At 55.7% G+C, this 69,027-nt stretch overlaps 1 protein-coding gene across 1 annotated transcript; it reads left to right on the forward strand.

Annotated features, from left to right (window-relative positions):
• The first annotated feature begins 8,484 nt into the window (after positions 1-8,484).
• LOC140390593 (galectin-8-like) lies at positions 8,485-55,643 on the forward strand. Its single transcript, XM_072475812.1, has 4 exons — positions 8,485-8,633; positions 15,250-15,454; positions 28,932-29,063; positions 55,454-55,643. The coding sequence occupies exons 1-4, from the start codon at positions 8,512-8,514 to the stop codon at positions 55,460-55,462; spliced, it is 468 nt and encodes a 155-aa protein (XP_072331913.1). The 5' UTR covers positions 8,485-8,511; the 3' UTR covers positions 55,463-55,643.
• Positions 55,644-69,027: the final 13,384 nt, after the last annotated feature.

Below are 69,027 nucleotides of genomic sequence, written 5' to 3' on the forward strand. Positions count from 1 at the left end.
GTCAGTGTGTCGGTCAGTGTGTCGGTCAGTGAGTCGGTCAGTGAGTCGGTCCGTGTGTCTGTCAGTGAGTCGGTCAGTGAGTCGGTCAGTGTGTCGGTCAGTGTGTCGGTCAGTGTGTCGGTCAGTGTGTCGGTCAGTGTGTCGGTCAGTGAGTCGGTCAGTGTGTCGGTCAGTGTGTCGGTCAGTGTGTCGGTCAGTGAGTCGGTCAGTGAGTCGGTCAGTGTGTCGGTCAGTGAGTCGATCAGTGAGTCGGTCAGTGTGTCGGTCCGTGTGTCTGTCAGTGAGTCGGTCAGTGAGTCGGTCAGTGAGTCGGTCAGTGAGTCGGTCAGTGAGTCGGTCAGTGTGTCGGTCCGTGTGTCGATCAGTGAGTCGGTCAGTGTGTCGGTCCGTGTGTCTGTCAGTGAGTCGGTCAGTGAGTCGGTCAGTGTGTCGGTCAGTGTGTCGGTCAGTGTGTCGGTCAGTGTGTCGGTCAGTGAGTCGGTCAGTGTGTCGGTCAGTGTGTCGGTCCGTGTGTCTGTCAGTGAGTCGGTCAGTGTGTCGGTCAGTGAGTCGGTCAGTGTGTCGGTCAGTGTGTCGGTCAGTGTGTCGGTCAGTGTGTCGGTCAGTGAGTCGGTCAGTGTGTCTGTCAGTGAGTCGGTCAGTGAGTCGGTCAGTGTGTCGGTCAGTGTGTCGGTCAGTGTGTCGGTCAGTGTGTCGGTCAGTGTGTCGGTCAGTGAGTCGGTGAGTGTGTCGGTCAGTGTGTCGGTCCGTGTGTCTGTCAGTGAGTCGGTCAGTGTGTCGGTCAGTGAGTCGGTCAGTGAGTCGGTCAGTGTGTCGGTCAGTGTGTCGGTCAGTGTGTCGGTCAGTGTGTCGGTCAGTGAGTCGGTCAGTGTGTCGGTCAGTGAGTCGGTCAGTGTGTCGGTCAGTGAGTCGGTCAGTGTGTCGGTCAGTGAGTCGATCAGTGAGTCGGTCAGTGAGTCGGTCAGTGTGTCTGTCAGTGAGTCGGTCAGTGAGTCGGTCAGTGTGTCGGTCAGTGTGTCGGTCAGTGTGTCGGTCAGTGAGTCGGTCAGTGAGTCGGTCCGTGTGTCTGTCAGTGAGTCGGTCAGTGAGTCGGTCAGTGTGTCGGTCAGTGAGTCGGTCAGTGTGTCGGTCAGTGTGTCGGTCAGTGTGTCGGTCAGTGTGTCGGTCAGTGAGTCGGTCAGTGTGTCGGTCAGTGAGTCGGTCAGTGTGTCGGTCAGTGTGTCGGTCAGTGTGTCGGTCAGTGTGTCGGTCAGTGTGTCGGTCAGTGTGTCGGTCAGTGAGTCGGTCAGTGTGTCGGTCAGTGTGTCGGTCAGTGAGTCGGTCAGTGTGTCGGTCAGTGAGTCGGTCAGTGAGTCGGTCAGTGTGTCGGTCAGTGAGTCGGTCAGTGTGTCGGTCAGTGTGTCGGTCAGTGAGTCGGTCAGTGTGTCGGTCAGTGAGTCGGTCAGTGAGTCGGTCAGTGTGTCGGTCAGTGAGTCGGTCAGTGAGTCGGTCAGTGTGTCGGTCAGTGTGTCGGTCAGTGAGTCGGTCAGTGAGTCGGTCAGTGTGTCGGTCAGTGTGTCGGTCAGTGAGTCGGTCAGTGTGTCGGTCAGTGTGTCGGTCAGTGAGTCGGTCAGTGTGTCGGTCAGTGTGTCGGTCAGTGTGTCGGTCAGTGTGTCGGTCAGTGTGTCGGTCAGTGAGTCGGTCAGTGTGTCGGTCAGTGTGTCGGTCAGTGAGTCGGTCAGTGTGTCGGTCAGTGTGTCGGTCAGTGTGTCGGTCAGTGAGTCGGTCAGTGTGTCGGTCAGTGTGTCGGTCAGTGAGTCGGTCAGTGAGACGGTCAGTGTGTCGGTCAGTGTGTCGGTCAGTGTGTCGGTCAGTGAGTCGGTCAGTGAGTCGGTCAGTGAGTCGGTCAGTGAGTCGGTCAGTGAGTCGGTCAGTGAGACGGTCAGTGTGTCGGTCAGTGAGTCGGTCAGTGAGTCGGTCAGTGAGTCGGTCAGTGTGTCGGTCAGTGTGTCGGTCAGTGTGTCGGTCAGTGTGTCGGTCAGTGAGTCGGTCAGTGAGTCGGTCAGTGTGTCGGTCAGTGTGTCGGTCAGTGTGTCGGTCAGTGAGTCGGTCAGTGAGTCGGTCAGTGTGTCGGTCAGTGTGTCGGTCAGTGAGTCGGTCAGTGAGTCGGTCAGTGAGTCGGTCAGTGAGTCGGTCAGTGTGTCGGTCAGTGTGTCGGTCAGTGTGTCGGTCAGTGTGTCGGTCAGTGAGTCGGTCAGTGAGTCGGTCAGTGAGTCGGTCAGTGTGTCGGTCAGTGAGTCGGTCAGTGTGTCGGTCAGTGAGTCGGTCAGTGTGTCGGTCAGTGTGTCGGTCAGTGAGTCGGTCAGTGAGTCGGTCAGTGTGTCGGTCAGTGTGTCGGTCAGTGAGTCGGTCAGTGTGTCGGTCAGTGAGTCGGTCAGTGAGTCGGTCAGAGTGTCGGTCAGTGAGTCGGTCAGTGAGTCGGTCAGTGTGTCGGTCAGTGAGTCGGTCAGTGTGTCGGTCAGTGTGTCGGTCAGTGAGTCGGTCAGTGTGTCGGTCAGTGAGTCGGTCAGTGTGTCGGTCAGTGTGTCGGTCAGTGAGTCGGTCAGTGAGTCGGTCAGTGAGTCGGTCAGTGAGTCGGTCAGTGAGTCGGTCAGTGTGTCGGTCAGTGAGTCGGTCAGTGAGTCGGTCAGTGAGTCGGTCAGTGTGTCGGTCAGTGTGTCGGTCAGTGAGTCGGTCAGTGAGTCGGTCAGTGAGTCGGTGAGTGTGTCGGTCAGTGTGTCGGTCAGTGAGTCGGTCAGTGTGTCGGTCAGTGAGTCGGTCAGTGAGTCGGTCAGAGTGTCGGTCAGTGTGTCGGTCAGTGAGTCGGTCAGTGTGTCGGTCAGTGTGTCGGTCAGTGAGTCGGTCAGTGAGACGGTCAGTGTGTCGGTCAGTGTGTCGGTCAGTGTGTCGGTCAGTGAGTCGGTCAGTGAGTCGGTCAGTGAGTCGGTCAGTGTGTCGGTCAGTGTGTCGGTCAGTGTGTCGGTCAGTGTGTCGGTCAGTGAGTCGGTCAGTGAGTCGGTCAGTGAGACGGTCAGTGTGTCGGTCAGTGTGTCGGTCAGTGAGTCGGTCAGTGAGTCGGTCAGTGAGTCGGTCAGTGTGTCGGTCAGTGTGTCGGTCAGTGAGTCGGTCAGTGTGTCCGTCAGTGAGTCGGTCAGTGTGTCGGTCAGTGAGTCGGTCAGTGAGTCGGTCAGTGTGTCTGTCAGTGAGTCGGTCAGTGAGTCGGTCAGTGAGTCGGTCAGTGTGTCGGTCAGTGAGTCGGTCAGTGTGTCGGTCAGTGTGTCGGTCAGTGTGTCGGTCAGTGAGTCGGTCAGTGTGTCGGTCAGTGAGTCGGTCAGTGAGTCGGTCAGTGTGTCGGTCAGTGTGTCGGTCAGTGAGTCGGTCAGTGTGTTGGTCAGTGAGTCGGTGAGTGAGTCGGTCAGTGAGTCGGTCAGTGTGTCGGTCAGTGTGTCGGTCAGTGTGTCGGTCAGTGAGTCGGTCAGTGTGTCAGTGTGTCGGTCAGTGAGTCGGTCAGTGTGTCGGTCAGTGTGTCGGTCAGTGTGTCAGTGAGTCGGTCAGTGAGTCGGTCAGTGAGTCGGTCAGTGAGTCGGTCAGTGTGTCGGTCAGTGTGTCGGTCATTGTGTCGGTCAGTGTGTCGGTCAGTGTGTCGGTCAGTGTGTCGGTCAGTGTGTCGGTCAGTGAGTCGGTCAGTGTGTCGGTCAGTGTGTAGGTCAGTGTGTCGGTCAGTGTGTCGGTCAGTGAGTCGGTCAGTGTGTCGGTCAGTGTGTCGGTCAGTGTGTCGGTCAGTGTGTCGGTCAGTGAGTCGGTCAGTGAGTCGGTCAGTGTGTCGGTCAGTGTGTCGGTCAGTGTGTCGGTCAGTGTGTCGGTCAGTGTGTCGGTCAGTGTGTCGGTCAGTGTGTCGGTCAGTGAGTCGGTCAGTGTGTCGGTCAGTGTGTCAGTGAGTCGGTCAGTGAGTCTGTCAGTGAGTCGGTCAGTGAGTCGGTCAGTGTGTCGGTCAGTGTGTCGGTCAGTGTGTCGGTCAGTGTGTCGGTCAGTGAGTCGGTCAGTGAGTCGGTCAGTGAGTCGGTCAGTGTGTCGGTCAGTGTGTCGGTCAGTGTGTCGGTCAGTGTGTCGGTCAGTGAGTCGGTCAGTGAGTCGGTCAGTGAGTCGGTCAGTGTGTCGGTCAATGTGTCGGTCAGTGTGTCGGTCAGTGTGTCGGTCAGTGAGTCGGTCAGTGTGTCGGTCAGTGAGTCGGTGAGTGTGTCGGTCAGTGTGTCGGTCAGTGTGTCGGTCAGTGTGTCGGTCAGTGTGTCGGTCAGTGAGTCGGTCAGTGTGTCGGTCAGTGTGTCGGTCAATGTGTCGGTCAGTGTGTCGGTCAGTGTGTCGGTCAGTGAGTCGGTCAGTGAGTCGGTCAGTGTGTCGGTCAGTGAGTCGGTGAGTGTGTCGGTCAGTGAGTCGGTCAGTGAGTCGGTCAGTGTGTCGGTCAGAGTGTCGGTCAGTGAGTCGGTCAGTGTGTCGGTCAGTGTGTCGGTCAGTGAGTCGGTCAGTGTGTCGGTCAGAGTGTCGGTCAGTGAGTCGGTCAGTGAGTCGGTCAGTGAGTCGGTCAGTGAGTCGGTCAGTGTGTCGGTCAGTGTGTCGGTCAGTGAGTCGGTCAGTGTGTCGGTCAGTGAGTCGGTCAGTGTGTCGGTCAGTGAGTCGGTCAGTGTGTCGGTCAGTGTGTCGGTCAGTGTGTCGGTCAGTGTGTCGGTCAGTGAGTCGGTCAGTGTGTCGGTCAGTGTGTCGGTCAGTGTGTCGGTCAGTGTGTCGGTCAGTGTGTCGGTCAGTGTGTCGGTCAGTGTGTCGGTCAGTGAGTCGGTCAGTGTGTCGGTCAGTGTGTCGGTCAGTGTGTCGGTCAGTGAGTCGGTCAGTGAGTCGGTCAGTGTGTCGGTCAGTGAGTCGATCAGTGAGTCGGTCAGTGTGTCGGTCCGTGTGTCTGTCAGTGAGTCGGTCAGTGAGTCGGTCAGTGAGTCGGTCAGTGAGTCGGTCAGTGAGTCGGTCAGTGTGTCGGTCCGTGTGTCGATCAGTGAGTCGGTCAGTGTGTCGGTCCGTGTGTCTGTCAGTGAGTCGGTCAGTGAGTCGGTCAGTGTGTCGGTCAGTGTGTCGGTCAGTGTGTCGGTCAGTGTGTCGGTCAGTGTGTCGGTCAGTGTGTCGGTCAGTGTGTCGGTCAGTGAGTCGGTCAGTGTGTCGGTCAGTGTGTCGGTCAGTGTGTCGGTCAGTGTGTCGGTCAGTGTGTCGGTCAGTGTGTCGGTCAGTGTGTCGGTCAGTGAGTCGGTCAGTGTGTCGGTCAGTGTGTCGGTCAGTGTGTCGGTCAGTGAGTCGGTCAGTGAGTCGGTCAGTGTGTCGGTCAGTGAGTCGATCAGTGAGTCGGTCAGTGTGTCGGTCCGTGTGTCTGTCAGTGAGTCGGTCAGTGAGTCGGTCAGTGAGTCGGTCAGTGAGTCGGTCAGTGAGTCGGTCAGTGTGTCGGTCCGTGTGTCGATCAGTGAGTCGGTCAGTGTGTCGGTCCGTGTGTCTGTCAGTGAGTCGGTCAGTGAGTCGGTCAGTGTGTCGGTCAGTGTGTCGGTCAGTGTGTCGGTCAGTGTGTCGGTCAGTGTGTCGGTCAGTGAGTCGGTCAGTGTGTCGGTCAGTGTGTCGGTCCGTGTGTCTGTCAGTGAGTCGGTCAGTGTGTCGGTCAGTGAGTCGGTCAGTGTGTCGGTCAGTGTGTCGGTCAGTGTGTCGGTCAGTGTGTCGGTCAGTGAGTCGGTCAGTGTGTCTGTCAGTGAGTCGGTCAGTGAGTCGGTCAGTGTGTCGGTCAGTGTGTCGGTCAGTGTGTCGGTCAGTGTGTCGGTCAGTGTGTCGGTCAGTGAGTCGGTCAGTGTGTCGGTCAGTGTGTCGGTCCGTGTGTCTGTCAGTGAGTCGGTCAGTGTGTCGGTCAGTGAGTCGGTCAGTGTGTCGGTCAGTGAGTCGATCAGTGAGTCGGTCCGTGTGTCTGTCAGTGAGTCGGTCAGTGAGTCGGTCAGTGTGTCGGTCAGTGTGTCGGTCAGTGTGTCGGTCAGTGAGTCGGTCAGTGAGTCGGTCCGTGTGTCTGTCAGTGAGTCGGTCAGTGAGTCGGTCAGTGTGTCGGTCAGTGTGTCGGTCAGTGTGTCGGTCAGTGTGTCGGTCAGTGTGTCGGTCAGTGAGTCGGTCAGTGTGTCGGTCAGTGTGTCGGTCAGTGTGTCGGTCAGTGAGTCGGTCAGTGAGTCGGTCAGTGTGTCGGTCAGTGAGTCGATCAGTGAGTCGGTCAGTGTGTCGGTCCGTGTGTCTGTCAGTGAGTCGGTCAGTGAGTCGGTCAGTGAGTCGGTCAGTGAGTCGGTCAGTGAGTCGGTCAGTGTGTCGGTCCGTGTGTCGATCAGTGAGTCGGTCAGTGTGTCGGTCCGTGTGTCTGTCAGTGAGTCGGTCAGTGAGTCGGTCAGTGTGTCGGTCAGTGTGTCGGTCAGTGTGTCGGTCAGTGTGTCGGTCAGTGAGTCGGTCAGTGTGTCGGTCAGTGTGTCGGTCCGTGTGTCTGTCAGTGAGTCGGTCAGTGTGTCGGTCAGTGAGTCGGTCAGTGTGTCGGTCAGTGTGTCGGTCAGTGTGTCGGTCAGTGTGTCGGTCAGTGAGTCGGTCAGTGTGTCTGTCAGTGAGTCGGTCAGTGAGTCGGTCAGTGTGTCGGTCAGTGTGTCGGTCAGTGTGTCGGTCAGTGTGTCGGTCAGTGTGTCGGTCAGTGAGTCGGTGAGTGTGTCGGTCAGTGTGTCGGTCCGTGTGTCTGTCAGTGAGTCGGTCAGTGTGTCGGTCAGTGAGTCGGTCAGTGAGTCGGTCAGTGTGTCGGTCAGTGTGTCGGTCAGTGTGTCGGTCAGTGTGTCGGTCAGTGAGTCGGTCAGTGTGTCGGTCAGTGAGTCGGTCAGTGTGTCGGTCAGTGAGTCGGTCAGTGTGTCGGTCAGTGTGTCGGTCAGTGAGTCGGTCAGTGAGTCGAGTGTGTCGGTCAGTGAGTCGGTCAGTGTGTCGGTCAGTGAGTCGGTCAGTGAGTCGGTCAGTGAGTCGGTCAGTGAGTCGAGTGTGTCGGTCAGTGTGTCGGTCAGTGTGTCGGTCAGTGTGTCGGTCAGTGAGTCGGTCAGTGAGTCGGTCAGTGTGTCGGTCAGTGAGTCGATCAGTGAGTCGGTCAGTGAGTCGGTCAGTGTGTCTGTCAGTGAGTCGGTCAGTGAGTCGGTCAGTGTGTCGGTCAGTGTGTCGGTCAGTGTGTCGGTCAGTGAGTCGGTCAGTGAGTCGGTCCGTGTGTCTGTCAGTGAGTCGGTCAGTGAGTCGGTCAGTGTGTCGGTCAGTGAGTCGGTCAGTGTGTCGGTCAGTGTGTCGGTCAGTGTGTCGGTCAGTGTGTCGGTCAGTGAGTCGGTCAGTGTGTCGGTCAGTGAGTCGGTCAGTGTGTCGGTCAGTGTGTCGGTCAGTGTGTCGGTCAGTGTGTCGGTCAGTGTGTCGGTCAGTGTGTCGGTCAGTGAGTCGGTTAGTGTGTCGGTCAGTGTGTCGGTCAGTGAGTCGGTCAGTGTGTCGGTCAGTGAGTCGGTCAGTGAGTCGGTCAGTGTGTCGGTCAGTGAGTCGGTCAGTGTGTCGGTCAGTGTGTCGGTCAGTGAGTCGGTCAGTGTGTCGGTCAGTGAGTCGGTCAGTGAGTCGGTCAGTGTGTCGGTCAGTGTGTCGGTCAGTGTGTCGGTCAGTGAGTCGGTCAGTGAGTCGGTCAGTGTGTCGGTCAGTGTGTCGGTCAGTGTGTCGGTCAGTGAGTCGGTCAGTGTGTCGGTCAGTGTGTCGGTCAGTGAGTCGGTCAGTGTGTCGGTCAGTGAGTCGGTCAGTGAGTCGGTCAGTGTGTCGGTCAGTGTGTCGGTCAGTGAGTCGGTCAGTGTGTCGGTCAGTGTGTCGGTCAGTGAGTCGGTCAGTGTGTCGGTCAGTGAGTCGGTCAGTGAGTCGGTCAGTGTGTCGGTCAGTGAGTCGGTCAGTGTGTCGGTCAGTGTGTCGGTCAGTGTGTCGGTCAGTGTGTCGGTCAGTGAGTCGGTCAGTGTGTCGGTCAGTGTGTCGGTCAGTGAGTCGGTCAGTGTGTCGGTCAGTGAGTCGGTCAGTGTGTCGGTCAGTGAGTCGGTCAGTGAGTCGGTCAGTGAGTCGGTCAGTGTGTCGGTCAGTGTGTCGGTCAGTGAGTCGGTCAGTGTGTCGGTCAGTGTGTCGGTCAGTGAGTCGGTCAGTGTGTCGGTCAGTGAGTCGGTCAGTGAGTCGGTCAGTGTGTCGGTCAGTGAGTGGGTCAGTGTGTCGGTCAGTGTGTCGGTCAGTGTGTCGGTCAGTGTGTCGGTCAGTGAGTCGGTCAGTGAGTCGGTCAGTGAGTCGGTCAGTGTGTCGGTCAGTGTGTCGGTCAGTGAGTCGGTCAGTGAGTCGGTCAGTGAGTCGGTCAGTGTGTCGGTCAGTGAGTCGGTCAGTGAGTCGGTCAGTGTTTACTGTTGCGTTGCTCTGGTTTTGATGATGTCAGAGATGTTCTGCCTCTTCCTGCAGACTGTCCCGTTTACGAAGAGCTTCCCGAGGGAGTTGCGGGAGGAGACGATGTTGGCCATTTGTGGCTCGGTGCCTGAAGATGCGAAGAAGTAAGATTGAGCGATCAGTCGGGCCCGGAGCACGTTTCCTTTGATTATCTTCCTTCCTGACGCAGTGTGTGATCCGATGTCCCCTCACCGTGGAGCCGCAGCCCGCAGCTCGGACACACTGCGACACGCGACCTGCGTCCTGATCCGTTCACCATTGTTTCTTCCTCATTGCCTGGGCCACTCCCAGAGGAAGGCTGAATATCTCCGGCATCCCTATTTTCGTCCTCCACCTTCTCCTCGTATCCCTGAATTTCACACACAGCTCCGATTCTCTTCTGAAACCCTCGATTGAACCCGGCCTCCTCCACCCTCTCAGACAGCACATTCCAGACCCTCGATTGAACCCGGCCTCCTCCACACTCTCAGACAGCACATTCCAGACCCTCGATTGAACCCGGCCTCCTCCACCCTCTCAGGCAGCACATTCCAGACCCTCGATTGAACCCGGCCCCCTCCACCGTCTCAGACAGCACATTCCAGACCCTCGATTGAACCCGGCCTCCTCCATCCTCTCAGACAGCACATTCCAGACCCTCGATTGAACCCGGCCTCCTCCATCCTCTCAGACAGCACATTCCAGACCCTCGATTGAACCCGGCCCCCTCCACCCTCTCAGGCAGCACATTCCAGACCCTCGATTGAACCCGGCCTCCTCCACCCTCTCAGACAGCACATTCCAGACCCTCGATTGAACCCGGCCTCCTCCACCCTCTCAGACAGCACATTCCAGACCCTCGATTGAACCCGGCCTCCTCCACCCCCTCAGACAGCACATTCCAGACCCTCGATTGAACCCGGCCTCCTCCACCCTCTCAGACAGCACATTCCAGACCCTCGATTGAACCCGGCCCCCTCCACCCTCTCAGACAGCACATTCCAGACCCTCGATTGAACCCGGCCCCCTCCACCCTCTCAGACAGCACATTCCAGACCCTCGATTGAACCCGGCCCCCTCCACCCCCTCGGGCAGCACATTCCAGACCCTCGATTGAACCCGGCCTCCTCCACCCTCTCAGACAGCACATTCCAGACCCTCGATTGAACCCGGCCTCCTCCACCCTCTCAGACAGCACATTCCAGACCCTCGATTGAACCCGGCCTCCTCCACCCTCTCAGACAGCACATTCCAGACCCTCGATTGAACCCGGCCCCCTCCACCCTCTCGGGGAGCAGATTCCAGACCCTCGATTGAACCCGGCCTCCTCCACCCTCTCAGACAGCACATTCCAGACCCTCGATTGAACCCGGCCCCCTCCACCCTCTCGGACAGCACATTCCAGACCCTCGATTGAACCCGGCCTCCTCCACCCTCTCAGACAGCACATTCCAGACCCTCGATTGAACCCGGCCTCCTCCACCCTCTCAGACAGCACATTCCAGACCCTCGATTGAACCCGGCCCCCTCCACCCTCTCAGACAGCACATTCCAGACCCTCGATTGAACCCGGCCCCCTCCACCCTCTCAGGCAGCACATTCCAGACCCTCGATTGAACCCGGCCCCCTCCACCGTCTCAGACAGCACATTCCAGACCCTCGATTGAACCCGGCACCCTCCACCCTCTCAGACAGCACATTCCAGACCCTCGATTGAACCCGGCCCCCTCCACACTCTCAGGGAGCACATTCCAGACCCTCGATTGAACCCGGCCCCCTCCACCGTCTCAGACAGCACATTCCAGACCCTCGATTGAACCCGGCCTCCTCCACCCTCTCAGACAGCACATTCCAGACCCTCGATTGAACCCGGCCCCCTCCACCGTCTCAGACAGCACATTCCAGACCCTCGATTGAACCCGGCCTCCTCCACCCTCTCAGACAGCACATTCCAGAACCTCGATTGAACCCGGCCCCCTCCACCCTCTCAGACAGCACATTCCAGACCCTCGATTGAACCCGGCCTCCTCCACCCTCTCAGACAGCACATTCCAGACCCTCGATTGAACCCGGCCTCCTCCACCCTCTCGGACAGCACATTCCAGACCCTCGATTGAACCCGGCCCCCTCCACCCTCTCAGACAGCACATTCCAGACCCTCGATTGAACCCGGCCCCTTCCACCCTCTCGGGGAGCACATTCCAGACCCTCGATTGAACCCGGCCTCCTCCACCCTCTCAGACAGCACATTCCAGACCCTCGATTGAACCCGGCCTCCTCCACCCTCTCAGACAGCACATTCCAGACCCTCGATTGAACCCGGCCTCCTCCACCCTCTCAGACAGCACATTCCAGACCCTCGATTGAACCCGGCCTCCTCCACCCTCTCAGACAGCACATTCCAGACCCTCGATTGAACCCGGCCTCCTCCACCCTCTCAGACAGCACATTCCAGACCCTCGATTGAACCCGGCCCCCTCCACCCTCTCAGACAGCACATTCCAGACCCTCGATTGAACCCGGCCTCCTCCACCCTCTCAGACAGCACATTCCAGACCCTCGATTGAACCCGGCCTCCTCCACCCTCTCAGACAGCACATTCCAGACCCTCGATTGAACCCGGCCTCCTCCACCCTCTCAGACAGCACATTCCAGACCCTCGATTGAACCCGGCCTCCTCCACCCTCTCAGACAGCACATTCCAGACCCTCGATTGAACCCGGCCTCCTCCACCCTCTCTGACAGCACATTCCAGACCCTCGATTGAACCCGGCCTCCTCCACACTCTCAAACAGCACATTCCAGACCCTCGATTGAACCCGGCCTCCTCCACCCTCTCGGGCAGCACATTCCCGACCCTCGATTGAACCCGGCCCCCTCCACCATCTCAGACAGCACATTCCAGACCCTCGATTGAACCCGGCCTCCTCCACCCTCTCAGACAGCACATTCCAGACCCTCGATTGAACCCGGCCTCCTCCACCCTCTCAGACAGCACATTCCAGACCCTCGATTGAACCCGGCCCCCTCCACCCTCTCAGACAGCACATTCCAGACCCTCGATTGAACCCGGCCCCCTCCACCCTCTCAGACAGCACATTCCAGACCCTCGATTGAACCCGGCCTCCTCCACCCTCTCGGGAAGCACATTCCAGACCCTCGATTGAACCCGGACCCCTCCACCCTCTCGGGCAGCACATTCCAGACCCTCGATTGAACCCGGCCTCCTCCACCCTCTCAGACAGCACATTCCAGACCCTCGATTGAACCCGGCCTCCTCCACCCTCTCAGACAGCACATTCCAGACCCTCGATTGAACCCGGCCTCCTCCACCCTCTCAGACAGCACATTCCAGACCCTCGATTGAACCCGGCCTCCTCCACCCTCTCAGACAGCACATTCCAGACCCTCGATTGAACCCGGCCTCCTCCACCCTCTCAGACAGCACATTCCAGACCCTCGATTGAACCCGGCCTCCTCCACCCTCTCTGACAGCACATTCCAGACCCTCGATTGAACCCGGCCTCCTCCACCCTCTCAGACAGCACATTCCAGACCCTCGATTGAACCCGGCCTCCTCCACCCTCTCAGACAGCACATTCCAGACCCTCGATTGAACCCGGCCTCCTCCACCCTCTCAGACAGCACATTCCAGACCCTCGATTGAACCCGGCCCCCTCCACACTCTCGGGGAGCACATTCCAGACCCTCGATTGAACCCGGCCTCCTCCACCCTCTCAGACAGCACATTCCAGACCCTCGATTGAACCCGGCCTCCTCCACCCTCTCAGACAGCACATTCCAGACCCTCGATTGAACCCGGCCTCCTCCACCCTCTCAGACAGCACATTCCAGACCCTCGATTGAACCCGGCCTCCTCCACCCTCTCAGACAGCACATTCCAGACCCTCGATTGAACCCGGCCTCCTCCACCCTCTCAGACAGCACATTCCAGACCCTCGATTGAACCCGGCCCCCTCCACCCTCTCAGACAGCACATTCCAGACCCTCGATTGAACCCGGCCTCCTCCACCCTCTCTGACAGCACATTCCAGACCCTCGATTGAACCCGGCCTCCTCCACCCTCTCAGACAGCACATTCCAGACCCTCGATTGAACCCGGCCTCCTCCACCCTCTCAGACAGCACATTCCAGACCCTCGATTGAACCCGGCCCCCTCCACCCTCTCAGACAGCACATTCCAGACCCTCGATTGAACCCGGCCTCCTCCACCCTCTCAGACAGCACATTCCAGACCCTCGATTGAACCCGGCCTCCTCCACCCTCTCGGGCAGCACATTCCAGACCCTCGATTGAACCCGGCCCCCTCCACCCTCTCAGACAGCACATTCCAGACCCTCGATTGAACCCGGCCTCCTCCACCCTCTCGGGCAGCACATTCCAGATCCTAGCCACTCGCCGGGTGAAACCGGTTCCCCTCGAGTCCCCACTGATTCCTTCACCCATAACCTTCAACCTGTGACCCTCTCGTTCCTGATCCTTCCCCCCCCCGAACGGGAACAATTTCTCCCCAACGACTCTGTCCAACCACCTCGTGAGTTTGACCATCTCGATCCAATCCCCTCCCAGCCTCCTTCTGTCCCAGGGGAACATTCCCAACCCTCTCCAATCTCTCCTCATCACTGACGTTTCTCATCCCTGGATCGTTTCCTGTAATCCTCTCCTGCTCTCTCTGCAATGTGTTCCCAGCCTTTCTATAGTGTGACCCAGAACTGGTCACAGTTAGGTTAGCGATGAGGGAGTGCCGCACTGTCAGAGGGTCAGTACTGAGGGAGTGCCGCACTGTCAGAGGGTCAGTACTGAGGGAGTGCCGCACTGTCAGAGGGTCAGTACTGAGGGAATGCCGCACTGTCAGAGGGTCAATACTGAGGGAGTGCTGCACTGTCAGAGGGTCAGTACTGAGGGAGTGCTGCACTGTCAGAGGGTCAGTACTGAGGGAGTGCCGCACTGTCAGAGGGTCAATACTGAGGGAGTGCGGCACTGTCAGAGGGTCAGTACTGAGGGAGTGCCGCACTGTCAGAGGGTCAGTACTGAGGGAGTGCCGCACTGTCAGAGGGTCAGTACTGAGGGAGTGCCGCACTGTCAGAGGGTCAGTACTGAGGGAGTGCCGCACTGTCAGAGGGTCAGTACTGAGGGAATGCCGCACTGTCAGAGGGTCAATACTGAGGGAGTGCTGCACTGTCAGAGGGTCAGTACTGAGGGAGTGCTGCACTGTCAGAGGGTCAGTACTGAGGGAGTGCCGCACTGTCAGAGGGTCAGTACTGAGGGAGTGCGGCACTGTCAGAGGGTCAGTACTGAGGGAGTGCCGCACTGTCAGAGGGTCAGTACTGAGGGAGTGCCGCACTGTCAGAGGGTCAGTACTGAGGGAGTGCCGCACTGTCAGAGGGTCAGTACTGAGGGAGTGCCGCACTGTCAGAGGGTCAGTACTGAGGGAGTGCCGCACTGTCAGAGGGTCAGAACTGACGGAGTGCCGCACTGTCAGAGGGTGAGTACAGAGGGAGTGCCGCACTGTCAGAGGGTCAGTACTGAGGGAGTGCCGCACTGTCAGAGGGTCAGTACTGAGGGAGTGCTGCACTGTCAGAGGGTCAGCACTGAGGGAGTGCCGCACTGTCAGAGGGTCAGTACTGAGGGAGTGCTGCACTGTCAGAGGGTCAGTTCTGAGGGAGTGCCGCACTGTCAGAGGGTCAGTACTGAGGGAGTGCTGCGCTGTCAGAGGGTCAGTACTGAGGGAGTGCTGCACTGTCAGAGGGTCAGTACTGAGGGAGTGCCGCACTGTCAGAGGGTCAGTACTGAGGGAGTGCCGCACTGTCAGAGGGTCAGTACTGAGGGAGTGACGCACTGTCAGAGGGTCAGTACTGAGGGAGTGCTGCACTGTCAGAGAGTCAGTACTGAGGGAGTGCCGCACTGTCAGAGGGTCAGTACTGAGGGAGTGCCGCACTGTCAGAGGGTCAGTACTGAGGGAGTGACGCACTGTCAGAGGGTCAGTACTGAGGGAGTGCTGCACTGTCAGAGAGTCAGTACTGAGGGAGTGCCGCACTGTCAGAGGGTCAGTACTGAGGGAGTGCCGCACTGTCAGAGGGTCAGTACTGAGAGAGTGCCGCACTGTTAGAGGGTCAGTGCTGAGGGAGTGCTGCACTGTCAGAGGGTCAGTACTGAGAGAGTGCCGCACTGTCAGAGGGTCAGTACTGAGGGAGTGCCGCACTGTCAGAGGGTCAGTACTGAGGGAGTGCTGCACTGTTAGAGGGTCAGTGCTGAGGGAGTGCTGCACTGTCAGAGGGTCAGTACTGAGAGAGTGCCGCACTGTCAGAGGGTCAGTACTGAGGGAGTGCTGCTCTGTCAGAGGGTCAGTACTGAGGGAGTGCCGCACTGTCAGAGGGTCAGTACTGAGGGAGTGCCGCACTGTCAGAGGGTCAGTACTGAGGGAGTGCCGCACTGCCAGAGGGTCAGTGCTGAGGGAGTGCTGCACTGTCAGAGGGTCAGTACTGAGGGAGTGCCGCACTGTCAGAGGGTCAGTACTGAGGGAGTGCCGCACTGCCAGAGGGTCAGTACTGAGGGAGTGCCGCACTGCCAGAGGGTCAGTACTGAGGGAGTGCCGCACTGCCAGAGGGTCAGTACTGAGGGAGTGCCGCACTGCCAGAGGGTCAGCTCCTTTCTGTTACTGTGGTGTCCTCCAGCTGATGGAATGAAAACTATTTTTAACTTTTGTCTTTGTTTTTGTAGTTTTGTCATTAACTTTCAGAAGGGTGAAAATGCCGAATCGATTGCGTTCCACTTTGCTCCCTGTTTTGATGGGGGAAAGGAGAGAGTGGTCTATAGCTCCAAGAAGGAAAAGAATTGGGCTCCCATGGCGGATAAATGTGGCGCACTCGACATGAGAGGGAAAAGTTTCAAACTCACTTTCTTTTTCTGGAAGAATTGTTATCAGGTAATGTCGGTCACCTCCGCTGTAACCGTCAGACCGAGGCATTGCGTTTCAAAACAGGCTGGGAAATTATTGCAGGGTCTGGCGCTGGGTGTGGATCCTCCACTCTCTCGCACTGGGTGGTTAGAGACAGCTGGTTAAGTCAGGGTGACTCCGCATGGTCAAAACTGCCGCCCCTCAGCACTCGCCACCCTGAGTCACCCAGCTCGCTCGGTTAGTCTGTCCTGTCCAATGTGTTGAACTGTGCATTGCACGGGTCAGATTGGTAATTAATATGCCTGAATAATGATAATCTTTATCATTGTCACAAGTAGGCTTACATTATCATCTCGTCGCCACACTCCAGCGCCTGTTCGGGTACACGGACGGAGAATTCAGAATGTCCGATTCACCTAACAGCACGTCTTTCGGGACTTGGGGAGGCACGGTAGCACAGTGGTTAGCACTGTGACTTCGCAGCACCAGGGTCCCAGGTTCGATTCCCGGCTTGGGTCACTGTCTGTGCGGAGCATGCACGTTCTCCCCGTGTCTGCGTGGGTTTCCTCCGGGTGCTCCGGTTTCCTCACACAGTCCAAAGATGTTAAATTGTCCCTTAGTGTCCAGGGATGTGCAGGTTAGGTGGATTGGCCGTGATAAATTGTCCCTTAGTGTCCAGGGATGTACAGGTTAGGTGGATTGGCCGTGTTAAATTGCCCCTTAGTGTCCAGGGATGTACAGGTTAGGTGGATTGGCCGTGATAAATTGTCCCTTAGTGTCCAGGGATGTACAGGTTAGGTGGATTGGCCGTGATAAATTGTCCCTTAGTGTCCAGGGATGTACAGGTTAGGTGGATTGGCTGTGATAAATTGTCCCTTAGTTTCCAGGGATGTACAGGTTAGGTGGATTGGCTGTGATAAATTGTCCTTTAGTGTCCGGGGATGTGCAGGTTAGGTGGATTGGCCGTGTTAAATTGTCCCTTAGTGTCCAGGGATGTGCAGGTTAGGTGGATTGGCCGTGTTAAATTGTCCCTTAGTGTCCAGGGATGTGCAGGTTAGGTGGATTGGCCGTGATAGATTGTCCCTTAGTGTCCAGGGATGTACAGGTTAGGTGGATTGGCTGTGATAAATTGTCCCTTAGTGTCCAGGGATGTGCAGGTTAGGTGGATTGACCGTGATAAATTGTCCCTTAGTGTCCAGGGATGTACATGTTAGGTGGATTGGCCGTGTTAAATTGTCCCTTAGTGTCCAGGGATGTACAGGTTAGGTGGATTGACCGTGATAAATTGTCCCTTACTGTCCAGGGATGTACAGGTTAGGTGGATTGACCGTGATAAATTGTCCCTTAGTGTCCAGGGATGTACAGGTTAGGTGGATTCGCCGTGATAAATTGTCCCTTAGTGTCCAGGGATGTGCAGGTTAGGTGGATTGGCCGTGTTAAATTGTCCCTTAGTGTCCAGGGATGTACAGGTTAGGTGGATTGGCCGTGTTAAATTGTCCCTTAGTGTCCAGGGATGTGCAGGTTAGGTGGATTGGCCGTGTTAAATTGTCCCTTAGTGTCCAGGGATGTACAGGTTAGGTGGATTGGCCGTGTTAAATTGTCCCTTAGTGTCCAGGGATGTACAGGTTAGGTGGATTGGCCGTGTTAAATTGTCCCTTAGTGTCCAGGGATGTGCAGGTTAGGTGGATTGACCGTGATAAATTGTCCCTTAGTGTCCAGGGATGTACAGGTTAGGTGGATTGACCGTGATAAATTGTCCCTTAGTGTCCAGGGATGTACAGGTTAGGTGGATTCGCCGTGATAAATTGTCCCTCAGTGCCCAGGGATGTACAGGTTAGGTGGATTGGCCGTGTTAAATTGTCCCTTAGTGTCCAGGGATGTACAGGTTAGGTGGATTGGCCGTGATAAATTGTCCCTTAGTGTCCAGGGATGTGCAGGTTAGGTGGATTGACCGTGTTAAATTGTCCCTTAGTGTCCAGGGATGTACAGGTTAGGTGGATTGGCCATGTTAAATTGTCCCTTAGTGTCCAGGGATGTACAGGTTAGGTGGATTGACCATGTTAAATTGTCCCTTAGTGTCCAGGGATGTACAGGTTAGGTGGATTGACCGTGATAAATTGTCCCTTAGTGTCCAGGGATGTACAGGTTAGGTGGATTGGCCGTGTTAAATTGTCCCTTAGTGTCCAGGGATGTGCAGGTTAGGTGGATTGACCGTGATAAATTGTCCCTTAGTGTCCAGGGATGTGCAGGTTAGGTGGATTGACCGTGATAAATTGTCCCTTAGTGTCCAGGGATGTGCAGGTTAGGTGGATTGACCGTGTTAAATTGTCCCTTAGTGTCCAGGGATATACAGGTTAGGTGGATTGACCGTGTTAAATTGTCCCTTAGTGTCCAGGGATATACAGGTTAGGTGGATTGACCGTGATAAATTGTCCCTTAGTGTCCAGGGATGTACAGATTAGGTGGATTGACCGTGTTAAATTGTCCCTTAGTGTCCAGGGATGTGCAGGTTAGGTGGATTGACCGTGATAAATTGTCCCTTAGTGTCCAGGGATATACAGGTTAGGTGGATTGGCCGTGATAAATTGTCCCTTAGTGTCCAGGGATGTACAGGTTAGGTGGATTGGCTGTGATAAATTGTCCCTTAGTGTCCAGGGATGTACAGGTTAGGTGGATTGACCGTGATAAATTGTCCCTTAGTGTCCAGGGATATACAGGTTAGGTGGATTGGCCGTGATAAATTGTCCCTTAGTGTCCAGGGATGTACAGGTTAGGTGGATTGGCTGTGATAAATTGTCCCTTAGTGTCCAGGGATGTACAGGTTAGGTGGATTGACCATGTTAAATTGTCCCTTAGTGTCCAGGGATGTGCAGGTTAGGTGGATTGGCCGTGATAAATTGTCCCTTAGTGTCCAGGGATGTAAGGTTAGGTGGATTGGCCGTGTTAAATTGCCCCTTAGTGTCCAGGGATGTACAGGTTAGGTGGATTGACCGTGATAAATCGTCCCTTAGTGTCCAGGGATGTAGAGGTTAGGTGGATTGGCCGTGTTAAATTGCCCCTTAGTGTCCAGGGATGTACAGGTTAGGTGGATTGACCGTGTTAAATTGTCCCTTAGTGTCCAGGGATGTGCACGTTAGGTGGATTGACCGTGTTAAATTGTCCCTTAGTGTCCAGGGATGTACAGGTTAGGTGGATTGGCCGTGTTGAATTGTCCCTTAGTGTCCAGGGATGTACAGGTTAGGTGGATTGGCCGTGATAAATTGTCCCTTAGTGTCCAGGGATGTACAGGTTAGGTGGATTGGCTGTGATAAATTGTTCCTTAGTGTCCAGGGATGTACAGGTTAGGTGGATTGGCCGTGATAAATTGTCCCTTAGTGTCCAGGGATGTACAGGTTAGGTGGATTGACCGTGTTAAATTGCCCCTTAGTGTCCAGGGATGTGCAGGTTAGGTGGATTGGCTGTGATAAATTGTCCCTTAGTGTCCAGGGATGTACAGGTTAGGTGGATTGGCTGTGATAAATTGTTCCTTAGTGTCCAGGGATGTACCGGTTAGGTGGATTGGCCGTGATGAATTGTCCCTTAGTGTCCAGGGATGTACAGGTTAGGTGGATTGACCGTGATAAATTGTCCCTTAGTGTCCAGGGATGTACAGGTTAGGTGGATTGACCGTGTTAAATTGTCCCTTAGTGTCCAGGGATGTGCAGGTTAGGTGGATTGACCGTCTTAAATTGCCCCTTAGTGTCCAGGGATGTACAGGTTAGGTGGATTGACCGTGTTAAATTGCCCCTTAGTGTCCAGGGATGTACAGGTTAGGAGGATTGGCCATGATAAATTGTCCCTTAGTGTCCATGGGTGTGCAGGTTAGGTGGATTGACCGTGTTAAATTGTCCCTTAGTGTCCATGGATGTACAGGTTTGGTGGATTGGACGTGATAAATTGTCCCTTAGTGTCCAGGGATGTACAGGTTAGTTGGATTGGCCGTGATAAATTGTCCCTTAGTGTCCAGGGATGTGCAGGTTAGGTGGATTGACCGTGTTAAATTGTCCCTTAGTGTCCAGGGATGTACAGGTTAGGTGGATTGGCCGTGATAAATTGTCCCTTAGTGTCCAGGGATGTACAGGTTAGTTGGATTGACCATGTTAAATTGTCCCTTAGTGTCCAGGGATGTACAGGTTAGGTGGATTGGCCGTGTTAAATTGTCCCTTAGTGTCCAGGGATGTACAGGTTAGGTGGATTGGCCGTGTTAAATTGTCCCTTAGTGTCCAGGGATGTACAGGTTAGGTGGACTGCTCGTGATAAATTGTCCCTTAGTGTCCAGGGATGTACAGGTTAGGTGGATTGACCGTGATAAATTGTCCCTTAGTGTCCAGGGATGTACAGGTTAGGTGGATTGGCCCTGTTAAATTGTCCCTTAGTGTCCAGGGATGTACAGGTTTGGTGGACTGGCCGTGATAAATTGTCCCTTAGTGTCCAGGGACGTGCAGGTTAGGAGGATTGGCCGTGTTAAATTGCCCCTTAGTGTCCAGGGATGTACAGGTTAGGTGGATTGACCGTGATAAATTGTCCCTTAGTGTCCAGGGATGTACAGGTTAGGTGGATTGGCCGTGTTAAATTGCCCCTTAGTGTCCAGGGATGTACAGGTTAGGTGGATTGACCGTGATAAATTGTCCCTTAGTGTCCAGGGATGTACAGGTTAGGTGGATTGGCTGTGTCTCTCTGGGGAACAGCTCTGTGTCTCTCTGGGGTACAGCTCTGTGTCTCTCTGGGGTAACACTCTGCGTCTCTGGGGTACAGCTCTGTCTCTCTGGGGTACAGCTCTGTGCGTATCTGGTGTACAGTTCTGTGTCTCTCTGGGGTACAGCTCTGTGTCTCTCTGGGGCACAGCTCTGTGTCTCTCTAGGGTACAGCTCTGTGTCTCTCTGGGGTACAGCTCTGTGTCTCTCACTGGGGTACAGCTCTGTCTCTCTGGGGTACAGCTCTCTCTCTGTGGGGTACAGCTCTGTGTCTCTGTGGGGTACAGCTCTGTCTCTCTGGGGTACAGCTCTGTGTCTCTCTGGGGTACAGCACTGTGTCTCTCTGGGGTACAGCTCTGTGTCTCTTTCTGGGGTACAGATCTGTCTCTCTGGGGTACAGCTCTGTGTCTCTCTGGGGTACAGCTCTGTGTCTCTCTGTGGTACAGCTCTGTGTCTCTCTGGGGTACAGCGCTGTGTCTCTCTGGGGTACAGCTCTGTGTCTCTCTCTGGAGTACAGATCTGTCTCTCTGGGGTACAGCTCTGTGTCTCTCTGGGGTACAGCTCTGTGTCTCTGGGGTACAGCTCTGTGTCTCTGTGGGGTACAGCTCTGTCTCTCTGGAGTACAGCTCTGTGTCTCTCTGGGGTATAGCTCTGTCTCTCTGGGGTACAGCTCTGTCTCTCTGGGGTACAGCTCTGTGTCTCTCTGGGGTAAAGCTCTGCCTCTCTGGGGTACAGCTCTGTGTCTCTCTGGGGTACAGCTCTGTGTGTATCTGGGGTACAGCTCTGTATCTCTGGGGTACAGCTCTGTGTCTCTGGGGTACAGCTCTGTGTCTCTCTGGGGTACAGCTCTGTATCTCTGGGGCACAGCTCTGTGTCTCTCTGGGGTACAGCTCTGTGTCTCTGGGGTACAGCTCTGTGTCTCTCTGGGGTACAGCTCTGTCTCTCTGGGGTACAGCTCTGTGTCTCTCGGGGGTACAGCTCTGTGTCTCTCTGGGGTACAGCTCTGTCCCTCTGGGGCACAGCTCTGTGTCTCTGGCGTACAGCTCTGTGTCTCTCTGGGGTACAGCTCTGTATCTCTGGGGTACAGCTCTGTGTCTCTCTGGGGTACAGCTCTGTGTCTTTGGGGTACAGCTCTGTCTCTCGGGGGTACAGCTCTGTGTCTCTCTGGGGTACAGCTCTGTGTGTATCTGGGGTACAGCTCTGTCTCTCTGGGGTACAGCTCTGTGTCTCTCTGGGGTACAGCTCTGTGTCTCTGGGGTACAGCTCTGTGTCTCTCTGGGGTACAGCTCTGTCTCTCTGGGGTACAGCTCTGTGTCTCTGGGGTACAGCTCTGTGTCTCTCTGGGGTACAGCTCTGTGTGTATCTGGGGTACAGCTCTGTCTCTCTGGGGTACAGCTCTGTCTCTCTGGGGTACAGCTCTGTGTCTCTCTGGGGTACAGCTCTGTGTGTATCTGGGGTACAGCTCTGTCTCTCTGGGGTACAGCTCTGTGACTCTCTGGGGTACAGCTCTGTGTCTCTGGGGTACAGCTCTGTGTCTCTCGGGGGTACAGCTCTGTCTCTCTGGGGTACCGCTCTGTCTCTCTGGGGTACAGCTCTGTGACTCTCGGGGGTACTGCTATGTGTCTCTCGGGGGTACAGCTCTGTGTCTCTGGGGTACAGCTCTGTGTCTCTCTGGGGTACAGCTCTGTGTCTCTCTGGGGTACAGCTCTGTGTGTATCTGGGGTACAGCTCTGTCTCTCTGGGGTACAGCTCTGTGACTCTCTGGGGTACAGCTCTGTCTCTCTGGGGTACAGCTCTGTGTCTCTCGGGGGTACAGCTCTGTCTCTCTGGGGTACCGCTCTGTCTCTCTGGGGTACAGCTCTGTGACTCTCGGGGGTACTGCTATGTGTCTCTCGGGGGTACAGCTCTGTGTCTCTGGGGTACAGCTCTGTGTCTCTCTGGGGTACAGCTCTGTGTCTCTCTGGGGTACAGCTCTGTCTCTCTGGGGTATGTGGTGTTGGGTGTTCTGACACACAGATGAGCCAACACGGTTGTATATGGTACAACGCTATTTTATTCAAACTTACTATGTACAGTTTTGTCTTTGCACTCTGCACGTGGGGGGCTCCCTGCTTGTGATGTTGTAACAGCTCTTCTCTGTTTCTTTATCCCCAGACCTACTGACCCCCAGGTGTCGTGCTCGTGCTTTTTATGTGGTTGGTGTTCTTGTCTGTGATTGGTTGTGGTGTTGTGTGCTCTGATTTGCCTGTTAGTGTGTCCATCATGATGTGTGTGTTTGAATATCATGACATCCCCCCTTTTTACAAAGATATGTGCCTACGTGGTAATAAATATGATCGTGTCGTGAGTGCATCTAAGAGTGTGTGTGTGTCGTGTGCAGCATGTGCATATGACGGAACTATGTACATGGGGCGATGTCGGGTGCGTCACATGAACCAAGTTGTACCATAACAGAACATGAATGCGAACGAGAGAAGAAGAAAAAAAAACTTGAACAGTTGTCCAGTCAGACGACATCTGGAACGATAAACAACAACAGGTTATCATGTAAAATTGTGCAACTTGTTAAACATATGAACGGTATTATAAGTCCAGTCTAATGGGCTTGCGACGAGTTCGGGTTGACCGTCAGGGTGGCACACCACTCATCGGCTGGATTGATGGCATTGACCTTGTTGACATCAATGACGGAAACTCGGAAGGCATCCTGGTCATCTGCATCACTTAACTGGAAGTCTTGATGCGTGGGCTGGACGGTCCTGACTTGTCTGCGAGATTGTCGAGGATGCGCCGGATCCATGGGTTGAGCCGAACGACAGTGGGCTGCGTAGTGGCCCATCTTGCCACATCTGAGGCACTGTCGGTTTTTTGCAGGACGTTGCCCTTTTAAATGTAGAGCTCCACAATTGCCGCACGTCATGACGTCACGGCGTTCGTTGCGCCACTGCGCATGCGCAGTGCGATCTTGCGGTGGGCGCGCCTGCGCAGTGCGTCCCTCGTTGTGGCCGTTATTTTTGGCGCGCACCAGCGCGGGAGACCGCGAAAAGCACGGGAAGCGGCCGCTGTCGTCCGGGCCGTGGGTCGGGAAGTAATCGACGGCCTGGATGCGTTCGACGTCGTGGGCGGCCTGGCTTGCCGATTCGACGGCTGGGGACCCCCTCCGTGCCAACTCGGACGCCTGAAATCGGGCAAAACGGCAGGTAGCATTTTCGTGGAGGACACAGGCTTCCACAGCAGACGCTAAGGTGAGGCTTTTCATTTTAAGAAGCTGCAGGCGTAGGCCACTAGAGGCAACGCCAATAACAATCTGGTCCCTGATCATGGACTCTGTGGTGGTGCCGTAACCGCAGGACTGCGCTAGAATCCGGAGGTGCGTCAAGAAGGGTTGAAAAAGCTCCTCCTTACCTTGCAGGCGTTGCTGAAAGAGGTATCTTTCAAAACTTTCATTTACTTCAACTTGAAAGTGCTGGTCCAGTTTGAGGATGACCGTGTCATATTTGGATTGGTTTTCGCCTTCTTCGAACACCAGTGAGTTGAAGACGTCGGTGGCGTGCTGACCTGCGTAGAAGAGGAGCATTGCAATCTTCGTGTCATCCGAGGCACTCTGTTTTTTTGGTGGCACGGATGTACAGGTCAAATCGCTGCCTGAAGAGCTTCCAATTGGTACCAAGGTTCCCCGCGACTTGCAACGGCTGCGGTTTGTCGGTGCGGTCCATGTCCAGAATGGCAGGTTAGTTGGCAGGTATCGATCCACTCCTGTACCATGTGGTGTTGGGTGTTCTGACACACAGATGAGCCAACACGGTTGTATATGGTACAACGCTATTTTATTTAAACTTACTATGTACAGTTTTGTCTTGACACTCTGCACGTGGGGGTTCCCTGCTTGTGATGTTGTAACAGCTCTTCTCCGTGTCTTTGTCCCCAGACCTACTGACCACCAGGTGTCGTGCTCGTGCTTTTTATGTGGTTGGTGTTCTTGTCTGTGATTGGTTGTGGTGTTGTGTGCTCTGATTTGCCTGTTGGTGTGTCCATCATGATGTGTGTGTTTGAATATCATGACAGGGTACTGCTCTGTGTCTCTCTGGGGTACAGCTCTGTTTCTCTGGGGTATAGCTCTGTGTCTCTCGGGGGTACAGCTCTGTGTCTCTGGGGTACAGCTCTGTGTCTCTCAGGGGTACAGCTCTGTCTCTCTGGGGTACAGCTCTGTCTCTCTGGGGTACAGCTCTGTGTCTCTCTGGGGTACAGCTCTGTGTCTCTGGGGTACAGCTCTGTGTCTCTCTGGGGTACAGCTCTGTGTCTCTCCGGGGTACAGCTCTGTGTCTCTGGGGTACAGATCTGTGTCTCTCTGGGGTACAGCTCTGTTTCTCTGGGGTACAGCTCTGTGTCTCTCTGGGGTACAGCTCTGTTTCTCTGGGGTACAGCTCTGTGTCTCTCGGGGGTACAGCTCTGTCTCTCGGGGGTACAGCTCTGTGTCTCTCTGGGGTACAGCTCTGTCTCTCTGGGGTACAGCTCTGTGTCTCTCTGGGGTACAGCTATGTTTCTCTGGGGTACAGCTCTGTGTCTCTCTGGGGTACAGATCTGTCTCTCTGGGGTACAGCTCTGTGTCTCTCGGGGGTACAGCTCTGTCTCTCGGGGGTACAGCTCTGTGTCTCTCTGGGGTACAGCTCTGTCTCTCTGGGGTACAGCTCTGTGTCTCTGGGGTACAGCTCTGTGTCTCTCTGGGGTACAGCTCTGACTCTCGGGGGTACAGCTCTGTGTCTCTCTGGGGTACAGCTCTGTCTCTCTGGGGTACAGCTCTGTGTCTCTCGGGGGTACAGCTCTGTGTCTCTCTGGGGCACAGCTCTGTGTCTCTCGGGGGTACAGCTCTGTGTCTCTCGGGGGTACTGCTATGTGTCTCTCGGGGGTACAGCTCTGTCTCTCTGGGGTACAGCTCTGTGTGTATCTGGGGTACAGCTCTGTGTCTCTCTGGGGTACAGCTCTGTCTCTCTGGGGTACAGCTCTGTGTCTCTGTGGGGTACATCTCTGTGTCTCTCTGGGGTACAGCTCTGTGTCTCTCGGGGGTACAGCTCTGTCTCTCGGGGGTACAGCTCTGTGTCTCTCTGGGGTACAGCTCTGTCTCTCTGGGGTACAGCTCTGTGTCTCTGGGGTACAGCTCTGTGTCTCTCTGGGGTGCAGCTCTGACTCTCGGGGGTACAGCTCTGTGTCTCTCTGGGGTACAGCTCTGTCTCTCTGGGGTACAGCTCTGTGTCTCTCGGGGGTACAGCTCTGTGTCTCTCTGGGGCACAGCTCTGTGTCTCTCGGGGGTACAGCTCTGTGTCTCTCGGGGGTACTGCTATGTGTCTCTCGGGGGTACAGCTCTGTGTCTCTGGGGTACAGCTCTGTGTGTATCTGGGGTACAGCTCTGTGTCTCTCTGGGGTACAGCTCTGTCTCTCTGGGGTACAGCTCTGTGTCTCTGTGGGGTACATCTCTGTGTCTCTCTGGGGTACAGCTCTGTGTCTCTGGGGTACAGCTCTGTGTCTCTGGGGTACAGCTCTGTGTCTCTCTGGGGTACAGCTCTCTGTCTCTCTGGGGTACAGCTCTGTGTCTCTCTGGGGTACAGCTCTGTCTCTCTGGGGTACAGCTCTGTGTCTCTCTGGGGTACAGCTCTGTGTCTCTGGGGTACAGCTCTGTGTCTCTCTGGGGTACAGCTCTGTGTCTCTCTGGGGTACAGCTCTGTGTCTCTGGGGTACAGCTCCGTGTCTCTCTGGGGTACAGCTCTGTGTCTCTCTGGGGTACAGCTCTGTCTCTCTGGGGTACAGCTCTGTGTCTCTCGGGGGTACAGCTCTGTGTCTCTCTGGGGTACAGCTCTGTGTCTCTGGGGTACAGCTCTGTGTCTCTCTGGGGTACAGCTCTGTGTCTCTCTGGGGTACAGCTCTGTGTCTCGGGGGTACAGCTCTGTGTCTCTCTGGGGTACAGCTCTGTGTCTCTCGGGGGTACAGCTCTGTGTCTCTGGGGTACAGCTCTGTGTCTCTCTGGGGTACAGCTCTGTCTCTCTGGGGTACAGCTCTGTGTCTCTCTGGGGTACAGCTCTGTGTCTCTCTGGGGTACAGCTCTGTGTGTATCTGGGGTACAGCTCTGTGTCTCTCTGGGGTAAAGCTCTGTCTCTCTGGGGTACAGCTCTGTGTCTCTCTCTGGGGTACAGCTCTGTGTCCCTCTGGGGTACAGCTCTGTGTCTCTCGGGGGTACAGCTCTGTGTCTCTCTGGGGTACAGCTCTGTCTCTCTGGGGTACAGCTCTGTCCCTCTGGGGTACAGCTCTGTGTCTCTCAGGGGTATAGCTCTTTGTCTCTCTCTGGGGTACAGCTCTGTGTCTCTCTCTGGGGTACAGCTCTGTGTCTCTCGGGGGTACAGCTCTGTCTCTCTGGGGTACAGCTCTGTCTCTCTGGGGTACAGCTCTGTGTCTCTCTGGGGTACAGCTCTGTCTCTCTGGGGTACAGCTCTGTCTCTCTGGAGTACAGCTCTGTGTCTCTCTGGGGTACAGCTCTGTCTCTCTGGGGTACAGCTCTGTGTCTCTCGGGGGTAAAGCTCTGCCTCTCTGGGGTACAGCTCTGTGTCTCTGGGGTACAGCTCTGTGTCTCTCTGGTGTACAGCTCTGCGTCTCTGGGGTACAGCTCTGTGTCTCTCTGGGGTACAGCTCTGTCTCTCTGGGGTACAGCTCTGTCTCTCGGGGGTACAACTCCGTCTCTCTGGGGTACAGCTCTGTGTCTCTGGGGTACAGCTCTGTGTCTCTCTGGGGTACAGCTCTGTGTCTCTGGGGTACAGCTCTGTCTCTCGGGGGTACAGCTCTGTGTGTATCTGGTGTACAGCTCTGTGTCTCTCGGGGGTACAGCTCTGTCTCTCGGGGGTACAGCTCTGTGTGTATCTGGGGTACAGCTCTGTGTCTCTCGGGGGTACAGCTATGTCTCTCTGGGGTACAGCTCTGTGTCTCTCTGGGGTACAGCTCTGTGTCTCTGGGGTACAGCTCTGTGTCTCTCGGGGGTAAAGCTCTGCCTCTCTGGGGTACAGCTCTGTGTCTCGGGGGTACAGCTCTGTGTCTCTCTGGGGTACAGCTCTGCGTCTCTGGGGTACAGCTCTGTGTCTCTCTGGGGTACAGCTCTGTCTCTCTGGGGTACAGCTCTGTCTCTCGGGGGTACAGCTCTGTCTCTCTGGGGTACAGCTCTGTGTCTCTGGGGTACAGCTCTGTGTCTCTCTGGGGTACAGCATTGTGTCTCTGGGGTACAGCTCTGTCTCTCGGGGGTACAGCTCTGTGTCTCTCGGGGGTACAGCTCTGTCTCTCGGGGGTACAGCTCTGTCTCTCTGGGGTACAGCTCTGTCTCTCTGGGGTACAGCTCTGTGTCTCTCTGGGGTACAGCTCTGTGTCTCTGGGGTACAGCTCTGTCTCTCGGGGGTACAGCTCTGTGTCTCTCGGGGGTACAGCTCTGTCTCTCGGGGGTACAGCTCTGTCTCTCTGGGGTACAGCTCTGTGTCTCTCTGGGGTACAGCTCTGTCTCTCTGGGGTACAGCTCTGTGTCTCTCTGGGGTACAGCTCTGTGTCTCTCGGGGGTACAGCTCTGTGTTTCTCTGGGGTACAGCTCTGTGTCTCTCTGGGGCACAGCTCTGTGTCTCTCGGGGGTACAGCTCTGTGTCTCTCTGGGGTACAGCTCTGTGTCTCTCTGGGGTACAGCTCTGTGTCTCTCGGGGGTACAGCTCTGTCTCTCTGGGGTACAGCTCTGTGTCTCTCTGGGGTACAGCTCTGTGTCTCTCTGGGGTACAGTTCTGTCTCTCTGTGGTACAGCTCTGTCTCTCTGGGGTACAGCTCTGTCTCTCGGGGGTACAGCTCTCTCTCTCTGGGGTACAGATCTGTGTCTCTCTGGGGTACAGCTCTGTGTCTCTCTGGGGTACAGCTCTGTGTCTCTCTGGGGTACAGCTCTGTGTCTCTCGGGGGTACAGCTCTGTGTCTCTCTGGGGTACAGCTCTGTGTCTCTCGGGGGTACAGCTCTGTCTATCGGGGGTACAGCTCTGTGTCTCTGGGGTACCGCTCTGTGTCTCTCGGGGGTACAGCTCTGTGTCTCTGGGGTACAGCTCTGTCTCTCTGGGGTACAGCTCTGTCTCTCTGGGGTACAGCTCTGTGTCTCTCTGGGGTACAGCTCTGTGTCTCTCTGGGGTACAGCTCTGTCTCTCGGGGGTACAGCTCTGTGTCTCTCGGGGGTACAGCTCTGTGTCTCTCTGGGGTACAGCTCTGTGTCTCTCAGGGGTACAGCTCTGTCTCTCTGGGGTACAGCTCTGTGTCTCTGGGGTACAGCTCTATGTCTCTCTGGGGCACAGCTCTGTGTCTCTCGGGGGTACAGCTCTGTGTCTCTCTGGGGTACAGCTCTGTCTCTCGGGGGTACAGCTCTGTGTCTCTCGGGGGTACAGCTCTGTGTCTCTCTGGGGTACAGCTCTGTCTCTCTGGGGTACAGCTCTGTCTCTCGGGGGTACAGCTCTGTGTCTCTCTGGGGTACAGCTCTGTCTCTCGGGGGTACAGCTCTGTGTCTCTCTGGGGTACAGCTCTGTGTCTCTCGGGGGTACAGCTCTGTGTCTCTCTGGGGTACAGCTCTGTCTCTCGGGGGTACAGCTCTGTGTCTCTCTGGGGTACAGCTCTGTGTCTCTCTGGGGTACAGCTCTGTCTATCGGGGGTACAGCTCTGTCTTGGGGTGAGCTGAAATCACACACGTTTTAAGATTCATTTTGAATTCTCTTCCTTTCCTTTAGGCCTGTCTGAACGGCAAAAATCTGTTGATCTTTGACAAGAGTGAGGCTGACTCCGAGATCAACGCTGTTAACATTTACGGCAATGTGAAAGTCGACAGTTTGAAGGCTTTTGACCTCCGCTGTGTGAAAACAGTAAGTGACTAAAATAAACGCAAAACGGGCCCGAAGCGATCACACCGAACATCATCAGAGGGTCAGTGCTGAGGGAGTGCCGCACTGTCAGAGGGTCAGTACTGAGGGAGTGCCGCACTGTCAGAGGGTCTGTACTGAGGGAGTGCCGCACTGTCAGAGGGTCAGTACTGAGGGAGTGCCGCACTGTCAGAGGGTCTGTACTGAGGGAGTGCCGCACTGTCAGAGGGTCAGTACTGAGGGAGTGCCGCACTGTCAGAGGGTCAGTACTGAGGGAGTGCCGCACTGTCAGAGGGTCAGTACTGAGGGAGTGCCGCACTGTCAGGGGATCAGTACTGAGTGAGTGCTGCACTGTCAGAGTGTCAGTACTGAGGGAGTGCCGCACTGTCAGAGGGTCAGTGCTGAGGGAGTGCCGCACTGTCAGAGGGTCAGTACCGAGGGAGTGCTGCACTGTCAGAGGGTCAGTACTGAGGGAGTGCTGCACTGTCAGAGGGTCAGTACTGAGAGAGTGCCGCACTGTCAGAGGGTCAGTGCTGAGAGAGTGCGGCACTGTCAGAGGGTCAGTACTGAGGGAGTACTGCACTGTCAGAGGGTCAGTACTGAGGGAGTGCCGGACTGTCAGAGGGTCAGTACTGACGGAGTGCCGCACTGTCAGAGGGTCAGTACTGAGGGAGTGCTGCACTGTCAGAGGGTCAGTACTGAGGGAGTGTGGCACTGTCAGAGGGTCAGTACTGAGGGAGTGCTGCACTGTCAGAGGGTCAGTACTGAGGGAGTGCCGCACTGTCAGAGGGTCTGTACTGAGGGAGTGCTGCACTGTCAGAGGGTCAGTACTGACGGAGTGCCGCACTGTCAGAGGGTCAGTACTGAGGGAGTGCTGCACTGTCAGAGGGTCAGTACTGAGGGAGTGCTGCACTGTCAGAGGGTCAGTACTGAGGGAGTGCTGCACTGTCAGAGGGTCAGTACTGAGGGAGTACTGCACTGTCAGAGGGTCAGTACTGAGGGAGTGCCGGACTGTCAGAGGGTCAGTACTGAGGGAGTGCCGCACTGTCACAGGGTCAGTACTGAGGGAGTGCCGCACTGTCAGAGGGTCAGTACTGAGGGAGTGCCGCACTGTCAGGGGATCAGTACTGAGTGAGTGCTGCACTGTCAGAGGGTCAGTACTGAGGGAGTGCCGCACTGTCAGAGGGTCAGTACTGAGGGAGTGCCGCACTGTCAGAGGGTCAGTACTGAGGGAGTGCTGCACTGTCAGAGGGTCAGTACTGAGGGAGTGCTGCACTGTCAGAGGGTCAGTACTGAGGGAGTACTGCACTGTCAGAGGGTCAGTACTGAGGGAGTGCCGGACTGTCAGAGGGTCAGTACTGAGGGAGTGCCGCACTGTCACAGGGTCAGTACTGAGGGAGTGCCGCACTGTCAGAGGGTCAGTACTGAGGGAGTGCCGCACTGTCAGGGGATCAGTACTGAGTGAGTGCTGCACTGTCAGAGGGTCAGTACTGAGGGAGTGCCGCACTGTCAGAGGGTCAGTACTGAGGGAGTGCCGCACTGTCAGAGGGTCAGTACTGAGGGAGTGCCGCGCTGTCAGAGGGTCAGTACTGAGTGAGTGCTGCACTGTCAGAGGGTCAGGACTGAGGGAGTGCCGCACTGTCAGAGGGTCAGTACTGAGGCAGTGCCGCACTGTCAGAGGGTCAGTACTGAGTGAGTGCTGCACTGTCAGAGGGTCAGTACTGAGGGAGTGCCGCACTGTCAGAGGGTCAGTACTGAGGGAGTGCCGCACTGTCAGCGGGTCAGTGCTGAGGGAGTGCCGCACTGTCAGAGGGTCAGTACTGAGGGAGTACCGCACTGTCAGAGGGTCAGTACTGAGGGAGTGCCGCACTGTCAGAGGGTCAGTACTGAGGGAGTGCTGCACTGTCAGAGGGTCAGTACTGAGGGAGTGCCGCACTGTCAGAGGGTCAGTACTGAGGGAGTGCCGCACTGTCAGAGGGTCAGTACTGAGGGAGTGCTGCACTGTCAGAGGGTCAGTACTGAGGGAGTGCTGCACTGTCAGAGGGTCTGTACTGAGTGAGTGCCGCACTGTCAGAGGGTCAGTACTGAGCGAGTGCTGCACTGTCAGAGGGTCAGTACTGAGGGAGTGCTGCACTGTCAGAGGGTCAGTACTGAGGGAGCGCCGCACTGTCAGAGGGTCAGTACTGAGGGAGTGCCGCACTGTCAGAGGGTCAGTACTGAGCGAGTGCTGCACTGTCAGAGGGTCAGTACTGAGGGAGTGCCGCACTGTCAGAGGGTCTGTACTGAGGGAGTGCCGCACTGTCAGAGGGTCAGTACTGAGGGAGTGCCGCACTGTCAGAGGGTCAGTTCTGAGCGAGTGCCGCACTGTCAGAGGGTCTGTACTGAGGGAGTGCCGCACTGTCAGAGGGTCAGTACTGAGGGAGTGCCGCACTGTCAGAGGGTCAGTACTGAGCGAGTGCTGCACTGTCAGAGGGTCAGTACTGAGGGAGTGCTGCACTGTCAGAAGGTCAGTTCTGAGGGAGTGCTGCACTGTCAGAGGGTCTTTACTGAGGGAGTGCCGCACTGTCAGAGGGTCAGTACTGAGGGAGTGCCGCACTGTCAGAGGGTCAGTACTGAGGGAGTGCCGCACTGTCAGAGTGTCAGTACTGAGGGAGTGCTGCACTGTCAGAGGGTCAGTACTGAGGGAGTGCCGCACTGTCAGAGGGTCAGTTCTGAGGGAGTGCCGCACTGTCAGAGGGTCAGTACTGAGGGAGTGCCGCACTGTCAGAGGGTCAGTACTGAGGGAGTGCTGCACTGTCAGAGGGTCAGTGCTGAGGGAGTGCCGCACTGTCAGCGGGTCAGTGCTGAGGGAGTGCCGCACTGTCAGAGGGTCAGTACTGAGGGAGTGCTGCACTGTCAGAGGGTCAGTCCTGAGGGAGTGCTGCACTGTCAGAGGGTCAGTACTGAGGGAGTGCCGCACTGTCAGAGGGTAAGTACTGAGGGAGTGCCGCACTGTCAGTACTGAGGGAGTGCTGCACTGTCAGAGGGTCAGTGCTGAGGGAGTGCTGCACTGTCAGAGGGTCAGTACTGAGGGAGTGCCGCACTGTCAGAGGGTTAGTACTGAGGGAGTGCTGCACTGTCAGAGTGTCAGTACTGAGGGAGTGCTGCACTCTCAGAGGGTCAGTACTGAGGGAGTTCCGCACTGTCAGAGGGTCAGTTCTGAGGGAGTGCCGCACTGTCAGAGGGTCTGTACTGATGGAGTGCCGCACTGTCAGAGGGTCAGTACTGAGGGAGTGCTGCACTGTCAGAGGGTCAGTGCTGAGGGAGTGCCGCACTGTCAGAGAGTCAGTACTGAGGGAGTGCTGCACTGTCAGAGGGTCTGTATGAGGGAGTGCTGCACTGTCAGCGGGTGAGTACTGAGGGAGTGCCGCACTGTCAGAGAGTCAGTACTGAGGGAGTGCTGCACTGTCAGAGGGTGAGTACTGAGGGAGTGCCGCACTGTCAGAGGGTCTGTACTGAGGGAGTGCTGCACTGTCAGAGGGTCAGTACTGAGGGAGTGCTGCACTGTCAGAGGGTCAGTACTGAGGGAGTGCTGCACTGTCAGAGGGTCAGTACTGAGGGAGTGCCGCACTGTCAGAGGGTCAGTACTGAGGGAGTGCCGCACTGTCAGAGGGTCAGTACTGATGGAGTGCCGCACTGTCAGAGGGTCAGTACTGAGGGAGTGCTGCACTGTCAGAGGGTCAGTACTGAGGGAGTGCTGCACTGTCAGAGGGTCAGTACTGAGGGAGTGTTGCACTGTCAGAGGGTCAGTACTGAGGGAGTGCTGCACTGTCAGAGGGTGAGTACTGAGGGAGTGCCGCACTGTCAGAGGGTCAGTACTGAGGGAGAGCTGCACTGTCAGAGGGTCAGTACTGATGGAGTGCCGCACTGTCAGAGGGTCAGTACTGAGGGAGTGCCGCACTGTCAGAGGGTCAGTGCTGAGGGAGTGCCGCACTGTCAGAGGGTCAGTACTGAGGGAGTGCCGCACTGTCAGTGGGTCAGTACTGAGGGAGTGCCACACTGTCAGAGGGGCAGTGCTGAGGGAGTGCCACACTGTCAGAGGGTCAGTACCGAGGGAGTGCTGCACTGTTAGAGGGTCAGTACTGAGGGAGTGCCGCACTGTCAGTGGGTCAGTGCTGAGGGAGTGCCGCACTGTCAGAGGGTCAGTGCTGAGCGAGTGCCGCACTGTCAGAGGGTCAGTACTGAGGGAGTGCCGCCCTGTCAGAGGGTCAGTACTGAGGGAGTGCGGCAATGTGGGAGGGTCAGTACTGAGGGAGTGGCGCACTGTCAGAGGGTCAGTGCTGAGGGAGTGCCGCACTGTCAGAGGGTCAGTACTGAGGGAGTGCCGCACTGTCAGTGGGTCAGTACTGAGGGAGTGCCGCACTGTCAGTGGGTCAGTACTGAGGGAACGCCACACTGTCAGTGGGTCAGTACTGAGGGAGTGCTGCACTGTCAGAGGGTTAGTACTGAGGGAGTGCTGCACTGTCAGAGGGTCAGTACTGAGGGACTGCCGCACTGTCAGAGGGTCAGTACTGAGGGACTGCCGCACTGTCAGAGGGTCACTACTGAGGGAGTGCCGCACTGTCAGAGGGTCAGTACTGAGGCAGTGCTGCACTGTCAGAGGGTCAGTACTGAGGGAGTGCCGCACGGTCAGAGGGTCAGTGTTGAGGGAGTGCCGCACTGTCAGAGGGTCAGTACTGAGGGAGTGCTGCACTGTCAGAGGGTCAATACTGAGGGAGTGCCACACTGTCAGAGGTTCAGTACTGAGGGAGTGCTGCACTGTCAGAGGCTCAGTACTGAGGGGGTGCCGCACTGTCAGAGGGTCAGTACTGAGGGAGTGCTGCACTGTCAGAGGGTCAGTACTGAGGGAGTGCCACACTGTCAGAGGGTCAGTACTGAGGGAGTGCCGCACTGACAGAGGGTCAGTACTGAGGGAGTGCCGCACTGTCAGAGGGTCAGTACTGAGGGACTGCCGCACTGTCAGAGGGTCAGTACTGAGGGAGTGCCGCACTGTCAGTGAGTCAGTACTGAGGGAGTGCCGCAATGTCAGAGGGTCAGTACTGAGGGAGTGCTGCACTGTCAGAGGGTCAGTACTGAGGGAGTGCTGCACTGTCAGTGGGTCAGTAATGAGGGAGTGCCGCACTGTCAGGGGGTCAGTACTGAGGGAGTGCTGCACTGTCTGAGAGTCAGTACTGAGGGAGTGCCGCACTGTCAGAGGGTCAGTACTGAGGGAGCGCCGCACTGTCAGAGGGTCAGTACTGAGGGAGTGCCGCACTGTCAGAGGGTCAGTACTGAGCGAGTGCTGCACTGTCAGAGGGTCAGTACTGAGGGAGTGCCGCACTGTCAGAGGGTCTGTACTGAGGGAGTGCCGCACTGTCAGAGGGTCTTTACTGAGGGAGTGCTGCACTGTCAGAGGGTCAGTACTGAGGGAGTGCTGCACTGTCAGAAGGTCAGTTCTGAGGGAGTGCTGCACTGTCAGAGGGTCTTTACTGAGGGAGTGCCGCACTGTCAGAGGGTCAGTACTGAGGGAGTGCCGCACTGTCAGAGGGTCAGTACTGAGGGAGTGCCGCACTGTCAGAGTGTCAGTACTGAGGGAGTGCTGCACTGTCAGAGGGTCAGTACTGAGGGAGTGCCGCACTGTCAGAGGGTCAGTTCTGAGGGAGTGCCGCACTGTCAGAGGGTCAGTACTGAGGGAGTGCCGCACTGTCAGAGGGTCAGTACTGAGGGAGTGCTGCACTGTCAGAGGGTCAGTGCTGAGGGAGTGCCGCACTGTCAGCGGGTCAGTGCTGAGGGAGTGCCGCACTGTCAGAGGGTCAGTACTGAGGGAGTGCCGCACTGTCAGAGGGTTAGTACTGAGGGAGTGCTGCACTGTCGGAGTGTCAGTACTGAGGGAGTTCCGCACTGTCAGAGCGTCAGTTCTGAGGGAGTGCCGCACTGTCAGCGGGTCAGTGCTGAGGGAGTGCCGCACTGTCAGAGGGTCAGTACTGAGGGAGTGCTGCACTGTCAGAGGGTCAGTCCTGAGGGAGTGCTGCACTGTCAGAGGGTCAGTACTGAGGGAGTGCCGCACTGTCAGAGGGTAAGTACTGAGGGAGTGCCGCACTGTCAGTACTGAGGGAGTGCTGCACTGTCAGAGGGTCAGTGCTGAGGGAGTGCTGCACTGTCAGAGGGTCAGTACTGAGGGAGTGCCGCACTGTCAGAGGGTTAGTACTGAGGGAGTGCTGCACTGTCAGAGTGTCAGTACTGAGGGAGTGCTGCACTCTCAGAGGGTCAGTACTGAGGGAGTTCCGCACTGTCAGAGGGTCAGTTCTGAGGGAGTGCCGCACTGTCAGAGGGTCTGTACTGATGGAGTGCCGCACTGTCAGAGGGTCAGTACTGAGGGAGTGCTGCACTGTCAGAGGGTCAGTGCTGAGGGAGTGCCGCACTGTCAGAGAGTCAGTACTGAGGGAGTGCTGCACTGTCAGAGGGTCTGTATGAGGGAGTGCTGCACTGTCAGCGGGTGAGTACTGAGGGAGTGCCGCACTGTCAGAGAGTCAGTACTGAGGGAGTGCTGCACTGTCAGAGGGTGAGTACTGAGGGAGTGCCGCACTGTCAGAGGGTCTGTACTGAGGGAGTGCTGCACTGTCAGAGGGTCAGTACTGAGGGAGTGCTGCACTGTCAGAGGGTCAGTACTGAGGGAGTGCTGCACTGTCAGAGGGTCAGTACTGAGGGAGTGCCGCACTGTCAGAGGGTCAGTACTGAGGGAGTGCCGCACTGTCAGAGGGTCAGTACTGATGGAGTGCCGCACTGTCAGAGGGTCAGTACTGAGGGAGTGCTGCACTGTCAGAGGGTCAGTACTGAGGGAGTGTTGCACTGTCAGAGGGTCAGTACTGAGGGAGTGCTGCACTGTCAGAGGGTGAGTACTGAGGGAGTGCCGCACTGTCAGAGGGTCAGTACTGAGGGAGAGCTGCACTGTCAGAGGGTCAGTACTGATGGAGTGCCGCACTGTCAGAGGGTCAGTACTGAGGGAGTGCCGCACTGTCAGAGGGTCAGTGCTGAGGGAGTGCCGCACTGTCAGAGGGTCAGTACTGAGGGAGTGCCGCACTGTCAGTGGGTCAGTACTGAGGGAGTGCCACACTGTCAGAGGGGCAGTGCTGAGGGAGTGCCACACTGTCAGAGGGTCAGTACCGAGGGAGTGCTGCACTGTTAGAGGGTCAGTACTGAGGGAGTGCCGCACTGTCAGTGGGTCAGTGCTGAGGGAGTGCCGCACTGTCAGAGGGTCAGTGCTGAGCGAGTGCCGCACTGTCAGAGGGTCAGTACTGAGGGAGTGCCGCCCTGTCAGAGGGTCAGTACTGAGGGAGTGCGGCAATGTGGGAGGGTCAGTACTGAGGGAGTGGCGCACTGTCAGAGGGTCAGTGCTGAGGGAGTGCCGCACTGTCAGAGGGTCAGTACTGAGGGAGTGCCGCACTGTCAGTGGGTCAGTACTGAGGGAGTGCCGCACTGTCAGTGGGTCAGTACTGAGGGAACGCCACACTGTCAGTGGGTCAGTACTGAGGGAGTGCTGCACTGTCAGAGGGTTAGTACTGAGGGAGTGCTGCACTGTCAGAGGGTCAGTACTGAGGGACTGCCGCACTGTCAGAGGGTCAGTACTGAGGGACTGCCGCACTGTCAGAGGGTCACTACTGAGGGAGTGCCGCACTGTCAGAGGGTCAGTACTGAGGCAGTGCTGCACTGTCAGAGGGTCAGTACTGAGGGAGTGCCGCACGGTCAGAGGGTCAGTGTTGAGGGAGTGCCGCACTGTCAGAGGGTCAGTACTGAGGGAGTGCTGCACTGTCAGAGGGTCAATACTGAGGGAGTGCCACACTGTCAGAGGTTCAGTACTGAGGGAGTGCTGCACTGTCAGAGGCTCAGTACTGAGGGAGTGCCGCACTGTCAGAGGGTCAGTACTGAGGGAGTGCTGCACTGTCAGAGGGTCAGTACTGAGGGAGTGCCACACTGTCAGAGGGTCAGTACTGAGGGAGTGCCGCACTGACAGAGGGTCAGTACTGAGGGAGTGCCGCACTGTCAGAGGGTCAGTACTGAGGGACTGCCGCACTGTCAGAGGGTCAGTACTGAGGGAGTGCCGCACTGTCAGTGAGTCAGTACTGAGGGAGTGCCGCAATGTCAGAGGGTCAGTACTGAGGGAGTGCTGCACTGTCAGAGGGTCAGTACTGAGGGAGTGCTGCACTGTCAGTGGGTCAGTAATGAGGGAGTGCCGCACTGTCAGGGGGTCAGTACTGAGGGAGTGCTGCACTGTCTGAGAGTCAGTACTGAGGGAGTGCCGCACTGTCAGAGGGTCAGTACTGAGGGAGCGCCGCACTGTCAGAGGGTCAGTACTGAGGGAGTGCCGCACTGTCAGAGGGTCAGTACTGAGCGAGTGCTGCACTGTCAGAGGGTCAGTACTGAGGGAGTGCCGCACTGTCAGAGGGTCTGTACTGAGGGAGTGCCGCACTGTCAGAGGGTCTTTACTGAGGGAGTGCTGCACTGTCAGAGGGTCAGTACTGAGGGAGTGCTGCACTGTCAGAAGGTCAGTTCTGAGGGAGTGCTGCACTGTCAGAGGGTCTTTACTGAGGGAGTGCCGCACTGTCAGAGGGTCAGTACTGAGGGAGTGCCGCACTGTCAGAGGGTCAGTACTGAGGGAGTGCCGCACTGTCAGAGTGTCAGTACTGAGGGAGTGCTGCACTGTCAGAGGGTCAGTACTGAGGGAGTGCCGCACTGTCAGAGGGTCAGTTCTGAGGGAGTGCCGCACTGTCAGAGGGTCAGTACTGAGGGAGTGCCGCACTGTCAGAGGGTCAGTACTGAGGGAGTGCTGCACTGTCAGAGGGTCAGTGCTGAGGGAGTGCCGCACTGTCAGCGGGTCAGTGCTGAGGGAGTGCCGCACTGTCAGAGGGTCAGTACTGAGGGAGTGCCGCACTGTCAGAGGGTTAGTACTGAGGGAGTGCTGCACTGTCGGAGTGTCAGTACTGAGGGAGTTCCGCACTGTCAGAGCGTCAGTTCTGAGGGAGTGCTGCACTGTCAGAGGGTCAGTGCTGAGGGAGTGCTGCACTGTCAGAGGGTCAGTACTGAGGGAGTGCCGCACTGTCAGAGGGTTAGTACTGAGGGAGTGCTGCACTGTCGGAGTGTCAGTACTGAGGGAGTTCCGCACTGTCAGAGCGTCAGTTCTGAGGGAGTGCTGCACTGTCAGAGGGTCAGTGCTGAGGGAGTGCCGCACTGTCAGAGGGTCAGTACTGAGGGAGTGCCGCACTGTCAGAGGGTCTGTACTGAGGGAGTGCCGCACTGTCAGAGGGTCAGTACTGAGGGAGTGCTGCACTGTCAGAGGGTCAGTGCTGAGGGAGTGCCGCACTGTCAGAGGGTCAGTGCTGAGGGAGTGCCGCACTGTCAGAGGGTCAGTACTGAGGGAGTGCCGCACTGTCAGAGAGTCAGTACTGAGGGAGTGCTGCACTGTCAGAGGGTCTGTATGAGGGAGTGCTGCACTGTCAGAGGGTGAGTACTGAGGGAGTGCCGCACTGTCAGAGGGTCAGTACTGAGGGAGTGCTGCACTGTCAGAGGGTGAGTACTGAGGGAGTGCCGCACTGTCAGAGGGTCTGTACTGAGGGAGTGCTGCACTGTCAGAGGGTCAGTACTGAGGGAGTGCCGCACTGTCAGAGGGTCAGTACTGAGGGAGTGCTGCACTGTCAGAGGGTCAGTACTGAGGGAGTGCTGCACTGTCAGAGGGTCAGTACTGAGGGAGTGCCGCACTGTCAGAGGGTCAGTACTGATGGAGTGCCGCACTGTCAGAGGGTCAGTGCTGAGGGAGTGCCGCACTGTCAGAGGGTCAGTACTGAGTGAGTGCAGCACTGTCAGAGGGTCAGTACCGAGGGAGTGCTGCACTGTCAGAGGGTCAGTACTGAGGGAGTGCCGCACTGTCAGTGGGTCAGTGCTGAGGGAGTGCCGCACTGTCAGAGGGTCAGTGCTGAGCGAGTGCCGCACTGTCAGAGGGTCAGTACTGAGGGAGTGCCGCACTGTCAGAGGGTCAGTACTGAGGGAGTGCGGCACTGTGGGAGGGTCAGTACTGAGGGAGTGGCGCACTGTCAGAGGGTCAGTGCTGAGGGAGTGCCGCACTGTCAGAGGGTCAGTACTGAGGGAGTGCCGCACTGTCAGTGGGTCAGTACTGAGGGAGTGCTGCACTGTCAGTGGGTCAGTGCTGAGGGAGCGCCGCACTGTCAGTGGGTCAGTACTGAGGGAGTGCCGCACTGTCAGTGGGTCAGTACTGAGGGAGTGCTGCACTGTCAGTGGGTCAGTGCTGAGGGAGCGCCGCACTGTCAGTGGGTCAGTGCTGAGGGAGTGCCGCACTGTCAGAGGGTCAGTACTGAGGGAGTGCCGCACTGTCAGAGGGTCAGTACTGAGGGAGTGCTGCACTGTCATAGGGTCAGTACTGAGGGAGTGCCGCACTGTCAGAGGGTCAGTACTGAGGGAGTGCCGCACTGTCAGAGGGTCAGTACTGAGGGACTGCCGCACTGTCAGAGGGTCAGTACTGAGGGACTGCCGCACTGTCAGAGGGTCACTACTGAGGGAGTGCCGCACTGTCAGAGGGTCAGTACTGAGGCAGTGCTGCACTGTCAGAGGGTCAGTACTGAGGGAGTGCCGCACGGTCAGAGGGTCAGTGTTGAGGGAGTGCCGCACTGTCAGAGGGTCAGTGTTGAGGGAGTGCCGCACTGTCAGAGGGTCAGTACTGAGGGAGTGCTGCACTGTCAGAGGGTCAGTGTTGAGGGAGTGCCGCACTGTCAGAGGGTCAGTACTGAGGGAGTGCTGCACTGTCAGAGGGTCAATACTGAGGGAGTGCGACACTGTCAGAGGTTCAGTACTGAGGGAGTGCTGCACTGTCAGAGGCTCAGTACTGAGGGAGTGCCGCACTGTCAGAGGGTCAGTACTGAGGGAGTGCTGCACTGTCAGAGGGTCAGTACTGAGGGAGTGCCACACTGTCAGAGGGTCAGTACTGAGGGAGTGCCGCACTGACTGAGGGTCAGTACTGAGGGAGTGCCGCACTGTCAGAGGGTCAGTACTGAGGGACTGCCGGACTGTCAGAGGGTCAGTACTGAGGGAGTGCCACACTGTCAGGGGGTCAGTACTGAGGGAGTGCCACAATGTCAGAGGGTCAGTACTGAGGGAGTGCTGCACTGTCAGAGGGTCAGTACTGAGGGAGTGCTGCACTGTCAGTGGGTCAGTAATGAGGGAGTGCCGCACTGTCAGGGGGTCAGTACTGAGGGAGTGCCGCACTGTCAGAGGGTCAGTACTGAGGGAGTGCTGCACTGTCAGAGAGTCAGTAATGAGGGAGTGCCGCACTGTCAGAGGGTCAGTGCTGAGGGAGCGCTGCACTGTCAGAGGGTCAGTACTGAGGGAGTGCCGCACTGTCAGAGGGTCAGCACTGAGGGAGTGCTGCACTGTCAGTGGGTCAGTAATGAGGGAGTGCCGCACTGTCAGAGGGTCAGTACTGAGGGAGTGCCGCACTGTCAGGGGGTCAGTACTGAGGGAGTGCTGCACTGTCAGAGGGTCAGTAATGAGGGAGTGCCGCACTGTCAGAGGGTCAATACTGAGGGAGTGCCACACTGTCAGAGGGTCAGTACTGAGGGAGTGCTGCACTGTCAGAGGCTCAGTACTGAGGGAGTGCCGCACTGTCAGAGGGTCAGTCCTGAGGGAGTGCCGCACTGTCAGAGGGTCAGTACTGAGGGAGTGCCGCACTGTCAGAGGGTCAGTACTGAGGGAGTGCCGCACTGACAGAGGGTCAGTACTGAGGGAGTGCCGCACTGTCAGAGGGTCAGTACTGAGGGAGTGCCGCACTGTCAGAGGGTCAGTACTGAGGGAGTGCTGCACTGTCAGAGGGTCAGTACTGAGGGAGTGCTGCACTGTCAGAGGGTCAGTACTGAGGGAGTGCCGCACTGTCAGAGGGTCAGTGCTGAGAGAGTGCCGCACTGTCAGAGGGTCAGTACTGACGGAGTGCCGCACTGTCAGAGGGTCAGTACTGAGGGAGTGCTGCACTGTCAGAGGGTCAGTACTGAGGGAGTGCCGCACTGTCAGAGCGTCAGTGCTGAGAGAGTGCCGCACTGTCAGAGGGTCAGTACTGACGGAGTGCCGCACTGTCAGAGGGTCAGTACTGAGGGAGTGCTGCACTGCCAGAGGGTCAGTACTGAGGGAGTGCTGCACTGTCAGAGGGTCAGTACTGAGGTAGCGCCGCACTGTCAGAGGGTCAGTACTGAGGGAGTGCCGCACTGTCAGAGGGTCAGTACTGAGTGAGTGCTGCACTGTCAGAGGGTCAGTACTGAGGGAGTGCCGCACTGTCAGAGGGTCAGTACTGAGGGAGTGCCGCACTGTCAGAGGGTCAGTACTGAGTGAGTGCTGCACTGTCAGAGGGTCAATACTGAGGGAGTGCCGCACTGTCAGAGGGTCAGTACTGAGGGAGTGCCGCACTGTCAGCGGGTCAGTGCTGAGGGAGTGCTGCACTGTCAGAGGGACAGTACTGAGGGAGTGCCGCACTGTCAGAGGGTCAGTACTGAGGGAGTGCCGCACTGTCAGAGGGTCAGTACTGAGGGAGCGCCGCACTGTCAGAGGGTCAGTACTGAGGGAGTGCTGCACTGTCAGAGGGTCAGTGCTGAGGGAGTGCCGCACTGTCAGAGGGTCAGTACTGAGGGAGTGCCGCACTGTCAGAGGGTCAGTACTGAGGGAGTGCCGCACTGACAGAGGGTCAGTACTGAGGGAGTGCCGCACTGTCAGAGGGTCAGTACTGAGGGAGTGCAGCACTGTCAGAGGGTCAGTACTGAGGGAGAGCCGCACTGTCAGAGGGTCAGTGCTGAGGGAGTGCTGCACTGTCAGAGGGTCAGTGCTGAGGGAGTGCCGCACTGTCAGAGGGTCAGTACTGAGGGAGTGCCGCACTGTCAGAGGGTCAGTACTGAGGGAGTGCCGCACTGTCAGAGGGGCAGTACTGAGGGAGTGCAGCGCTGTCAGAGGGTCAGTACTGAGGGAGTGCTGCACTGTCAGAGGGTCAGTACTGAGGGAGTGCTGCACTGTCAGAGGGTCAGTACTGAGGGAGTGCTGCACTGTCAGAGGATCAGTACTGAGGGAGTGCCGCACTGTCAGAGTGTCAGTACTGAGGCGAGTGCCGCACTGTCAGAGGGTCTGTACTGAGTGAGTGCCGCACTGTCAGAGGGTCTGTACTGAGGGAGTGCCGCACTGTCAGAGGGTCAGTACTGAGGGAGTGCCGCACTGTCAGAGGGTCAGTTCTGAGCGAGTGCCGCACTGTCAGAGGCTCAGTGCTGAGGGAGTGCCGCACTGTCAGAGGGTCAGTACTGATGGAGTGCCGCACTGTCAGAGGGTCAGTACTGAGCGAGTGCTGCACTGTCAGAGGGTCAGTACTGAGGGAGTGCCGCACTGTCAGAGGGTCTGTACTGAGGGAGTGCCGCACTGTCAGAGGGTCAGTACCGAGGGAGTGCCGCACTGTCAGAGGGTCAGTTCTGAGCGAGTGCCGCACTGTCAGAGGCTCAGTGCTGAGGGAGTGCCGCACTGTCAGGGGGTCAGTACTGAGGGAGTGCTGCACTGTCAGAAGGTCAGTTCTGAGGGAGTGCTGCACTGTCAGAGGGTCTTTACTGAGGGAGTGCCGCACTGTCAGAGGGTCAGTACTGAGGGAGTGCCGCACTGTCAGAGGGTCAGTACTGAGGCAGTGCCGCACTGTCAGAGGGTCAGTACTGAGGGAGTGCAGCACTGCCAGAGGGTCAGTACTGAGGGAGAGCCGCACTGTCAGAGGGTCAGTGCTGAGGGAGTGCTGCACTGTCAGAGGGTCAGTGCTGAGGGAGTGCCGCACTGTCAGAGGGTCAGTACTGAGGGAGTGCCGCACTGTCAGAGGGTCAGTACTGAGGGAGTGCCGCACTGTCAGAGGGTCAGTACTGAGGGAGTGCCGCACTGTCAGAGGGTCAGTACTGAGGGAGTGCCGCACTGTCAGAGGGTCAGTTCTGAGGGAGTGCGGCACTGTCAGAGGGTCAGTACTGAGGGAGAGCCGCACTGTCAGAGGGTCAGTACAGAGGGAGTGCCGCGCTGTCAGAGAGTCAGTACTGAGGGAGTGCCGCGCTGTCAGAGGGTCAGTACTGAGGGAGTGCCGCACTGTCAGCGGGTCAGTACTGAGGGAGTGCCGCACGGTCAGAGGGTCAGTATTGAGGGAGTGCTGCACTGTCAGAAGGTCAGTTCTGAGGGAGTGCCGCACTGTCAGAGGGTCAGTACTGAGGGAGTGCCGCACTGTCAGAGGGTCAGTACTGAGGGAGCGCCGCACTGTCAGAGGGTCAGTACTGAGGGAGTGCTGCACTGTCAGAGGGTCTTTACTGAGGGAGTGCCGCACTGTCAGAGGGTCAGTACTGAGGGAGTGCCGCACTGTCAGAGGGTCAGTACTGAGGGAGTGCCGCACTGTCAGAGGGTCAGTACTGAGGGAGTGCAGCACTGTCAGAGGGTCAGTACTGAGGGAGAGATGCACTGTCAGAGGGTCAGTGCTGAGGGAGTGCTGCACTGTCAGAGGGTCAGTGCTGAGGGAGTGCCGCACTGTCAGAGGGTCAGTACTGAGGGAGTGCCGCACTGTCAGAGGGTCAGTACTGAGGGAGTGCCGCACGGTCAGAGTGTCAGTACAGAGGGAGTACGGCACTGTCAGAGGGTCAGTACTGAGGGAGCGCCGCACTGTCAGAGGGTCAGTACTGAGGGAGTGCCGCACTGTCAGCGGGTCAGTGCTGAGGGAGTGCTGCACTGTCAGAGGGACAGTACTGAGGGAGTGACGCACTGTCAGAGGGTCAGTACTGAGGGAGTGCCGCACTGTCAGAGGGTCAGTACTGAGGGAGTGCCGCACTGACAGAGGGTCAGTACTGAGGGAGTGCCGCACTGTCAGAGGGTCAGTACTGAGGGAGTGCCGCACTGTCAGAGGGTCAGTACAGAGGGAGTGCCGCACTGTCAGAGGGTCAGTACTGAGGGAGTGCTGCACTGTCAGAGGGTCAGTACTGAGGGAGTGCTGCACTGTCAGAGGGTCAGTGCTGAGAGAGTGCCGCACTGTCAGAGGGTCAGTACTGACGGAGTGCCGCACTGTCAGAGGGTCAGTACTGAGGGAGTGCTGCACTGTCAGAGGGTCAGTACTGAGGGAGTGCTGCACTGTCAGAGGGTCAGTACTGAGGGAGTGCTGCACTGTCAGAGGGTCAGTACTGAGGGAGTGCTGCACTGTCAGAGGGTCAGTACTGAGGGAGTGCCGCACTGTCAGAGGGTCAGTACTGAGGGAGTGCCGCACTGTCAGCGGGTCAGTGCTGAGGGAGTGCCGCACTGTCAGAGGGTCAGTACTGAGGGAGTACCGCACTGTCAGAGGGTCAGTACTGAGCGAGTGCTGCACTGTCAGAGGGTCAGTACTGAGGGAGTGCCGCACTGTCAGAGGGTCTGTACTGAGGGAGTGCCGCACTGTCAGAGGGTCAGTACTGAGGGAGTGCCGCACTGTCAGAGGGTCAGTTCTGAGCGAGTGCCGCACTGTCAGAGGGTCAGTACTGAGCGAGTGCTGCACTGTCAGAGGGTCAGTACTGAGGGAGTGCCGCACTGTCAGAGGGTCAGTACTGAGGGAGTGCCGCACTGTCAGAGGGTCAGTACTGAGGGAGTGCCGCACTGTCAGAGGGTCAGTACTGAGGGAGTGCAGCACTGTCAGAGGGTCAGTACTGAGGGAGAGCCGCACTGTCAGAGGGTCAGTGCTGAGGGAGTGCTGCACTGTCAGAGGGTCAGTGCTGAGGGAGTGCCGCACTGTCAGAGGGTCAGTACTGAGGGAGTGCCGCACTGTCAGAGGGTCAGTACTGAGGGAGTGCCGCACGGTCAGAGTGTCAGTACTGAGGGAGTGCCGCACTGTCAGAGGGTCAGTACAGAGGGAGTGCCGCACTGTCAGAGGGTCAGTACTGAGGGAGTGCCGCACTGTCAGAGGGTCAGTACTGAGGGAGTGCCGCACTGTCAGAGGGTCAGTACTGAGGGAGTGCCGCACTGTCAGAGGGTCAGTACTGAGGGAGTGCCGCACTGTCAGAGGGTCAGTACTGAGGGAGTGCCGCACTGTCAGAGGGTCAGTACTGAGGGAGTGCCGCACTGTCAGAGGGTCAGTACTGAGGGAGTGCCGCACTGTCAGAGGGTCAGTTCTGAGGGAGTGCCGCACTGTCAGAGGGTCAGTACTGAGGGAGAGCCGCACTGTCAGAGGGTCAGTACTGAGGGAGTGCCGCGCTGTCAGAGAGTCAGTACTGAGGGAGTGCCGCGCTGTCAGAGGGTCAGTACTGAGGGAGTGCTGCACTGTCAGAGGGTCAGTACTGAGGGAGTGCCGCACTATCAGCGGGTCTGTACTGAGGGAGTGCCGCACTGTCAGAGGGTCAGTACTGAGGGAGTGCCGCACTGTCAGAGGGTCAGTACTGAGGGAGAGCTGCACTGTCCGAGGGTCAGTGCAGAGGGAGTGCTGCACTGTCAGAGGGTCAGTACTGAGGGAGTGCTGCACTGTCAGAGGGTCAGTACTGAGGGAGTGCCGCACTGTCGGAGGGTCAGTACTGAGGGAGTGCCGCACTGTCAGAGGGTCAGTACTGAGGGAGTGCAGCACTGTCAGAGGGTCAGTACTGAGGGAGAGCCGCACTGTCAGAGGGTCAGTGCTGAGGGAGTGCCGCACTGTCAGAGGGTCTGTACTGAGGGAGTGCAGCGCTGTCAGAGGGTCAGTAATGAGGGAGTGCTGCACTGTCAGAGGGTCAGTACTGAGGGAGTGCTGCACTGTCAGAGGGTCAGTACTGAGGGAGTGCTGCACTGTCAGAGGATCAGTACTGAGGGAGTGCCGCACTGTCAGAGTGTCAGTACTGAGGGGAGTGCCGCACTGTCAGAGGGTCTGTACTGAGTGAGTGCCGCACTGTCAGAGGGTCTGTACTGAGGGAGTGCCGCACTGTCAGAGGGTCAGTACTGAGGGAGTGCCGCACTGTCAGAGGGTCAGTTCTGAGCGAGTGCCGCACTGTCAGAGGGTCAGTACTGAGGGAGTGTCGCACTGTCAGAGGGTCAGTACTGAGGGAGTGCCGCACTGTCAGAGGGTCAGTACTGAGGGAGTGCTGCACTGTCAGAGGGTCAGTACTGAGGGAGTGCCGCACTGTCAGAGGCTCAGTGCTGAGGGAGTGCCGCACTGTCAGAGGGTCAGTACTGAGGGAGTGCTGCACTGTCAGAGGGTCAGTACTGAGGTAGTGCTGCACTGTCAGAGGGTCAGTTCTGATGGAGTGCCGCACTGTCAGAGGGTCAGTACTGAGCGAGTGCTGCACTGTCAGAGGGTCAGTACTGAGGGAGTGCCGCACTGTCAGAGGGTCTGTACTGAGGGAGTGCCGCACTGTCAGAGGGTCAGTACTGAGGGAGTGCCGCACTGTCAGAGGGTCAGTTCTGAGCGAGTGTCGCACTGTCAGAGGCTCAGTGCTGAGGGAGTGCCGCACTGTCAGGGGGTCAGTACTGAGGGAGTGCTGCACTGTCAGAAGGTCAGTTCTGAGGGAGTGCTGCACTGTCAGAGGGTCAGTACTGAGGCAGTGCCGCACTGTCAGAGGGTCAGTACTGAGGGAGTGCAGCACTGTCAGAGGGTAAGTACTGAGGGAGAGCCGCACTGTCAGAGGGTCAGTGCTGAGGGAGTGCTGCACTGTCAGAGGGTCAGTGCTGAGGGAGTGCCGCACTGTCAGAGGGTCAGTACTGAGGGAGTGCCGCACTGTCAGAGGGTCAGTACTGAGGGAGTGCCGCACTGTCAGAGGGTCAGTACTGAGGGAGTGCCGCACTGTCAGAGGGTCAGTACTGAGGGAGTGCCGCACTGTCAGAGGGTCAGTTCTGAGGGAGTGCCGCACTGTCAGAGGGTCAGTACAGAGGGAGTGCCGCGCTGTCAGAGAGTCAGTACTGAGGGAGTGCCGCACTGTCAGCGGGTCAGTACTGAGGTAGTGCCGCACGGTCAGAGGGTCAGTACTGAGGGAGTGCCGCACTGTCAGAGGGTCAGTACAGAGGGAGTGCCGCACTGTCAGAGGGTCAGTACTGAGGGAGTGCTGCACTGTCAGAGGGTCAGTACTGAGGGAGTGCTGCACTGTCAGAGGGTCAGTACTGAGGGAGTGCCGCACTGTCAGAGGGTCAGTACTGAGGGAGTGCCGCACTGTCAGAGGGTCAGTACTGAGGGAGTGCAGCACTGTCAGAGGGTCAGTACTGAGGGAGAGCCGCACTGTCAGAGGGTCAATGCTGAGGGAGTGCTGCACTGTCAGAGGGTCAGTGCTGAGGGAGTGCCGCACTGTCAGAGGGTCAGTACTGAGGGAGTGCCGCACTGTCAGAGGGACAGTACTGAGGGAGTGCAGCGCTGTCAGAGGGTCAGTACTGAGGGAGTGCTGCACTGTCAGAGGGTCAGTACTGAGGGAGTGCTGCACTGTCAGAGGGTCAGTACTGAGGGCGTGCTGCACTGTCAGAGGATCAGTACTGAGGGAGTGCCGCACTGTCAGAGGGTCAGTACTGAGGGAGTGCCGCACTGTCAGAGTGTCAGTACTGAGGGGAGTGCCGCACTGTCAGAGGGTCTGTACTGAGGGAGTGCCGCACTGTCAGAGGGTCAGTTCTGAGCGAGTGCCGCACTGTCAGAGGCTCAGTGCTGAGGGAGTGGCGCACTGTCAGGGGGTCAGTATTGAGGGAGTGCTGCACTGTCAGAAGGTCAGTTCTGAGGGAGTGCTGCACTGTCAGACGGTCTTTACTGAGGGAGTGCCGCACTGTCAGAGGGTCAGTACTGAGGGAGTGCCGCACTGTCAGAGGGTCAGTACTGAGGGAGTGCCGCACTGTCAGAGGGTCAGTACTGAGGGAGTGCAGCACTGTCAGAGGGTCAGTACTGAGGGAGAGCCGCACTGTCAGAGGGTCAGTGCTGAGGGAGTGCTGCACTGTCAGAGGGTCAGTGCTGAGGGAGTGCCGCACTGTCAGAGGGTCAGTACTGAGGGAGTGCCGCACTGTCAGAGGGTCAGTACTGAGGGAGAGCTGCACTGTCAGAGGGTCAGAACAGAGGGAGTGCTGCACTGTCAGAGGGTCAGTACTGAGGGAGTGCCGCACTGTCAGATGGTCTGTACTGAGAGAGTGCCGCACTGTCAGAGGGTCAGTACTGAGGGAGTGCCGCACTGTCAGAGGGTCAGTACTGAGGGAGTGCTGCACTGTCAGAGGGTCAGTACAGAGGGAGTACCGCACTGTCAGAGGGTCAGTACTGAGGGAGTGCCGCACTGTCAGAGGGTCAGTACTGAGGGAGTGCTGCACTGTCAGAGGGTCAGTACTGAGGGAGTGCCGCACTGTCAGAGGGTCAGTACTGAGGGAGTGCCGCACTGTCAGAGGGTCAGTACTGAGGGAGTGCCGCACTGTCAGAGGGTCAGTACTGAGGGAGTGCTGCACTGTCAGAGGGTCAGTACAGAGGGAGTACCGCACTGTCAGAGGGTCAGTACTGAGGGAGTGCCGCACTGTCAGAGGGTCAGTACTGAGGGAGTGCCGCACTGTCAGAGGGTCAGTACTGAGGGAGTGCCGCACTGTCAGAGGGTCAGTACTGAGGGAGTGCTGCACTGTCAGAGGGTCAGTACTGAGTGAGTGCTGCACTGTCAGAGGGTCAGTACTGAGGGAGTGCCGCACTGTCAGAGGGTCAGTACTGAGGGAGTGCCGCACTGTCAGAGGGTCAGTACTGAGGGAGTGCCGCACTGTCAGCGGGTCAGTACTGAGGGAGTACCGCACTGTCAGAGGGTCAGTACTGAGGGAGTGCCGCACTGTCAGAGGGTCAGTACTGAGGGAGTGCTGCACTGTCAGAGGGTCAGTACTGAGGGAGTGCCGCACTGTCAGAGGGTCAGTACTGAGGGAGTGCCGCACTGTCAGAGGGTCAGTACTGAGGGAGTGCAGCACTGTCAGAGGGTCAGTACTGAGGGAGCGCCGCACTGTCAGAGGGTCAGTACTGAGGGAGTGCCGCACTGTCAGAGGGTCAGTACTGAGGGAGTGCCGCACTGTCAGAGGGTCAGTACTGAGGGAGAGCTGCACTGTCAGAGGGTCAGTACAGAGGGAGTGCTGCACTGTCAGAGGGTCAGTACTGAGGGAGTGCCGCACTGTCAGATGGTCTGTACTGAGAGAGTGCCGCGCTGTCAGAGGGTCAGTACTGAGGGAGAGCTGCACTGTCAGAGGGTCAGTACTGAGGGAGTGCTGCACTGTCAGAGGGTCAGTACTGAGGGAGCACCGCACTGTCAGAGGGTCAGTCCTGAGGGAGTGCCGCACTGTCAGAGGGTCAGTCCTGAGGGAGTGCCGCACTGTCAGAGGGTCAGTACTGAGGGAGAGCTGCACTGTCAGAGGGTCAGTACAGAGGGAGTGCTGCACTGTCAGAGGGTCAGTACAGAGGGAGTGCTGCACTGTCAGAGGGTCAGTACTGAGGGAGTGCCGCACTGTCAGATGGTCTGTACTGAGAGAGTGCCGCACTGTCAGAGGGTCAGTACTGAGGGAGAGCTGCACTGTCAGAGGGCCAGTACTGAGGGAGAGCTGCACTGTGAGAGGGTCAGTACAGAGGGAGTACCGCACTGTCAGAGGGTCAGTACTGAGGGAGTGCCGCACTGTCAGAGGGTCATTACTGAGGGAGTGCCGCACTGTCAGAGGGTCAGTACTGAGGGAGTGCCGCACTGTCAGAGGGTCAGTACTGAGGCAGTGCCGCACTGTCAGAGGGTCAGTACTGAGGGAGTGCTGCACTGTCAGAGGGTCAGTACTGAGGGAGTGCCGCACTGTCAGAGGGTCAGTACTGAGGGAGTGCCGCACTGTCAGCGGGTCAGTGCTGAGGGAGTACCGCACTGTCAGAGGGTCAGTACTGAGGGAGTACCGCACTGTCAGAGGGTCAGTACTGAGGGAGTGCCGCACTGTCAGAGGGTCAGTACTGATGGAGTGCTGCACTGTCAGAGGGTCAGTACTGAGGGAGTGCCGCACTGTCAGAGGGTCAGTACTGAGGGAGTGCCGCACTGTCAGAGGGTCAGTACTGAGGGAGTGCAGCACTGTCAGATGGTCAGTACTGAGGGAGTGCTGCACTGTCAGAGGGTCAGTACTGAGCGAGTGCTGCACTGTCAGAGGGTCAGTACTGAGGGAGCGCCGCACTGTCAGAGGGTCAGTACTGAGGGAGTGCCGCACTGTCAGTGGGTCAGTACTGAGGGAGTGCCGCACTGTCAGAGGGTCAGTACTGAGGGAGTGCTGCACTGTCAGAGGGTCAGTACTGAGGGAGCGCCGCACTGTCAGATGGTCAGTACTGAGGGAGTGCCGCACTGTCAGAGGGTCAGTACTGAGCGAGTGCTGCACTGTCAGAGGGTCAGTACTGAGGGAGTGCCGCACTGTCAGAGGGTCTGTACTGAGGGAGTGCCGCACTGTCAGAGGGTCAGTACTGAGGGAGTGCTGCACTGTCAGAAGGTCAGTTCTGAGGGAGTGCTGCACTGTCAGAGGGTCAGTACTGAGGGAGTGCCGCACTGTCAGAGGGTCAGTACTGAGGGAGTGCCGCACTGTCAGAGGGTCAGTACTGAGGGAGTGCCGCACTGTCAGAGGGTCAGTACTGAGGGAGTGCAGCACTGTCAGAGGGTCAGTACTGAGGGAGAGCCGCACTGTCAGAGGGTCAGTGCTGAGGGAGTGCCGCACTGTCAGAGGGTCAGTACTGAGGGAGTGCCGCACTGTCAGAGGGTCAGTACTGAGGGAGTGCCGCACTGTCAGAGTGTCAGTACTGAGGGAGTGCCGCACTGTCAGAGGGTCAGTACTGAGGGAGTGCCGCACTGTCAGAGGGTCAGTACTGAGGGAGTGCCGCACTGTCAGAGGGTCAGTACTGAGGGAGTGCCGCACTGTCAGAGGGTCAGTACTGAGGGAGTGCCGCACTGTCAGAGGGTCAGTTCTGAGCGAGTGCCGCACTGTCAGAGGGTCAGTACTGAGGGAGAGCCGCACTGTCAGAGGGTCAGTACTGAGTGAGTGCTGCACTGTCAGAGGGTCAGTACTGAGGGAGTGCTTCACTGTCAGAGGGTCAGTACTGAGGGAGTGCCGCACTGTCAGAGGGTCACTACTGAGGGAGTGCTGCACTGTCAGAGGGTCAGTACTGAGGGAGTGCCGCACTGTCAGAGGGTCAGTACTGAGGGAGTGCCGCGCTGTCAGAGAGTCAGTACTGAGGGAGTGCCGCGCTGTCAGAGGGTCAGTACTGAGGGAGTGCTGCAATGTCAGAGGGTCAGTACTGAGGGAGTGCTGCACTGTCAGAGGGTCAGTACTGAGGGAGTGCCACACTGTCAGCGGGTCAGTACTGAGGGAGTGCCGCACTGTCAGAGGGTCAGTACTGAGGGAGTGCTGCACTGTCAGAGGGTCAGTACTGAGGGAGTGCTGCACTGTCAGAGGGTCAGTACTGAGGGAGTGCTGCACTGTCAGAGGGTCAGTACTGAGGGAGTGCTGCACTGTCAGAGGGTCAGTACTGAGGGAGTGCCGCACTGTCAGAGGGTCAGTACTGAGGGAGCGCCGCACTGTCAGAGTGTCAGTACTGAGGGAGTGCCGCACTGTCAGAGGGTCTGTACTGAGTGAGTGCCGCACTGTCAGAGGGTCTGTACTGAGGGAGTGCCGCACTGTCAGAGGGTCAGTACTGAGGGAGTGCCGCACTGTCAGAGGGTCAGTTCTGAGCGAGTGCCGCACTGTCAGAGGCTCAGTGCTGAGGGAGTTCCGCACTGTCAGAGTGTCAGTACTGAGGGAGTGCCGCACTGTCAGAGGGTCAGTACTGAGGGAGTGCCGCACTGTCAGAGGGTCAGTACTGAGGGAGTGCTGCACTGTCAGAGGGTCAGTACTGAGGGAGTGCCGCACTGTCAGATGGTCTGTACTGAGAGAGTGCCGCACTGTCAGAGGGTCAGTACTGAGGGAGAGCTGCACTGTCAGAGGGTCAGTACTGAGGGAGAGCTGCACTGTGAGAGGGTCAGTACAGAGGGAGTACCGCACTGTCAGAGGGTCAGTACTGAGGGAGTGCCGCACTGTCAGAGGGTCAGTACTGAGGGAGTGCCGCAATGTCAGAGGGTCAGTACTGAGGGAGAGCTGCACTGTCAGAGGGTCAGTACAGAGGGAGTGCCGCACTGTCAGAGGGTCAGTACTGAGGGAGTGCCGCACTGTCAGAGGGGCAGTACTGAGGGAGTGCTGCACTGTCAGAGGGTCAGTACTGAGGCAGTGCTGCACTGTCAGAGGGTCAGTACTGAGGGAGTGCTGCACTGTCAGAGGGTCAGTACTGAGGGAGTGCCGCACTGTCAGAGGGTCAGTACTGAGGGAGGGCCGCACTGTCAGAGGGTCAGTACTGAGGGAGAGCTGCACTGTCAGAGGGTCAGTACAGAGGGAGTGCTGCACTGTCAGAGGGTCAGTACTGAGGGAGTGCCGCACTGTCTGATGGTCTCTACTGAGAGAGTGCCGCACTGTCAGAGGGTCAGTACTGAGGGAGAGCTGCACTGTCAGAGGGTCAGTACTGAGGGAGTGCTGCACTGTCAGAGGGTCAGTACTGAGGGAGTGCCGCACTGTCAGAGGGTTAGTACTGAGGGAGTGCCGCACTGTCAGAGGGTCAGTACTGAGGGAGCACCGCACTGTCAGAGGGTCAGTCCTGAGGGAGTGCCGCACTGTCAGAGGGTCAGTCCTGAGGGAGTGCCGCACTGTCAGAGGGTCAGTACTGAGGGAGAGCTGCACTGTCAGAGGGGCAGTACAGAGGGAGTGCTGCACTGTCAGAGGGTCAGTACAGAGGGAGTGCTGCACTGTCAGATGGTCAGTACTGAGGGAGTGCCGCACTGTCAGATGGTCTGTACTGAGAGAGTGCCGCACTGTCAGAGGGTCAGTACTGAGGGAGAGCTGCACTGTCAGAGGGCCAGTACTGAGGGAGAGCTGCACTGTGAGAGGGTCAGTACAGAGGGAGTACCGCACTGTCAGAGGGTCAGTACTGAGGGAGTGCCGCACTGTCAGAGGGTCAGTACTGAGGGAGTGCCGCACTGTCAGAGGGTCAGTACTGAGGGAGTGCCGCACTGTCAGAGGGTCAGTACTGAGGCAGTGCCGCACTGTCAGAGGGTCAGTACTGAGGGAGTGCTGCACTGTCAGAGGGTCAGTACTGAGGGAGTGCCGCACTGTCAGAGGGTCAGTACTGAGGGAGTGCCGCACTGTCAGCGGGTCAGTGCTGAGGGAGTACCGCACTGTCAGAGGGTCAGTACTGAGGGAGTACCGCACTGTCAGAGGGTCAGTACTGAGGGAGTGCCGCACTGTCAGAGGGTCAGTACTGAGGGAGTGCTGCACTGTCAGAGGGTCAGTACTGAGGGAGTGCCGCACTGTCAGAGGGTCAGTACTGAGGGAGTGCCGCACTGTCAGAGAGTCAGTACTGAGGGAGTGCAGCACTGTCAGATGGTCAGTACTGAGGGAGTGCTGCACTGTCAGAGGGTCAGTACTGAGCGAGTGCTGCACTGTCAGAGGGTCAGTACTGAGGGAGTGCTGCACTGTCAGAGGGTCAGTACTGAGGGAGTGCAGCACTGTCAGAGAGTCAGTACTGAGGGAGTGCCGCACTGTCAGTGGGTCAGTACTGAGGGAGTGCCGCACTGTCAGAGGGTCAGTACTGAGGGAGTGCCGCACTGTCAGAGGGTCAGTACTGAGGGAGTGCTGCGGCAATTGTGTTCCGTGCCCGTTGGAATCAGCCATTATAGAGGGGGGTCCTTCTAAATATTAGCTAAAATCATTCTTGAAAATTACCAAATTTGTCGAAATATGAGTAAGATATAATCGTTTGCTTCCTGTGCATGAGTCTCTCAAATGTTACAAATGATGAACTACAGGTTCTGATATGACCTGATATGAAACATTCAACAAGATTGAAACAATATCATAGCTGAGGCCAGACGTGATGTCAGGTTGAACCTGGGGCAAAAGTCATGGGACAGTTAATTAGTTCACTCGCAGTAATTGATTAATTTCTAATTAACCAATCGCTTGTTCAGTGACTGACACTTCCCTGAACGAATCAAGGGGGTCTCAGCTGAGAACGAGAACTACTGAAACTAAGTAAGGGGCTAAATCCAGATAAGGATTCCCTTGAGAATGTGATACGTCTAACTGATTAAAAATTATTATTATAGCCATTGGAGGATAAAGATGACTTTTAAGGCCTTTGTTGAAATGTCTTTTAATTTTGTAAATCTGAAGTCACTTTTCTCTTGTCGTTTCTGTTTATATTGATTGGTGCTACAAGGACATTTCTAGAGTCACGGGGAAAAACATTTTCCAGTTAATTCCATGTGAATGTACCAAATTGTGTTCTTAAGAAATAAACCTTGCTTTAGATTCACCGCAACTGGACTGGCTTATCTCTGAGCGAGAGATAAGACGAAGCTTACTGTGCCAGTCCACCCAGACCCCACAGCCCGTCTCCTGTCCCACCCCCCCCCCCCGGCAACTACCCCCCGACCCTGGCAGAAGCCGCCCCCCCCCCCCCAGATAGCGGCACAACTGTCAGCAAACTGTGGTGACGTTGGACACTTTCCGTATCGCCTCTCTCTCCCTCCGCAGCCGCTGCGCCGGTTCCACCATCATTGAAACCACAAGTGAACCTGGCCGTCGGGAATTGCTCCTGGTGGAGGTGCAGAATCGCGGAAACCCCGCAGACTACCGGGTCGGGCCCCCTATCGATATGCCAACGGCGTTTACTGTACGTGATGAGGCGACGGAGCCTGGCACCAGCCACCATTTTGGCTCACGACGAATTTGCCGCCCAATTGCCTGACCTGATTCAGCGGTGGGCCGACGGTGAATCCCCCCGCGTCTCTTCGCCTTTTCCCATTCATTTTTTAACTGGATGGGAGTGTCGCTGGGTGGGCCAACAGTTGTTGCCCATCCCTGATGGCCTCTTGACCTGCGTGGTTTACGCGGCACTCTCAGGCGTGGGGGACTGAGTGACCCACCTTGCTCTGGGCCTGGAGTGACATGGAGGCCGTGTCAGGCCCGATGTGTTTCACAACAATGGCTTCACGCTGACCATTACCGGTGGTGAGCATTACCTGCCGTAACTGCCCCCACCCCGGCTCTCTCGGTGCCAGTCTGGAGCCCAGTCCCCAGAACACCCCCGTTATTACTGTGTGTAATTACCCCCTGCACCACCGCTTCCCCAGCAGTTCCTGTGGTCCAAAGCAACATTAAACTTCACAATGCTCAAGATGGTTATTTGGCTAATGTGATGCTGTTGGTATCTTTCTGTGTTCAGTTTGGACAAGGTGACGGGGGCAGTAAGACACTGTAAGCAGTAATGGAAGATTGAGATATCAGGGAGAGCTGGAACAGTTACACTGAGACTAACGTTATCTATCTGCTCTGTTCAGGGTGTCTAATGAAGTCCCTGTACGCTGGGACATGCAGACAGGAAATCCTTTTGAATATCCAGCGAACGTTCAAGCTGCTTCAGATGCAGTAAAACACACGGAGCTGCTTCACACAGATCCATAGATTCGGGCATCATTTCAAATGTTCAATTTACACAACGTGTCACCATTAAAGCAATTGCTGATTTTATTCCTTGAGTCAGACAATCTTTTTCCCAGTTTGTCATCAGAGTGATGGAGATCAGATCAAAACACATCATCATCATCAGAGTGATGGAGATCGAGCGATTGATTGATTTTTATTGTCACATGTACCGAAGTCCAGTGAAAAGTATTTTCCTGCGGCCGAGGGAACGTACACAGAACGTACATAGTAGACAAAAGAATAATCGACAGGGAACATTGACAAATGTACATCGACAAACAGTGATTGGTTACAGTGCGGAACAAGGGGCCAAACAAAGCAAATACATGAACAAGAGCAGCATAGGGCGTCGTGAATAGTGTTCTTACAGGGAACAGATCAGTCTGAGGGGGAGTCGTTGAGGAGTCTGGTAGCTGTGGGGAAGAAGCTGTTCCTGTGTCTGGATGTGCGGGTCTTCAGATTTCTGTACCTTCCGCCTGACGGGAGGGTCTGGAAGATGCCAATGCCTGGGTGGGAGGGGTCTCTGATAATGCTGCCTGCCTTCCTGAGGCAGCAGGAGGTGTAGACAGAATCAATGTGAGGGTGGCAGGTTTGTGTGGTGCGTTGGGCTGAGTTCACCACACTCTACAGTTTCTTGCGATCTTGGGCCGAGCAGTTGCCGTGCCAGGCTGTGGTGCAGCCGGATAGGATGCTCTCTATGGCACTAGTGTAGATGTTTGTGAGAGTCGATGCAGACATGCCGAATTTCTTTAGCTTCCGTAGGAAGTAGAGATGCTGTTAGGCTTTCTTGACTGTTGCATCAACGTGAGTGGACCAGACTGTTGGTGATGGTGACCCCCAGGAACTTAAAGCTATCGACCATCTCCACTTCAGAGCCATTGATGCAGACGGGAGTGTGGGTCGTGCTGAGCTTCCTGAAGTCGATGATCAGTTCCTTGGTCTTTCCACTGTGGGCACGGGAGCAATAGGTCAGAAGGTGAGAGCGTTGAGGGAGAACTAGGGAATAGGGACAGTGTGGCTCTGAGGCAGAGCAGACGGGGAGAAGTTGCTGAACACAGCGGGTCTGGTGGCCTGAAGTGCATATGTTTTAATGCAAGGAGCATTACGGGTAAGGCAGATGAACTTAGAGCTTGGATTAGTACTTGGAACTATGATGTTGTTGCCATTACAGAGACCTGTTTGAGGGAAGGGCAGGATTGGCAGCTAAACGTTCCAGGATTTAGATGTTTCAGGCGGGATAGAGGGGGATGTAAAAGGGGAGGTGGAGTTGCGCTACTTGTTCGGGAGAATATCACAGCTGTACTGCGAGAGGACACCTCAGAGGGCAGTGAGGCTATATGGGTAGAGATCAGGAATAAGAAGGGTGCAGTCACACTGTTGGGGGTATATTACAGGCCTCCCAACAGCCAGCGGGAGATAGAGGAGCAGATAGGTAGACAGATTTTGGAAAAGAGTAAAAACAACAGGGTTGTGGTGATGGGAGACTTCAACTTCACCAATATTGACTGGGACTCACTTAGTGCCAGGGGCTTAGACGGGGCAGAGTTTGTAAGGAGCATCCAGGAGGGCTTCTTAAAACAATATGAAGACAGTCCAACTAGGGAAGGGGCGGTACTGGACCTGGTATTGGGGAATGAGCCCGACCAGGTGGTAGATGTTTCAGTAGGGGAGCATTTCGGTAACAGTGACCACAATTCAGTAAGTTTTAAAGTACTGGTGGACAAGGATAAGAGTGGTCCGAGGATGAATGTGCTAAATTGGGGGAAGGCTAATTATAGCAATATTAGGCGGGAACTGAAGAACATAGATTGGGGGCGGATGTTTGAGGGCAAATCAACAACTGACATGTGGGAGGCTTTCAAGTGGCAGTTGAAAGGAATACAGGACCGGCATGTTCCTGTGAGGAAGAAAGACAAATACGGCAATTTTCGGGAACATAGAACATAGAACAATGCAGCGCAGTACAGGCCCTTCGGCCCACGATGTTGCACCGAAACAAAAGCCATCTAACCTACACTATGCCATTATCATCCATATGTTTATCCAATAAACTTTTAAATGCCCTCAATGTTGGCGAGTTCACTACTGTTGCAGGTAGGGCATTCCACGGCCTCACTACTCTTTGCGTAAAGAACCTACCGCTGACCTCTGTCCTATATCTATTACCCCTCAGTTTAAAGTTATGTCCCGTCGTGCCAGCCATATCCATCTGCGGGAGAAGGCTCTCACTGTCCACCCTATCCAACCTTGGATGACGAGTGATATTGTAGGCCTCGTCAAAAAGAAAAAGGAGGCATTTGTCAGGGCTAAAAGGCTGGGAACAGACGAAGCCTGCGTGGAATATAAGGAAAGTAGGAAGGAACTTAAGCAAGGAGTCAGGAGGGCTAGAAGGGGTCACGAAAAGTCATTGGCAAATAGGGTTAAGGAAAATCCCAAGGCTTTTTACACGTACATAAAAAGCAAGAGGGTAGCCAGGGAAAGGGTTGGCCCACTGAAGGATAGGCAAGGGAATCTATGTGTGGAGCCAGAGGAAATGGGCGAGGTACTAAATGAATACTTTGCATCAGTATTCACCAAAGAGAAGGAATTGGTAGCTGTTGAGTCTGGAGAAGGGTGTGTAGATAGCCTGGGTCACATTGTGATCCAAAAAGACGAGGTGTTGGGTGTCTTAAAAAATATTAAGGTAGATAAGTCCCCAGGGCCTGATGGGATCTACCCCAGAATACTGAAGGAGGCTGGAGAGGAAATTGCTGAGGCCTTGACAGAAATCTTTGGATCCTCGCTGTCTTCAGGGGATGTCCCGGAGGACTGGAGAATAGCCAATGTTGTTCCTCTGTTTAAGAAGGGTAGCAAGGATAATCCCGGGAACTACAGGCCGGTGAGCCTTACTTCAGTGGTAGGGAAATTACTGGAGAGAATTCTTCGAGACAGGATCTACTCCCATTTGGAAGCAAATGGACGTATTAGTGAGAGGCAGCACGGTTTTGTGAAGGGGAGGTCGTGTCTCACTAACTTGATAGAGTTTTTCGAGGAGGTCACTAAGATGATTGATGCAGGTAGGGCAGTAGATGTTGTCTATATGGACTTCAGTAAGGCCTTTGACAAGGTCCCTCATGGTAGACTAGTACAAAAGGTGAAGTCACACGGGATCAGGGGTGAGCTGGCAAGGTGGATACAGAACTGGCTAGGCCATAGAAGGCAGAAAGTAGCAGTGGAGGGATGCTTTTCTAGTTGGAGGGCTGTGACCAGTGGTGTTCCACAGGGATTAGTGCTGGGACCTTTGCTCTTTGTAGTATATATAAATGATTTGGAGGAAAATGTAACTGGTCTGATTAGTAAGTTTGCAGACGACACAAAGGTTGGTGGAATTGCGGATAGCGATGAGGACTGTCGGAGGATACAGCAGGATTTAGGTTGTCTGGAGACTTGGGCGGAGAGATGGCAGATGGAGTTTAATCCGGACAAATGTGAGGTAATGCATTTTGGAAGGTCTAATGCAGGTAGGGAATATACAGTGAATGGTAGAACCCTCAAGAGTATTGAAAGTCAAAGAGATCTAGGAGTACAGGTCCACAGGTCATTGAAAGGGGCAACACAGGTGGAGAAGGTAGTCAAGAAGGCATACGGCATGCTTGCCTTCATTGGCCGGGGCATTGAGTATAAGAATTGGCAAGTCATGTCGCAGCTGTATAGAACCTTAGTTAGGCCACACTTGGAGTATAGTGTTCAATTCTGGTCGCCACACTACCAGAAGGATGTGGAGGCTTTAGAGAGGGTGCAGAAGAGATTTACCAGAATGTTGCCTGGTATGGAGGGCATTAGCTATGAGGAGCGATTGAATAAACTCGGTTTGTTCTCACTGGAACGAAGGAGGTTGAGGGGAGACCTGATAGAGGTCTACAAAATTATGAGGGGCATAGACAGAGTGGATAGTCAGAGGCTTTTCCCCAGGGTAGAGGGGTCAATTACTAGGGGGCATAGGTTTAAGGTGAGAGGGGCAAGGTTTAGGGTAGATGTACGAGGCAAGTTTTTTACGCAGAGGGTAGTGGGTGCCTGGAACTCGCTACCGGAGGAGGTGGTGGAAGCAGGGACGATAGTGACATTTAATGGGCATCTTGACAAATATATGAATAGGATGGGAATAGAAGGATACGGACCCAGGAAGTGTAGAAGATTGTAGTTTAGTCGGGCAGCATGGTCGGCACGGGCTTGGAGGGCCGAAGGGCCTGTTCCTGTGCTGTACATTTCTTTGTTCTTTGTTCCGACAATTAGAGAGGTTGTTTCGGTGCACCCTGCAACCAAGTGATCTATCTCCCTCCTGTAGTCTGATTCGTCGTTGTTTGAGATACGGCCCACCACAGTCGTATCATCGGCAAACTTTTGATTTAATTGGAGTTAAATCTTGCCACACAGTCATGTGTATACAGGGAGTACAGTGGAGGACTGAGCACACATCCTTGCGGGGCCCCGGTGTTGAGGACTATGTGGAGGAGGTGCTGTTGCCTCTCCTGACAGATTGCGGTCTGTTGGTGAGGAAGTCGAGGATCCAGCTGCACAGGGAGGGGTCAAGTCCAAGGTTGCGGAGTTTGGTTATTAGTCTTGTCGGGATAATGGTGTTGGAGGCGGAACTTGTCGAGGTGTTCGAGTGTTGACTGCAGAGCCAGGGAGATAGTGTCTGTGGTGGCCGGGTGCGGTGATAGGGAAGCTGCAGTGGATCGAGACTGTCTGGGAGGCTGGCGTTGATCCGTCTCATGACTAGCCGCTCGAAGCATTTCATGATAACAGACGTCAGGGCCACCGGTCGGTAGTCGTTGAGGCAGGCTACCTTGTCCTTCTTTGGTGCTGGTATTATGGTGGTCTTCTGGAAGGAGGTGGGGACCTCAGAGCGGAGGTGGTGAAGATATCTGCGAATACACTCGCCAGCTGGTCTGCGCAGGCTCTGAGTGCTCGGCCAGGGACTCCGTCGGGGCCGTCGCTTTCCGCGGATTCACTTTCAAGAAGGCAGCTTTTACCCCTGAGGGTGTACTGGTGGGTACGGGTGTGTCCAGGGCTGTTGGGGTGGGAGGCACTGATACATTGGCTACTGCTCAAAGCGGGCATAGAACTGGTTCAGATCACCGTTAAGGGGGGGCCCCAGGCCTTGGCACAGTTAAGATTTGTCAGGCTCACGGGGTTAGTAGCGCAGCATTCTGAAACATTTCACAGTAAAGGAGGCAGCTTATTGGAGGAAAGCATCCGGTTACCGCCCTTTTCCAAAAAGGCGGGAACCTTCCAAAAAAAAGGCAGCAAAGGCACTGCAGCTCTTTGCACGCCAATGTGAGGGATCGGGACAAAGTATTTCTGTGCGAAAGATGTGCTCAAGGGCACAAATTTCAGGCCGTGTCCAGCGTTTTCTTCCAGATGCAAAGCAAACAAATCACTTTGCTCAGAATTGTCACTCTCAGCTGAACCTTGGATCGGTCAGCACGGGGGAAGAGTCTCCAGCGATGAAACATCATTGCTTGTTGCAGTAATAACGGAGAAGAATCATTTATTTGGGGGGGGGGGGGGGGACATAAAAAAAATGTCCAGCACTTAAAAAAATGCAAACTGATCCTCCATTTAACATAAATGCGGTTGATGAGGACAAATGGCTGCCACCACTTGTAGTGAACGTTACAGTGGTCCGATTGAAGTTAGATACTGGTGCCAAAGTCAATTTAATCAGCATGACTGATTTTAGAAATCTAAACATTCGGCCGATTAGAAGAAATCACAAAATATCTCTCAGGGATTACAATGGTTCAAGCATTAAATGTTGTGGTGCTTGTGACCTGAGTGTGGTGGTGAGGAGCACAGTTTATTCCATCCCATTCTGTGTTGCACCCGAGGGCTTGGATTCATTATTAGGTACTCAGTCCTGTGAAGAATGTGGTCGAGTGCACTTGGTATATGGCATCCACAACGGATTGGATCAACACTCCGAACATTCTGAGAACATTCAACAAATTCAGCGATGTGTTGACAGATCTTGGTACACCACCATTTCCTACAAGATACAACTCAAGGATGCTAAATCTGTGATACACCAAGAGGAGTACCTGCACTTCTTCGAGATCACCTCAAAAAGGATCTGGACAGAATGACAAAACTAAAAGTAATCAGAAAGATAGAAGAACCTGCCGATTGGATAAACTCCTTTGTGTAAAGAAAAAGAATGGGTTAGGGTTAGGGTTAACCCTAATGGCGATACTTGCATATGCATGGGTCCGATCTTACCGAGAATATCAAAAGAGAACATTACCAAATACAAAGCGTGAGGAAATCACATCCGGCATGGCTGATGGACAATTCATTGCGAAACTTGACACATCTCAGGGTTTCTGGCAACTAAAGCGCGAGGAACAAAGTACAAAATACTTCACGTTCAGTACACCATTTAAACATTGCTGCTTTCCCAGAATGCTGTTTGGCATTATTTCGGCGTCAGAAAATTTTCCCCGTGTCATGAAGCACATTATCGAAGTAATGGAACGTGTACATGTCTACGTGGACGATATCATCGTTTGGGGCTCAACCATACAAGGGCACAAGACAAGGTTGTTTAAAGTTCTAACCAGCGTCAGGAGAAATGGGCTGAAGCTCAACAAATAAAATCCCAATTTGGAGTAACTGAGGAGGCAACAAACGCTCATCCCACCGCATTGAAACTGACAAGGACAAAATCCAATTCATTCTCAACATGTCAAAACCACACCACAAGAAAGACATTTTAAGGGTGATGGGGATGATCAATTTTGTGGGGAAATTCATTCCAAACCTGTCAGGAAAAACAACACATCTACCTGATCTCGAGCACAAAACAACAGATTCTATTTGGACTGAGCAACACGAGCAAGAGTTGGATTCAGCCCTGGGAATGTCAGACAGGATCAGTGTGGATTCAGCCCTGGGAATGTCAGACAGGATCAGTGTGGATTCAGCCCTGGGAATGTCAGACAGGATCAGTGTGGATTCAGTCCTGGGACTGTCAGACAGGATCAGTGTGGATTCAGCCCTGGGAATGTCAGACAGGATCAGTGTGGATTCAGCCCTGGGAATGTCAGACAGGATCAGTGTAGATTCATTCCTGGGAATGTCAGACAAGATCAGTGTGGATTCAGCCCTGGGAATGTCAAACAGGATCAGTGTGGATTCATTCCTGGGAACGTCAGACAGGATCAGTGTGGATTCATTCCTGGGAATGTCAGACAGGATCAGTGTGGATTCAGCCCTGGGAATGTCAGACAGGATCAGTGTGGATTCAGCCCTGGGAATGTCAGACAGGATCAGTGTGGATTCAGCCCTGGGAATGTCAGACAGGATCAGTGTAGATTCATTCCTGGGAATGTCAGACAAGATCAGTGTGGATTCAGCCCTGGGAATGTCAAACAGGATCAGTGTGGATTCATTCCTGGGAACGTCAGACAGGATCAGTGTGGATTCATTCCTGGGAATGTCAGACAGGATCAGTGTGGATTCAGCCCTGGGAATGTCAGACAGGACCAGTGTGGATTCATTCCTGGGAACGTCAGACAGGATCAGTGTGGATTCAGCCCTGGGAATGTCAGACAGGATCAGTGTGGATTCAGCCCTGGGAATGTCAGACAGGATCAGTGTGGATTCAGCCCTGGGAATGTCAGACAGGATCAGTGTAGATTCATTCCTGGGAATGTCAGACAAGATCAGTGTGGATTCAGCCCTGGGAATGTCAAACAGGATCAGTGTGGATTCATTCCTGGGAACGTCAGACAGGATCAGTGTGGATTCATTCCTGGGAATGTCAGACAGGATCAGTGTGGATTCAGCCCTGGGAATGTCAGACAGGATCAGTGTGGATTCATTCCTGGGAACGTCAGACAGGATCAGTGTGGATTCATTCCTGGGAATGTCAGACAGGATCAGTGTGGATTCAGCCCTGGGAATGTCAGAGAGGATCAGTGTGGATTCATTCCTGGGAATGTCAGACAGGATCAGTGTGGATTCAGCCCTGGGAATGTCAGACAGGATCAGTGTGGATTCATTCCTGGGAATGTCAGACAGGAGCAGTGTGGATTCAGCCCTGGGAATGTCAGACAGGATCAGTGTGGATTCAGCCCTGGGAATGTCAGACAGGATCAGTGTGGATTCATTCCTGGGAACGTCAGACAGGATCAGTGTGGATTCATTCCTGGGAATGTCAGACAGGATCAGTGTGGATTCAGCCCGGTGAATGTCATAGAGGATCAGTGTGGATACATTCCTGGGAATGTCAGACAGGATCAGTGTGGATTCAGCCATGGGAATGTCAGACAGGATCAGTGTGGATTCAGTCCTGGGAATGTCAGACAGGATCAGTGTGGATTCAGCCCTGGGAATGTCAGAGAGGATCAGTGTGGATTCATTCCTGGGAATGTCAGACAGGATCAGTGTGGATTCAGCCCTGGGAATGTCAGACAGGATCAGTGTGGATTCATTCCTGGGAATGTCAGACAGGAGCAGTGTGGATTCAGCCCTGGGAATGTCAGACAGGATCAGTGTGGATTCAGCCCTGGGAATGTCAGACAGGATCAGTGTGGATTCATTCCTGGGAATGTCAGACAGGATCAGTGTGGATTCAGCCCTGGGAATGACAGAGAGGATCAGTGTAGATTCATTCCTGGGAATGTCAGACAGGATCAGTGTGGATTCATTCCCGGGAATGTCAGACAGGATCAGTGTGGATTCAGCACTGGGAATGTCAGACAGGATCAGTGTGGATTCATTCCTGGGAATGTCAGACAGGATCAGTGTGGATTCAGCACTGGGAATGTCAGACAGGATCAGTGTGGATTCAGCCCTGGGAATGTCAGACAGGATCAGTGTGGATTCATTCCTGGGAACGTCAGACAGGATCAGTGTGGATTCAGCCCTGGAAATGTCAGACAGGATCAGTGTGGATTCAGCCCTGGGAACGTCAGACAGGATCAGTGCGGATTCAGCCCTGGGAACGTCAGACAGGATCAGTGTGGATTCATTCCTGGGAATGTCAGACAGGATCAGTGTGGATTCAGCCCTGGGAATGTCAGACAGGATCAGTGTGGATTCAGCCCTGGGAATGTCAGACAGGATCAGTGTGGATTCATTCCTGGGAATGTCAGACAGGATCAGTGTGGATTCAGCCCTGGGAATGTCAGACAGGATCAGTGTGGATTCATTCCTGGGAATGTCAGACAGGATCAGTGTTAATTCAGCCCTGGGACTGTCAGACAGGATCAGTGTGGATTCAGCCCTGGGAATGTCAGACAGGATCAGTGTGGATTCATTCCTGGGAACGTCAGACAGGATCAGTGCGCATTCAGCCCTGGGCATGTCAGACAGGATCAGTGTGGATTCAGTCCTGGGAATGTCAGACAGGATCAGTGTGGATTCATTCCTGAGAATGTCAGACAGGATCAGTGTGGATTCAGCCCTGGGAATGTCAGACAGGATCAGTGTGGATTCAGCCCTGGGAATGTCAGACAGGATCAGTGTGGATTCATTCCTGGGAATGTCAGACAGGATCAGTGTGGATTCAGCCCTGGGAATGACAGAGAGGATCAGTGTAGATTCATTCCTGGGAATGTCAGACAGGATCAGTGTGGATTCATTCCCGGGAATGTCAGACAGGATCAGTGTGGATTCAGCACTGGGAATGTCAGACAGGATCAGTGTGGATTCATTCCTGGGAATGTCAGACAGGATCAGTGTGGATTCAGCACTGGGAATGTCAGACAGGATCAGTGTGGATTCAGCCCTGGGAATGTCAGACAGGATCAGTGTGGATTCATTCCTGGGAATGTCAGACAGGATCAGTGTGGATTCAGCCCTGGAAATGTCAGACAGGATCAGTGTGGATTCAGCCCTGGGAACGTCAGACAGGATCAGTGCGGATTCAGCCCTGGGAACGTCAGACAGGATCAGTGTGGATTCATTCCTGGGAATGTCAGACAGGATCAGTGTGGATTCAGCCCTGGGAATGTCAGACAGGATCAGTGTGGATTCAGCCCTGGGAATGTCAGACAGGATCAGTGTGGATTCATTCCTGAGAATGTCAGACAGGATCAGTGTGGATTCAGCCCTGGGAATGTCAGACAGGATCAGTGTGGATTCATTCCTGAGAATGTCAGACAGGATCAGTGCGGATTCAGCCCTGGGAATGTCAGACAGGATCAGTGTGGATTCAGTGCTGGGAATGTCAGACAGGATCAGTGTGGATTCAGCCCTGGGAATGTCAGACAGGTTCAGTGTGGATTCATTCCTGGGAATGTCAGACAGGATCAGTGTGGATTCAGCCCGGGGAATGTCAGACAGGATCAGTGTGGATTCATTCCTGGGAATGTCAGACAGGATCAGTGTGGATTCAGCCCTGGGAATGTCAGACAGGATCAGTGTGGATTCATTCCTGGGAATGTCAGACAGGATCAGTGTTAATTCAGCCCTGGGAATGTCAGACAGGATCAGTGTGGATTCAGCCCTGGGAATGTCAGACAGGATCAGTGTGGATTCATTCCTGGGAACGTCAGACAGGATCAGGGCGCATTCAGCCCTGGGCATGTCAGACAGGATCAGTGTGGATTCAGTCCTGGGAATGTCAGACAGGATCAGTGTGGATTCATTCCTGAGAATGTCAGACAGGATCAGTGTGGATTCAGCCCTGGGAATGTCAGACAGGATCAGTGTGGATTCAATCCTGAGAATGTCAGACAGGATCAGTGTGGATTCAGCCCTGGGAATGTCAGACAGGATCAGTGTGGATTCATTCCTGGGAACGTCAGACAGGATCAGTGCGGATTCAGCCCTGGGAATGTCAGACAGGATCAGTCTGGATTCAGCCGTGGGAATGTCAGACAGGATCAGTGTGGATTCATTCCTGGGAATGTCAGACAGGATCAGTGTGGATTCAGCCCGGGGAATGTCAGACAGGATCAGTGTGGATTCAGCCCTGGGAATGTCAGACAGGATCAGTGTGGATTCAGCCCTGGGAATGTCAGACTGGATCAGTGCGGATTCAGCCCTGGGAATGTCAGACAGGATCAGTGTGGATTCAGCCCTGGGAATGTCAGACAGGATCAGTGTGGATTCAGCCCTGGGAATGTCAGACAGGATCAGTGTGGATTCATTCCTGGGAATGTCAGACAGGATCAGTGTGGATTCAGCCCGGGAATGTCAGACAGGATCAGTGTGGATTCAGTCCTGGGAATGTCAGACAGGATCAGTGTGGATTCATTCCTGGGAATGTCAGACAGGATCAGTGTGGATTCAGCCCTGGGAATGTCAGACAGGATCAGTGTGGATTCATTCCTGGGAATGTCAGACAGGATCAGTGTGGATTCATTCCTGGGAATGTCAGACAGGATCAGTGTGGATTCAGTCCTGGGAATGTCAGACAGGATCAGTGTGGAATCAGCCCTGGGAATGTCAGAGAGGATCAGTGTGGATTCATTCCTGGGAATGTCAGACAGGAGCAGTGTGGATTCTGCCCTGGGAATGTCAGACAGGATCAGTGTGGATTCATTCCTGGGAATGTCAGACAGGAGCAGTGTGGATTCAGCCCTGGGAATGTCAGACAGGATCAGTTGGATTCAGCCCTGGGAATGTCAGACAGGATCAGTGTGTATTCCTTCCTGGGAATGTCAGACAGGAGCAGTGTGGATTCAGCCCTGGGAATGTCAGACAGGATCAGTGTGGATTCAGCCCTGAGAATGTCAGACAGGATCAGTGTGGATTCAGCCCTGGGAATGTCAGACAGGATCAGTGTGGATTCAGTCCTGGGAATGACAGTGACTATCAGTGTGGATTCATTCCTGGGAATGTCAGACAGGATCAGTGTGGATTCAGCCCTGGGAATGACAGAGACTATCAGTGTGGATTCATTCCTGGGAATGTCAGACAGGATCAGTGTGGATTCAGTCCCGGGAATGTCAGATAGGATCAGTGTGGATTCAGCCCTGGGAATGTCAGACAGGATCAGTGTGGATTCAGCCCTGGGAATGTCAGACAGGATCAGTGTGGATTCATTCCTGGGAATGTCAGACAGGATCAGTGTGGATTCAGCCCTGGGAATGTCAGACAGGATCAGTGTGGATTCAGCACTGGGAATGTCAGACAGGATCAGTGTGGATTCAGCCCTGGGAATGTCAGACAGGATCAGTGTGGGTTCATTCCTGGGAATGTCAGGCAGGATCAGTGTGGATTCATTCCTGGGAATGTCAGACAGGATCAGTGTGGATTCAGCACTGGGAATGTCAGACAGGATCAGTGTGGATTCATTCCTGGGAATGTCAGATAGGATCAGTGTGGATTCAGCCCTGGGAATGTCAGACAGGATCAGTGTGGATTCAGCCCTGGGAATGTCAGACAGGATCAGTGTGGATACAGCCCTGGGAACGTCAGACAGGATCAGTGTGGATTCAGCCTGGGAATGTCAGACAGGATCAGTGTGGATTCATTCCTCGGAATGTCAGACAGGATCAGTGTGGATTCATTCCTGTGAATGTCAGACAGGATCAGTGTGGATTCAGCCCTGGGAATGTCAGACAGGATCAGTGTGGAGTCATTCCTGGGAATGTCAGACAGGATCAGTGTGGATTCATTCCTGGGAATGTCAGACAGGATCAGTGTGGATTCAGTCCTGGGAATGTCAGACAGGATCAGTGTGGATTCATTCCTGGGAACGTCAGACAGGATCAGTGTGGATTCAGCCCTGGGAATGTCAGACAGGATCAGTGTGGATTCATTCCTGGGAATGTCAGACAGGATCAGTGTGGATTCATTCCTGGGAATGTCAGACAGGATCAGTGTGGATTCAGCCCTGGGAATGTCAGACAGGATCAGTGTGGATTCATTCCTGGGAATGTCAGACAGGATCAGTGTGGATTCATTCCTGGGAATGTCAGACAGGATCAGTGTGGATTCAGTCCTGGGAATGTCAGACAGGATCAGTGTGGACTCATTCCTGGGAATGTCAGACAGGATCAGTGTGGATTCAGCCTTGGGAATGTCTGACAGGATCAGTGTGGATTCATCCCTGGGAATGTCAGACAGGATCAGTGTGGATTCAGTCCTGGGAATGTCAGATAGGATCAGTGTGGATTCATTCCTGGGAAAGTCAGACAGGATCAGTGTGGATTCAGCCCTGGGAATGTCAGACTGGATCAGTGTGGATTCAGCCCTGGGAATGTCAGACAGGATCAGTGTGGATTCAGCCCTGGGAATGTCAGACAGGATCAGTGTGGATTCATTCCTAGGAATGTCAGACAGGATCAGTGTGGATTCATTCCTGGGAATGTCAGACAGGATCAGTGTGGATTCATTCCTGGGAATGTCAGACAGGATCAGTGTGGATTCAGTCCTGGGAATGTCAGACAGGATCAGTGTGGATTCATTCCTGGGAATGTCAGACAGGATCAGT

Source organism: Scyliorhinus torazame, chromosome 14, assembly GCF_047496885.1.
Source record: "Scyliorhinus torazame isolate Kashiwa2021f chromosome 14, sScyTor2.1, whole genome shotgun sequence".
NCBI lineage: Eukaryota > Metazoa > Chordata > Chondrichthyes > Carcharhiniformes > Scyliorhinidae > Scyliorhinus > Scyliorhinus torazame.

Bases quoted from the DNA above. Each gene is read 5' to 3' on its own strand.
- LOC140390593 (XM_072475812.1), top strand. From the start codon at position 8,512: ATGATGTCAGAGATGTTCTGCCTCTTCCTGCAGACTGTCCCGTTTACG. The intron at 8,634-15,249 runs GTAAGATTGAGC...TTGTTTTTGTAG, and splicing joins GTGCCTGAAGATGCGAAGAA to TTTTGTCATTAACTTTCAGA. The intron at 15,455-28,931 runs GTAATGTCGGTC...CCTTTCCTTTAG, and splicing joins TCTGGAAGAATTGTTATCAG to GCCTGTCTGAACGGCAAAAA.